The 72089-nt window shown below is 28.4% G+C and overlaps 6 protein-coding genes, 2 non-coding genes and 1 pseudogene across 8 annotated transcripts; 7 read left to right on the top strand and 2 right to left on the bottom strand.

Annotated features, from left to right (window-relative positions):
* The first annotated feature begins 14385 nt into the window (after positions 1-14385).
* Positions 14386-16364, top strand: LOC124918724. Its single transcript, XM_047458773.1, has 4 exons — positions 14386-14759; positions 14955-15399; positions 15480-15595; positions 15741-16364. Exons 1-4 carry the CDS (start codon positions 14420-14422, stop codon positions 16169-16171), a joined length of 1332 nt encoding a protein of 443 aa, XP_047314729.1. The 5' UTR covers positions 14386-14419; the 3' UTR covers positions 16172-16364.
* A 763-nt stretch (positions 16365-17127) lies between these two features.
* On the top strand, positions 17128-17209 carry TRNAS-CGA. Its single transcript has one exon. It is a non-coding gene; the product is annotated as a tRNA-Ser (tRNA).
* Positions 17210-20377: 3168 nt separating this feature from the next.
* Positions 20378-23265, top strand: LOC124920519 (protein NRT1/ PTR FAMILY 1.2-like). The gene is made up of 4 exons (XM_047461018.1): positions 20378-20607; positions 20692-20909; positions 21247-21803; positions 21884-23265. Exons 1-4 carry the CDS (start codon positions 20502-20504, stop codon positions 22872-22874), a joined length of 1872 nt encoding a protein of 623 aa, XP_047316974.1. The 5' UTR covers positions 20378-20501; the 3' UTR covers positions 22875-23265.
* Positions 23266-37604: 14339 nt separating this feature from the next.
* LOC124913909 (protein NRT1/ PTR FAMILY 1.2-like) lies at positions 37605-38088 on the top strand. The gene is made up of 3 exons (XM_047454347.1): positions 37605-37751; positions 37824-38041; positions 38080-38088. The coding sequence occupies exons 1-3, from the start codon at positions 37649-37651 to the stop codon at positions 38086-38088; spliced, it is 330 nt and encodes a 109-aa protein (XP_047310303.1). The 5' UTR covers positions 37605-37648.
* On the top strand, positions 38067-39619 carry LOC124918723 (protein NRT1/ PTR FAMILY 1.2-like). The gene has a single exon (XM_047458772.1). The coding sequence runs from the start codon at positions 38100-38102 to the stop codon at positions 39519-39521; it is 1422 nt and encodes a 473-aa protein (XP_047314728.1). The 5' UTR covers positions 38067-38099; the 3' UTR covers positions 39522-39619.
* A 9418-nt stretch (positions 39620-49037) lies between these two features.
* LOC124913899 lies at positions 49038-50656 on the top strand. Its single transcript, XM_047454335.1, has 3 exons — positions 49038-49163; positions 49627-50089; positions 50133-50656. Exons 1-3 carry the CDS (start codon positions 49038-49040, stop codon positions 50654-50656), a joined length of 1113 nt encoding a protein of 370 aa, XP_047310291.1.
* A 1875-nt stretch (positions 50657-52531) lies between these two features.
* Positions 52532-52634, bottom strand: LOC124923127. Its single transcript, XR_007098141.1, has one exon. It is a non-coding gene; the product is annotated as a small nucleolar RNA R64/Z200 family (small nucleolar RNA).
* A 259-nt stretch (positions 52635-52893) lies between these two features.
* LOC124923115 lies at positions 52894-52984 on the bottom strand (annotated as a pseudogene).
* Positions 52985-63121: 10137 nt separating this feature from the next.
* LOC124920518 (protein NRT1/ PTR FAMILY 1.2-like) lies at positions 63122-65059 on the top strand. Its single transcript, XM_047461017.1, has 3 exons — positions 63122-63258; positions 63331-63548; positions 63616-65059. Exons 1-3 carry the CDS (start codon positions 63156-63158, stop codon positions 65026-65028), a joined length of 1734 nt encoding a protein of 577 aa, XP_047316973.1. The 5' UTR covers positions 63122-63155; the 3' UTR covers positions 65029-65059.
* The last annotated feature ends 7030 nt before the right edge of the window (positions 65060-72089 follow it).

Here is a 72089-nt window from a genome sequence, read left to right as displayed (position 1 = left end):
CAAAATTCAGGTAATTTTTCTTTCCTTATTTATTTATCTTACTTATTTTCTTTCTCATAATATAAGATAATCTCCAACTCACCAGCAAACAACTCCATTATAAGTCACTCAATGCATTTTAAGTTTTCCTACAAAATCTTTCTCTTCCAAACCCAAATATGCAGGAACACTGTTCACATATTCAAAAGGTTTTCAAAAACTTTCATTTCAGTCATTTTAGTTTGTTTTTAATTAATTTATATAACTTATTTATATTTTAATTTGTTTACATATTTTATTTATTTATATTTTAATTTATTTATATAATTTATTTATATGTTTAATTATCTATATATATCTAATAACGCTTAATTTTGAAATGTAGGAGGTGTACATCACGCTCTTTCCAAAATGATTTACATCATAGATATTTTTGTGTTAGATATATATATTTCTCTCTCTTCATTTATCTTTATTAATTAATTTTTTTATTTTCTTTACCACATATATTTTCTCACTAATAATATAAAATATATATTTTTTCATCAATTCTATTAACTAAGTTTCATAATTATCTATGCCCGTTACTCTTATATATATATATATTAATATTTTTATTAATTAAATTTAGCATTAATATTAATTATAAAAAATTACAAAAATAATAAGAGTTTCACTTATTATATTATATTCATTATAAAATTATTTTATTTATATTAATTCAGTTTAACATTAAATATTAAATATAAAAATTTTCAGTTATTATATTATAATTAATGAATGAAAATATGTAAAAATAAAAAATTTCAGTTATCATATTATAATTATCTATTAATTGAATTTAGCAATAAATATTAATTATATCAACTAGCAATCATTTACAAGATTCAGGTAATTTTTCTTTCCTAATTTATTTATCTTACTTATTTTCTTTCTCATAATATAAGATAATCTCCAACTCACCAGCAAACAACTCCATTATAAGTCACTCAATGCATTTTAAGTTTTCCTACAAAATCTTTCTCTTCCAAACCCAAATATGCAGGGACACTGTTCACATATTCAAAAGGTTTTCAAAACTTTCATTTCAGTCATTTTAGTTTGTTTTTAATTAATTTATATAACTTATTTATATTTTAATTTGTTTACATATTTTATTTATTTATATTTTAATTTATTTATATAATTTATTTATATGTTTAATTCATGATAATTTTAATAAGGTTTGTTTTGATATATTTTTTTTTTTGTTTGTGAGAAGTAATTTGTGTTTATGTAATAATGTTTAATTTATTTTATGCAGTTTTATAAATAATTGAATGAGAATTTTAAAAGAATTAATAAGTTGTTGTAAAGTTATGGGTTCAATTTGTAATTTTAGATAAATATATAGATATTATTGAAAAAATTAAAATTTATTATAAAAATGAATATTCTGAGAATATTCTTTTGAGTTTGAGTTTTTGAGTCGGGATAAATTACTAAGATGTTTACTGCATTTTAAGTATGAGAATAAATATCTTTCATAATATATATATATATATATATATATATATATATATATATATTTCTTTCTTAATTTAATTATTAAGTATTTTTTTCTACTTACTATATAAATTTTTATATTTTTTCACACTAATAATATAAAATATTTTTTTATTAATATTTTTTACATAAAGATATATAATATTACATAACATATTTATTTATATATATATAATAACAATATATATAATAATGTTTAATAGATGAATATGAAGGTTTATACACAAATTATTTTTATCTCAATTCATAATTTCTCTCTCTTAATTAACTCTATAAATTATTCTACTTTTTAAATTAATTTTTTATATATATTTGACTATCTTTCTTAATCTAATTATTAAGTATTTTTTTTCTTTACTATATAGATATTTATATTTTTTCACACTAATAATATAAAATATATAATATTACATAACATATTTATTTATATATATATATAATAACAATATATTCATTATGATTTCTATCTTAATTCATTATTTTATATTCAAAATTATTTTCATTTCATAATTTATCTTTCTAATTAATTCATAATATTACTCTTTTTTTAATTAAATTTTATTTCACTTTTTACTTATCATAATATATAAAAATTTAAAATTATATATATATTAGGTAAGTTAAAACTATTTATTTTAAATAGGTGATTATATATAAATAAATATTTTAAATAACAATATTAAATATTTCTCTCAACAATTCTTTTACTAAATTTATTGAAACTCATTGCAAAAAATTGATGCAGTCAACCTTAAGAACTAAAAATAATTAATATACATATGATGGAAACATATTTTATATTATATAAACATATATCTTACTTTTAAGTTAATATTATTATTAGAATTAAGTTACTATTAGTAGTGATATATTTTTTATTGAACAAAAATATATTAATACTTACTTAATCTTTGATTATAAATATAGAATTTGTATCATTTGATTAATCTTCTTTTTTACAAGATACTATTTAAGAGAATTTTTTTGTATAATTTAGTGAAGGAGTTTTATTAATCTAAATTTTTCATGACCTACTTTTAAATTTTTTGGACTAGGTTAGGTCTTAGAAAAAAGAGATTTTTTGAAAATTAGTTATAAATACTTATTTAAATGCTGAACAATAATATCAAACTATATCAATGATAGGTAAAATGTGTTATATACTATTATATCATTCATCCCGTATGAGTTTATCCCCTCTTATCTTTGAGTAAATTACTTTGTTTTCTTTTGTGATGAAAAATTTTCTAACAAAAAATATTAACCTTCTATAAAAAAAGGATTCTAATTTTTTAACTACATTTAGAAATATATAAAAATAAAAAAAATATATTTAATAAAATAGTTTAAAAGTCTAATAATAATCCTATTTTTTCAAACATCATTCAAAAGATAAATTAAGTTTTAAGCTAATATAATTTATTTATATTTATTCATTTTTTAAGTTAAAATCAGATATTCACTGTTGAATTATTTTAGTTTTTTTTTATATAAAATGAATTCTAATTTCGTTTATTATGAATTTTGTAAAATGAAGAGTAATGTTATCTTCATTTGATTATGAATTTGTTTTTATTATTGTATAACAATAATTCATAAAATAAAATATTTTTTTAAAAAACAATCAACAAAATTATATAAAAATTCAAAGGATTCGCACAGCACTTTGACATAAGAAATTAAGACGAAAAAAAAGTAACTAAAAATTAGAGTCAATAATCTCATCTTTAAGAATTAAGAACCATCCAATAAATCTACAAATGTCTATAAATTAAATTAGAGTTGAGAGATTTAATTTAATATAAAAAAATAATAATATATACTTTATTTACCTACATAAAAAAAATATTAATTATTTTTTTAGAGTGAGATTTAATTTTTTATGTTTTTGTTAATAGTAAATTTTTATATGGGTATAATAGTTTTTATAATTAAAATTACAAATTTATAAAAAAAAAAATTTATTTAAAAATTTTATATAATATAAAAAAATTATATGAAATGATATAACCTTTATTGATATAATAATAATAATAATAATAATAATGTAATTTTAAATTTTATCTTTCTTCTTCAATCAAAATTTCTCAATTTTTATTTTAAGTTTAAATAACTTAAATAAAAATAAATTATTTTTAAAATTATAGTTATAAACTCATAATATTATTTATTTATTTAATTATATATATATATATATATATATATTAAATGTTATTATCTCATATAAAATAATATTTAATATAAAAAAATCAAAAAATTTATATGATTTAAAAAAAATGACATAAGATAATATAACTTTTATTTGATTATATCTAAATTAAGTTTAAATATTTTCAAACATTTATTATATAATAATAATAATAATAATGTAATTTTAAATTTGATGTACCAAATTTGTATTTTTTTATTTTTATCAAAAAATTTTAAATATTATTTTAAGTTTAATTTATTTTTTTATTCACTTTTTGTTTTCTATCTTATAATTTAATTATATTTTTTTGATTTTCTTTTATTATTTTTCTTGAATTTGGAATTGAATAATAAATAGGTAGATAATGAATCTAAAATAAATATCATATCATTAAAAGTTAATTAGAAAATTACATTAATTTTGAAATTTTTATAATTTTATTTTATTTTTCTAAAAATATTTAGATTAACCTTTTAAAAGAACTTATTTTTTTTCAAATAGTTTGATAATGTAGTTTGTATTTTGTAAGCAAAACTTATTAGTTAATTTTTATTGTTTTATTTTTTTATATAAAAAAGTGCCTAAAGATCATATTTTTTTTTTATAACTATGATATTTTTTATATTATAATCTTTGATTTAAGATATTTAAAAATAGATTTTTATTTTTTTTATAATAAAAATAATGTAAATATTTTCACATTTTATAGTTTGACAAATTATTCTAAGAATAAGAAGTAATTTTGAAGCTAAATTGTACCACCTAAAAGTTGAGTAATATAATATAATGGTGTTATTTAAATTTTATATTAATTTTTTTTATTAATTCTAAATTTTTTTTGATAAATATATTTATTTATTATAATATATCAAATTATAATATTTTTAGGTCAATAATAAAATTTTGGACTGATTAAATATAAAAAAACGGATAAGCAAGAGAGAAAAAGCCAGGATATATTCTTATGAATTACAATAGGAACGGTACAATCTATCTTGAAAGGCTCCTATGTCCCGTTAACCTTCTAAAATGTAAGATCATAAAAACAGCTCATAGATAGTAAAAATTGGGTCTCACATCACCGTAGCGACTCCATGTGCTCTCCTCTCCTTTAATTTTGTAATTGTTATTTGTTTATTTTATTTATAAGATTTTTTTTATTATATTGTTAAAATTTTTTGATTATTTATTAATGATTAATTTCAGTTAAATTTTTTGTTAAACATTTTTATATCTATAATTTATCATATTTAAAGGTATTATATGAGTCTTCTCTTAAAAGTTTAAAATAAGATCTATTTATCTTTTAAAGTACTTAATATTATAAAAATGAGAAGAAATATTTAAAATATAATTTATTAGTATAAAAGTATGTCATTTTTTTTAAACTCACTCAATTTTGTTAATAATATTCATGAATGAATTGTGGTGTGATTTATATAATATTACAATTTTAACGTTGTTAATAATATTCATGAATTGTGGTGTGATTTATATAATATTATAATTTTAACGTAATAATGTAATTAATTTACACTTATCTTTTATCTTATTCTAAATTGTAATCAACAATATTTATCTTTAAAAAATTATTTATCATGGGTAAAATGACCCTACAACGTAGGGAAATAACTCTAGTATATATTTATATATGAATCATGATTGATCAAGTTTGGATAAGGTAATAATAAAATATCATTAATCAGCAATTAGTTAGCTAGCTAGCTAATCACTATATTAAATAGTTAACTAGCTAGGGAATATGAGTTGTCACCAATTAATATTATATAATTAGTCCTAACTAATGTAGCTGATAGAGAGGAATCTTGGGTTACTTTGACATGTTTATTCGCCTAACCATTTATTATATAGCGTCAAAATAATAAATTGGGGCTCCTAGTTGCGAATTGAAATTTGGGACATTGTTTTCGAACTCTATAATTTGACGACACTTTGTTCTAGACTAATTACAAATTGGAACTTTTTTTTTAATCTCATCATTTATGGTTTATTATTATTATTATAAGTCTATTATAATTTGAAACCTCTTCTTTCGAACCTCAAATTTGAGCTCTACATTGTCAAGTTTGTACAAAATAAGTTTTCCCTAACGGACATGGACGTCTGTAAAAAAAAATGTATTACGTGACATTCTAAATCTCTAAGCCCTACTCAATTTTATTTTATCGCAAGTTGAAGAAGAGGGGAGTCACGACGTGATGGTAGTCGAGCGTCGCGAGATGAAGGGTAGAAGAGTCAAACTAAGGTGAAAGAGATGAAGTCGGAGATAAAGTTTAATTTGTTTTGGGATTAATGTATTTTTTTATTTTTTTGTTTATAATGAATTGATATTTATTAAAAAAAATATGTGGAATTTATAATCAAATGTCACCATTAATTTTTTAATTATAAAGGTCACGTAATATATTTTTTTTACGGACGTTCATGTTCGTTAAGACAAACTCGCATTTTTTACAAACTTAACAATACGGAACCCCAAAATTGTAAAGTTCAAAAAAAGAGATCTCAAATTACAATTGACTTCAATAAAGAGTCATAAATTGTGAAGTTCGAAAGAAAATGTCTAAAATTACCATTGACCTCGAATAAGTAGCCACAAACTGTAAAGTAAAAAAAATGTTTCAAATTGTAATTAACCCTTAATAAGAATATCGAATTATAAGATTAAAAAATGAGGTCCTAAATAAAATAATTTATCTTTCTCCTAAACTTTTTTTTTCACCCATTAAAAAAACATTGTCCATATTCTATACCCGTCATTCATATGGAGAAATGATATATATATATATATATATATATATATATATATATATATATATATATATATATATATATATATATATATATATATATATATATATATATATATATATATATATATATATATATATATAAATAGATAGATACACATGTTTAAGGATATGACCAGAAATAGATGTCAAATTCAAACATTTCATTTTGAAGATACAAAGACTAATTATATCTATTATTTGGACGGCTTCTAGATTTCTTTCTTTATTTATACTTTTTATAAAAAAAAATATTTTTATTAAATTCACACAAACAGTTACTTATCAAAAATTAATTAATAAATAATCTAATATAATATTTATATAACTAATAAAATAACAATGGATGATCTAGATATCAAATTGTATAAACAATTTACAAAAATAAAACTAAAAATAGAAAAGATTCGACGATCATGTAATTTGTTAAGAGTTCTCCAAAGAGGAATACGTTTGAGTTCGTGAACGATGAGTATTGAATTAAAACAAAACGAACGAACCAATTAAACAGTGTCGGATGAATCTCTACCAAATAATCTTAACGGTAGTTAAAATTATACTTAGTCGAGGGTTGGTAAGCAACGCCGAAAAAATCATATAAAATGAATAAAAAGCATCTACATATATGGCTAAAATAATAATAAATTTATACAAATCATGGAAGAATAATGTAATAGGTCACTGAAATGAAATTATCAAATTTAATAACTTTTTATTTACAAAATAAAAAATAATTTTAAATTCGATTATTTTATCTCATTTGTTGCTAGAAAGAGGACGAACGCAGACTTAAGAAATGATACCGATAGATGGTATGAGAAACAAACGATCCACCAACGATTATATTATTATTTGAACTATAAAATTTTGTGACAATTAAATCGATCATTTTAAACAGGATATTGGACCGAACAAAACGCAACATCAACTCAAATTTGAGTGATGGAGAGAAAAAACGAGGCACCTTCAAAGGGGCAAAAAATATTGATTTTTCAACTTTTTTAATGTTTATTTTTCTAGTGAAAAAATTAAAATAAATAATTATTGCGTTATATTCGAGCTTGTTAAAATCTCGAGTTGATTCTCAAATAGATAAATTTTTACGATTTTAAATTTACGATTTTACAAGTTTATAAATAATTTTAATTTTACGATTTTACATTAAAAAAGTAATTTATATTTATAAATTAAAAAAATTATTATTCGTTCAAATAAATAAATTTATATAATTAATTTTGTAAATATAACTTTTATATATTATTATTTAATTATAATTAATTTTATATTTAAATATATATTTTTTTTTAAAATTGATTAGATGTAAAATACTTAATTATATATATAAATAATAATAATAATATATAACTAATATTTTTTCAAATTAAACTCTTACGATTTTTCGTCTTTGAATTTAACTTTTAAATTTCAAGAAAACTTTAAATTTTACGAGTTTACAACTAATTAATTATGCTAAATAAATAATAACTTTATTGTTACATATTTCATTATTAAAAAACTTTTTTTTTTTTTGTTTTTATTGGTTTTGTTGTTGTAGTACCAGCTATCTTAATATTATTTTGTGAATAAAATCCTTGCATTGGGCTTGAGCCCAGATCGCTTGATCTCAGGATCAGGCAAGAATACAAATAATTAATATAGGACTCACAAGATGATGGGTTGTGCACGCAAGTAGATCCGATTCGATTAAGATATATAATAATCCGATTCGATTAATATATTTAAATATATAGTTTGTAATATTAATTAATTGGCATTTACCCTATACTACTAACAGTTATATTTCAATGTAAATAAAAAAGAATGGGGTCATTCATAGGACATGCTTGGATAATAAGAGAAAAAAATATTATAAGAGTGGCAGAATAATTGTTATTTCCCTTTTCTTATGTCAAATTGAGATAATCGATAAATTAAAATAAATAATAAACAATAAAATCAAGCACATATATACATATCAATTTTAACATGAAAAATTCAAATTTAATGAAAAAATAATACAGAACCATGTAAAAATAATTATTAAAGGTTTAATAAATTGTTAATTAGTCAGTAACTAAAACTACTCATTAGTTGAAATAATTTGTTAGTTAGTTTTATTAATTATAATTAGTATTGAAACTGAGTGTATGGTAATTATTTGAATAAAAATTTGAATAACATTGTATTTTTAATACATTTTTTTCCATCAAGATTTTAACATGGTACCAGATTTTCAAGTTTAATTATTCTCGGAGAGTTTTCCCTGCCTTTACCAGTGGCCGAAGCAGCCTGAGACCGAATGAGCAGCCTGATACTGATACCGAATGAGGATAATGTATTAGCTGCTTGTATAGGGCTTTATTCTATATTATATTATTATTACAAAGAAGATGAACAATGATGGTGATGCATGATGATGATCATCAAGATCTATTTCTTGATCAAAGAATATCGAAATGGTGAATAAACTTGGGCTAACTTTCTTAGGGCATAAAAAAAAGCAAACTGCCGTTCTTAGATAACATGATAGTTTTTTTATTATCAGAGTATATTCTTTTGCAGAATTCATGGAGCAATGTTTGGTGGGTGATTCATCTGGAGATTTTGTTAATGTACTTGTTAGAGAAGCTGATTTTGAAACAAATCCTGTAGAGGTGTAGAGGTGCTGAGGATCTTGAGAAGAGGGACTTATCTTCTTTCTTTTTTCTTTGTTGGGTTTATGTATCTTGACAGATGAGTGAAGCTAGGCATGTTTTTCCCATTCTTCTTTCTTTCCTAAATGAGAAATGGATGCTCCATCGAAGCCAAAGAGGATCTTGATAACATTCTCTTGGATCTTTACAAAAGACGTTGAAGGTTGGTAGGAAGAAAACAGTACCGACACTTTACAAGGGGAGATCGGTATATATGATGCCAATGGTACGATTCAAGATCCTAGTGACTAGTGAGATTGAAGAAAAGGAATCTAGAGATGATGATGATGATGTGGAGGAAGAGATGAAGAAAGCTTGGAATCAATTAATCTTCTTCTCCATAAGGTGTATGTCCAGCAAAAAGCAACCCGATTGTTGGGCCTATGATGATTGCCCTATGTTGTGGCTGTAAAACCGAAAATTATTTTGAAAAATATGCGAGGACGGTTGTTTCGGATCAAGATAGATTTTGATAGTTTTCAAGCCGTATAGTAAGATTCCCTTATAATTGCCGGAAAAAAAATGAGTTTTGTCGATACGATTTGTCAATACAAACAAAAATGTTAAATTACTTCTTTAAAAAGAAAAAAAGGTTAAAAGCTGGTATCTGAATAAAATGGACTGATTACGTTGGATAACTAAAAAATGGTGTTTGCTGAATTGAGTTTGCTCGGCTGTCTAAATTGTATAGCTAAAAAACTGAATCTTGTTGAATTGGTCTTGCTGAAGACAATGTTTACATAATCGTAGTAGTTTGATTGTTTCATGTTGTATGATCGTAGTTTGATGTTTTATCTACTTATTTTGTGAAAATCTTCTTCAAAATTTTAAGTAGATCTCTTAAAAACAAATTCATTATAAAAAAATTTATAACACTAAAAGTTTATTAATGTAAAATTTTCAAAAATAAAAAAAAAATAATAATAAACTGTTTAGAACCCACCTCTCTTGCCCCTTTCCATTCTAACTTTAACTGTTAAAATATTTAACCAAATAATTTTTTTTTTCATTTAAATATAAAACTATTATATATATATATATATATATATATATATATATATTTCTAATAAGAATAATTTATTTATTTTTGATTTGGGCCAAAACTTCGGGCTGGGCTTTGTGTTAATTCCACTACTCTCTCTTCTAAAGCCGCTCCCACTGGCCTTCTGTATTAGCAGCTCAATATTGCTCTCACAGCCATTTTTCCTTGAATTAAAAATATTCTAATATATACTTAATTTTGGGATCTAAAGCTTGTAGAGGAAATCAAATGTGATCAAGTCAAACATGGTGAATGACTAAAAATGTGTTAAGTATGTAAAAAAAATATTATTTAATCTGGTTTTAACAATAAGAACTGAAAACTCAAAATAAATTATAGTTTTTTTAAACAAATATTTACTTGAGAAGAGGTCAACAATAAGTATACAATAAGAAAATTAGAACCAAGGTAGATAAAAATAGAACCAATGTAGATAAAAATAGGGTTAAATATTTAGAATTTTGACAAGACAAGGGGTAGTTAACATTATCGATTATGGCTTGAATTATAGGCAGAGCCGACCCTGAGTTTTGGGCTGCCCTAGCCCCCGATAGAAATAAAAATTTATTATTTTTATTGTCCCAGGTCTAGTATTAAAATTTGATAAAAAAAAATTGTTTTTGGTGAGTTTTGCACTCATAACCAAATGAAAATTTTAAGTTTCAATGTTGAGCCACTAAGCTACAAGATTTTATGTTCAAATATTTATAAATTTATTTAAATATTTATATATTTTATTAAATGGGCTGCCTGGAGAGTGGGCTGCCCTAGCCCGAGGGCTTGCCGGGCTTACCCAGGGATTATAGGTGATGAATCATTGCGATATTCTCTATAATTAATATGATCAGGCTATATATTTGTTTTAACTTCTCTTAAATTTTCGTTTGAGTATTCCACATCGATGAGATCTGTTTTTGTTATTAACCAACATTAACCGTTTATATTAGTGAACATCTATAGTACTGGAGAAGATTTTGGTGTAATTTATTATAATATAGTGAATGAACTATTTAGAAACTTACGAGTCTCGTGGTTTATTCTTGTTAGATTTCACGCTAAAATTGTCTCTATATGTTTGATTTTATTTATTACTATTTGGTTTTATTAATTAACTCAGTGTGACGTATGAAAAGAGAAAAAAAACAAATTATTATGCAATTGTTATTAAGTGATTTTTCTCAACAAAAATATATTTACATGTTAAAAGTGTGTTTAATGAGATTAAATTGGTCAAATACTTATTAAACGGGATAAAAATATGTTAAACAAGTTAAAAATGTGTTGAACGGGACAAAACGAGTAAATACATGTTAAATAAGTTAAAACGTGCTATATTATTCAAAATTGTGTTAAATAAGTCAAAAACGTATTAAATTGGACAAACACGTATAAAATAAAGTATAACGAATCAAATATTTATAAATGAGTTAAAAACGTGTTAATCGATAAAAATGTGTTAAACAAGTTGAAAACGTGTTAAATTAATGTAATAAATGTTAAATAAGTAAAAAAAAATATTAATTTGGATTACACAATTTATACCCGACTCAACTTATATCTCACCCTTATTAAAGAATAATATGGATTAGGTAACGAGTTAAATTAATTTAATTTAGATTGTCTGTGGTTTGAATAATACATATTTTACTATTTGATGACCAGACCATCTCCAACCTAAATACCTATTCTTAAACCAAAATGTAATAAACATCTAATCAAACAATAATTAATCTCCAACTCAAAAACTCAAACTCACTCAAAAGAATATTCTCAGAATATTCCTTTTTATAATAAATTTTAATTTTTTCAATATTATATATATATTTATCTAAAATTACAAATTGAACCCATAACTTTACAACAACTTATTAATTATTTTTAAATTTTAATTATAAATCAATTATTTATACAACTGTATAAAACAAATTAAACATTATTAAATAAACACAAATTATATTTCACAAAAAAAATCTTATTAAAACATACTTTCCACGCATAAAATAGACGATTTATCAATTCTCGGAATGTCTTTTTAAATGTCTTTTTTAATTTTTTAGTTATGTAATCGGAATGTCTTTTTCAATTTCTTAGTTATGTAATGTATTATTGTATTTTTTTGGTTTTTCTACGTGTTTTATTTTATTAAAATTGTTTTTATTATTTATTATTCTTTTATCAATATTGTTTATTATTATAAATTTATAATACTTAAAAAATATAAAATATAAATATAAACAAATTTAAATATAAGTTAATATTAGCTCTCCACTGGGGATCATTAAGAATCCCATGACTCTGTTATGGAAGCTACCTCGAAGATTCATGCCCAACGAGTGGCAGGTTACATGACAGGATTACTCTTTATTTTGAAGAAGGCGAAGTTTGGAACCGGATGACCTCCGGACTTTGGTGAAAGAGGGTCATCGGGGAGTCATGCCCCTGGTGTGATTGAAGGGATGGGGCCCACATGACGAAGGAGGAAAGATCGACTTAGCGATGGAATGGACCAGGCCTCCGTGGGCTGCTACGTATCATATAAACAAATTAAAATTATCATGAATTAAACATATAAATAAAGTAAAATATAAATAAATTAAAATATAAATAAATTATATAAATAAATAAAAATATGTAAATAAATTAAAATATAAATAAGTTAGATAAATTAATTAAAAACAAACTAAAAGGACTGAAATGAAAATTTTAAAAATTTTTGAGGATGTGAATAGTGTTCCTGCAAATTTGGGTTTGAATGAGATAAAATTTAAAAAAAAAAAAAAAAAAAACTCAAAATACAGTTGAGTTTACAGGTGGGTTGAAATGTTAAAATCTATTATGAAAATGAGTTTGCAGGTGGATTGGATATGATTTAAGAATTTGATAAAATTGAGGAAGTAAGAAATTTTAATAAAATGACTTTACTATCTTAAAACTTTGATGTGACTCCTTTACTATCCCCAACTAGTAACTTGGCATTGTTACCTAGTTTATGATATGCATTTTATGAGATTTTACTTTGTTTTAAAATTTTATTTTGTGTCATGTATCGATATCATTTAATTAAAGTAGTGATGAAACTGTCCTATTTGTGACATGTATATGTATATTATATATATAAAAAATTAAACAAGTACACTAAAAAGGGAGGGATAGATTCAAGAGTTGGAGGAGAGTAATTATAAATTATAGGAGTTGATAAATGTAGGTTTTATTATATTTTCTATAAATTAAAGAAATAAATAGTCAATTAAATTGTAAAATAATGATCGAGTTAAAAAACACATTTTTTTTTGTTGTTGTTGAATATAATGAATTAAATATATATAATAATAATTTATTTTTTAAGTTTATAAATATATAAATAAATAAAATACTCTACCTAAAAAATAAGTATTAATAATTTTTGTAATTAATTTTAAAATTCTCTAGAATAAGTCTTCACTGACTTATGAACTTATTCAAATTAAAATATTAAATTCTAATCATTAAAATATTTTTAATTTATCTTTAATAAATTTAAATTTTAAATAAAAATAATAATAATTAAACTCCAACAATTTTTTTTTATACTAAATTCATTATAAAAAAAACTCTCAAATAACCAACTTAAAAAATCGTAGTGAATGACTTTAAAAAAAAATTACATAAACTAATTTTTAAATATAGTATATTATAGAGAAATGATTGGAGATAAAATTTGGAATTTAAATATAGTATATTATAGAGAAATGATTGGAGATAAAATTTGAAAGATTAAATTTAAAAGAGAATGATTTTGATTTGTTTAAAAAATAACAATTTTTTTCTTTTCTCACCAATTATTTTTCTCAAATTCTCTCCCTTAACCCTCTTTTATATTATAATACATTAAATAATTATATTATTATACATAAATAAACTTAAAACTCGGAAAAACCACCCAAAATTTCAAAATTCTATTGGGTTCTTTGAACTTGTCATCATTACTTACATTTAAGTAACGGATTTTGATACCGCATTAAAAGTGTTCGTTGGTTTCGGATACCCATTAAAAGATATAATTTCCGGGTGGGTTCGGGTATTATAACAATGTATTAAATTTAATTTCCAGTTATACCCTTGACCGAGTTTACGTCTTGAATCTGAATCACAAAGCTTTCTTCGAAAGAAAGTGTGAGCTATGAACACAAAGACGCTTGAAAGAGCGCTCTCTATTCGCCGGTCGCCGCAATCCACCGACGAAGGCGATGAATCTTCATCCTTCGTTACCGTCTCCGACGACGGCGGCGATCACTCCAAGACCAGAAAGAACATATCTCTCCTCACCAAAGCCACCAATTACATTACTCGAACAGGTTACATCTGGCATTGTCTCCTCATCATTCTCGTCCTTTTCATCCTCTTCTCTCTCCTTTCTCACTCTCGCAATCTTGTTTGCGTCTCCGATCCACTCTCTCGCGCCAATTTCTTGGGATTTGGTGAATCCGATTCCAATTTTGGATCCCTCGGTGTTCCCTGGTGTAAGCATTCTCTCTTACCCTTTTGTTTTTCTTATTTAGGGTTTCATTCAGATCTCATTTATTTTTCTGGGTTTGTTTTGTAATTCGAAATTCAAATGCTTTATTACTTAATCTTGATTGTTGCATTAAACTCATTATCTGGACCAAGTTAAGTTCTTACTTTTGTGTATATTTAATTTTTATCCTTGGCAAAAGGCAGATCGAAACATGGAAAGACTGTTGAATGGACAACTAAGGATTTGAAGAATGCCCTTCAAGAGTTTGTTACAATCTATGAAACACGACCTATAAAAAACAATTTATATGGAATGGGTTTTGATCATAGTTTTGGACTATGGTTTATTACTAGATGGTTGAAACCACTATTGATGATTGAGAGTGGGGCTTTTAAGGGTCATTCGACATGGGTATTGAGACAAGCAATGCCGGATACACCTATTATATCTCTTTCGCCTCGTCATCCCGGGAAGTATCTGAAAAAGGGTCCTGCTTATGTTGATGGCAACTGCACATACTATGTTGGAAAAGACTTTGTCGATTTTGGTAGCCTTGACTGGAATGTTGTGATGAAAACACACGGAATTACTGATTTAAGTAGGGTTCTTGTTTTCTTCGACGACCATCAGAATGAATTGAAAAGGTAAATGTGAAATCTCTATCCTCAGTGTATCCTGGAACTTCAAAACAATCTGAAATTGGACGCTTGTGTTTTGTTTGCAGGCTGAAACAGGCGCTCAAAGCTGGCTTTAGGCATCTTGTTTTTGAAGACAACTATGATACTGGAACTGGAGATCATTACTCTTTCAGACAAATGTGTGATCAATTTTATATTAAAGGTATCCTTATATGGAATTTGAACATTAATTTAGAGCTTGTTTGATGTAGGGAGTAGATGACTTGTGTTTATTTATTACTTAAAATCTTATAAAGAAATAAGGTTTCAAATGGTCAAATGTGGCCTAACATTTTGTTTGAATCCAGGAGGAGGGCACAGTTGTTTTGAAGACAGTGATGAAGCTAGAATTAGGTCAAGGAGGAAGAAGGCGTGGGAAAAGGCTGTAGACATAGGGGAACTATGTGGACCGGGCGAAGCATGGTGGGGAGTAAAGGGTGAAATGCGAGACGAATTCAACCACAGCAACAAAGTGATCACTCACGCACAACATTTCCAAAACAGCCGGTTTGTGGAGTCTGTGTTGGATACGTATTGGGAACTCCCACCCGTTGCTGGGCCTTCGCTCACCCACCAAAGGAGGTATGACCCTGCTCGTGTTTCCACTCCTATTGTTGAAGATGGAAGTTATCGCTTGTTCCAGAAACTCGGCTTGAGTAGACTCGAATCATCTGTCTTTAATGGGTATACACAAATGGTTTATCTTCAAGTATCTGAACCACCAAGGCCTTCAAAATGATGATTTTTATCAGGGGGGGGATGTAAGGTTAGACTTAGATGTAATTTGTTTTTTTCTTTTCATAACATGTAGAGGAGTGAGTATCTACCAATGAAACCATAAATTCAAATGATGATTATTTACTACGTTTGCATCTTAACAAGATGTTGGTGGTTTGCATAAAGTTAATTAACCTTGATCATCATCACCATCATGTCTAGCTGTGGATTTTGACTTTCTTAATTTCTTTTGTCTTCTTCTTCTTGTTCTTATGTAATAGCACATGCAATTTTGGTGATGTAACTGTTGCAAATTTAACTATGTCGAGAAGCACCCAGGTTGCTTGCTCTCAAATCCACTCTTTCTCCCCAAATGCAATTTTTTTTTCTTTTCTAAAATGACTGTTTTACCCCCCTTCCTTCCTTGAAGAGGGAAAAGGGGAGCTCATCATGCTGTGGTGATGTAAGAAGAATTGAAAACCTAGATTGTCTGCTCCTAAATATCCTCTGCTCTTTGGATTCCCTCTTATATGAAGGGGTAAAAGAGTAATTATAATAATTATTTTTTTATAAAAGGACTGTTTTGTCCCTCAACATGTGATAAGGACAGAGGAGCCCAAAACTAATTAAACTTGAATGAACAATGCATCAAATTGAAAGAGGGTTTGAGCATGCATATGCATGAATGAAATAATTGATAATCAATACTGTTAACATCACGAAATGAATAAGAATAGTTAATGAGAATCAATCAATACTATGAATATGAATAATTGTGGTGTGAGAAAGTCAACAGACAACTGACAAGTCTACTTTTTATCTTATTGAATATTTGTCTCTCACACCATTCCTACTCTCCATGGCAGTATCGATCCTTCCTCCAACAGCAATTATTATGAATCAAATCAAATATACAAAATAACAATCCTGAATTTAAAATCATAATTTTATTTCTTATAATTTGTAAAATAAACAAGAGTCGATATGTCCGAGTGGTTAAGGAGACAGACTCGAAATCTGTTGGGCTTTGCCTGCGCAGGTTCGAATCCTGCTGTCGACGGTTTTTATTTTTTTTTTAAGTGTGTTTTTCTTACTTCATTTCACACCAGACATATATTAAAAACTAGTGTTCTTCTTCTTCCTAAAGTTGTCTATTTTAGATTTCCACATCATATGAAAAAGCAATTAAATCCTTTCTACAAAGCAACTTCATGCTTTATGTAAATGCCTAATTTGTTAATTATTTGGTTCTTAGATTCATGTTGACCCATTTAAATTCAACCCAATTCCTAGAAAATAACACTTCATGAGAAGTTCAATTAAAAATGTTGGGTTGTAATATCATTTCTAATAGTTTTTAGAGGTGACAGAAATAATATAACAAGGATAATGTTGACAAAAATAATGAGTCATTTTTTTTTTGTATTGAAATGAAATTCTGAAAATGTATCACTTCTATTAGATTTTCAAGAAATGACACATCATTCTGTCAAATTTATTCTTAGCGTCCGTCTATATAAGTCTAGACACATTATTCCTGTCAATTTATTTTGTTATATTATTTATGTCCGTCAAATTTGTTGTCATATTATTTCAGTTCCCTATATTTCTCATTTTTTGAAATATACCATGTATCACTTATATTAGATTTTCAAGAAATGACGCATCATTCCGTCAAACTTTTTCTTGTTTTTTCTTGTTATTGCCGTCCCCGACCTATTTAAGTACAGAGTCTAGACGCATCATTCCTGTCAATTTATTTTGTTATATAATTTCTGTCAATTTTTTGTCATATTATTTTCCGTCCCCTGTATTTCTCCTTATTTTAAATCTACCACGGGCCTAAGAACAAGTTGTTGTCCTATTATTATTATTGATTGGAAACCCTAATTATTAATCAAACCATTCTTCTTCCTTTCAAAATTGAGAAGAAAGATATATATATGTATTTATGGATATGGGTGTTGGAAAGTCACATTCTCTAGAAATTCTTTACAAGGAAAAAGAGAAAAAAGGATATTAATCTAACTTTGACCTTTATGACAGAGAATAGAAGATGGGGACAAAGATGAGCTAGTATGCACTCACTCTCACTAATCAAACACAAAATAAAAAAATAAAAGAAGAAAAAGGTTAGGAGTTTCAGGACAACAGCACGAGCTAGATGGGTCATATCCTCGGATGGGCTTTCAGATCTGGGCCCAACTTTACTCATGTGGGTCAGAGTATATTTGTCGCCTTACTTATAGCAGAATATAATCATTCCAGGCCCAATCCAATAATGTTATGGATAGAGACGCCCCTCCGCCATATGGGGCCCAACATCAATTTGCCTACTTTCTTTTTTAGATGTTCTGTCACATTACATTTCCACTCTTTACATTTTATTTATTTTTCAATTATTACATATAATTCAAACAAACAAACAATCACATTTTCATGTTAGGTTATATTTTCAATCAAATCTTAATTCTTATTACGTGTCTAAGTAATTCTCTAATTTATATAACATTTATTTTTAAAAAATAAAATAAATTTATTAATTAAATAAAATTAAATTAACAACTCACTCATTCACTCATCCAATCCCATGCCTTTTCTTTTCAGTCCAAGTTCCAACTCACACCACAAAATGGACAACACACTTATGAGCACTTTAAACCTAAGCTTTTTGAAAAAGAAACCTTATTTTTATTTATTTATTTTATATAATTATTTTATCTACAATCAAATTCAATAGTAGTGTGTTCTTATGAGAATGCACGTGCTCTTGTCATCCCATGTTTGCCAATTTCTAATTATTAATTATCACAGAGACAACTAATCCATTTCCAAATTCAATTCCCCCTTTTGCTTTAATATATAACAATTTGTATTAAATTTATGATCAATGATGATTAACAGCAACAAATACCTTTTTTCTTTTCTTTTAATCCATGGCCAAAAGTTCTATCATTATTATCTTAGTGATCATATGAGAATTGGTCGGAATGTTGCACAATATACCAAGTGTAAATATGCCTTGGTAATGTCAAACAATCTAGCCTTTTCGTGGTGTCTATATCATTATCGGACAATTCTTGTTCATATTGGTGGTAGAAGATGGGTGAACATTTTGTTTCTTTAAGATGAGTTAAGGACGATGAATTTATGTGTTAATCTATGTCAATTATACTACAATAATATCCAATGATTATATTACATTTTTTTTATTGTCATGAGATATGTTATGCAATACTTTGAAGATGGTTGAGAAATACCTAATGCAATAAGGGGTTAGATTGAATATGCAAAGAGGTGTCCATAAAAAATAAGTTTATTCTCATCATAATTATCTTCTTGTCGAACATCTAGTCCATCTCAATTGTAAGATTTTTTCAGAACTCATCTTGCGTGACATATTTATTGATAAATTTTGCCCCTTTTTTAAAATAACCCAACATAAGATTATTGTACGAAAGATGGTTATTAGGTGTAAATAATAAAAATAATAATTCAAGATTTGCTAAAAAAAAAAAAAATCAAACAAGTATATATGTAATGTGAATAGTTGATTTAAGATACCCAACCTAAAGATTTATTCATAATTTTTAATCTTTCCAAAACATAATATTATTGTACAAAAGTTGATTATTATGTGTAAATGATATTTTAAGATTTATTACAAAACAAAAATCAAAATCAAACAAGTCTATGGATTGTTCATAATCTTATGTTATGTTATTTAATTTATCATTACCCAAAAACATTATATTATTCTTCACTCTTCTATCTTCACAGTAATAAGAGGTGAATATCTCCAACTCTTCTAGCCTAACAATAATAAAAGATGAATATCTCTAACTTTTTTAAGATGTCCTGCATTATAGCCCGTCAAATGACAAGTTATGCGTTTGATTAAATGATTAAGTGTGTTTGCGGGTTATGTGTGCTTAACCCCTGTGTTTACATTTTTTTTTATTCTACTCTCTTAGATCACATCACTCAATTCTTCACCCAAAATATTCAAATACCAATTATTTTAAATTATTTTTTATTTTATCATTATATATTAATACCTTTAAATATTTTTAAAAAAATTTATAATCTAAATATTTTTAAATAACTTGACTATTTGAGTAACCATGTCAGACCAAACCCATATGTGTATATGTAATGGGAATAGTTGATTTAAGATTACATAAAATGAGCATGAAAAAGTTGAATTGAGCAGATATAAATTAGGAAGCATAGTTGTCCTCTAAAACTCCCTTCCTTCCCCCCTCCTTCTTATATATTATCTCTCTCTCTTTCTTTCTTTTTTCTAAGCTCTCTGCAAAGAAGGCTGACAGTGAACAGAGATACCCATTTCGATGATAATGGAGAATCACCCTGATCCGTCCGTATCTGACCCTCATCAGGAACTGGTTTCCCAAACAACAAAAAAGGGTGGCCTTATAACAATGCCTTTCATTATAGGTATTATAACTTATAACCCATCTTCTTCTTCTTCTTTGTTTCTATTCCTTATTTATAATTCAATTCATTCTTGTCAATCATCAGCAAATGAAGCTCTGGAGAGAGTGGCTAGCTATGGATTGTTAGCCAATATGATTCTGTATTTGATAGGAAGCTTCTACCTCGGAGTAGCCAAATCCTCTAATATTGTCTTTCTATGGTCAGCTGCTACCAATTTCATGCCTTTGATTGGGGCTTTCATCTCCGATTCTTATCTGGGTCGTTTCCTTACTATTGGTCTTGGCTCCATTACCACTTTCTTGGTAATTTTCTAACTGGTTTCATTGATTGGTCATGTGGGTTTTTGGTAATTTTGAATGCTTAGATGTCAGTTCATTATTAATAATTTAATAGACCTGTTTCTGTTAGCACATGATAGTGAACTGGAAAGTAAGGATAAAGAAAAGTGAGCGGAGAATGTGCAGAATTTCAGCTTTTTAAGTGGGAACCCCTTGTTTTGTTTTTTTATGACTTAATCTTGTATAATGATCCAATTTTACAGCTAGCTTTTGCCCTTCAAATTCAAACATCATCATTACAAACTTTGTCTACTTTGTCTTCAACCAATAATTAACAAATGGGTGTTATGTCAATTGACAGGGAATTGTGTTGATTTGGTTAACGGCTATGATTCCTCAAACAAGGCCACCGCCCTGTAATCCCTTCACTGAGAAATGCAAACCGCCAACTTCATCTCAGTATGCTCTGTTGTTAGCCAGTATGACTTTGATGTCAATTGGAGCAGGTGGAGTTAGACCGTGTTCATTGGCTTTTGGTGCAGACCAATTAGACAAAAGAACAGGAAACAATTCAAACAATCAGACTGTTTTGGAAACATTCTTTAGTTGGTATTATGCCTCAGCCGCTTTTGCCACTCTAGTTGCTTTCACGGGTATTGCTTACATTCAAGAAAACGCAGGATGGAAAATTGGTTTTGGAGTTCCTGCCATTCTCATGTTTCTATCCGCCCTTTTGTTTTTCCTTGCTTCCCCATTTTACATTAAGCAAAAACCCAACAAGAGTTTGTTCACCGGTTTGGCTCAAGTGATTGTCGCTGCTTATAAGAACAGAAAACTCGCATTCCCACCAGAAGATTCAGAAGGATGGTATCATCATGGAAAGGGTGTCACCCCAATGAAGCTTACCAAGAAACTCCGGTATTAAACATATGTTAATTTCACATATTTGTTATCAAATAAACCCAAAGGTTGTATATATATATATGTATATGTTTCAGGTTCTTAAACAAAGCCTGCATAATAAGGAGGCCAGAGGAGATCAAACCAGACGGATCTTCTCTACATCCATGGAGACTTTGTACCGTAGAACAAACCGAAGAACTAAAAGCATTGGTTCGAATCATTCCTCTATGGTCATCCAGCATTGCCATGTCTATTAACGTCAGCCAAGGCACGTTTCAAGTCCTCCAAGCGAAATCAATGAACAGACATATAACTTCTGGTTTCGTATTCCCAGCAGCTTCATTCTTCATGTTCCTAATCGTGAGTATAGTGATTTGGCTCATTGTGTATGATCGCGTTATAATTCCATTAGGATCGAAATTACGAGGGAAACCATTTAAGATTGACCCGAGAGTTAGAATGGGTATGGGCCTTGTATGCTCTGCAGTAGCCATGGCAGTTGCAGCTATAGTGGAACACATGCGAAAGAGAAGGGCGATAAATGAAGGTTACATAAACAACCCTGAAGCGATTGTGAACATGACAGCAATGTGGTTAGTACCTCAAAATATCTTAAATGGTATAGCTGAAGCCTTAAACGCGGTTGCGCAGAATGAGTTCTTCTATTCTGAACTACCTAAGAGCATGTCGAGTATAGCAGCCTCAATGAGCGGTCTTGGGCTGGCAGTTGGGAGTTTGTTAGCGAGTTTAATACTTAATATCGTGAGTGATATTACACGAAAAAACGGGGAACAAGGATGGATCACGGATGATATCAATAAGGGCAGCTTCGATAATTATTATTGGCTTCTAACAGTATTGAGCTTCATTAACATGTTCTACTTTCTGTACTGTAATTGGGCTTACGGCCATAGTTCCTCTGATCAGTCTGAGACATCGGCTGGTGGTTACGAAATTCATGATGCAATGGCGGAAACGAAGAAGAAGAATGAAGATGAATTGTTGGTTTATACTAATAATAAGATTGAAAATGGTGCAGGGAAAGAAGAAGAAGAAGTGCTTAAAGGTGGATTGATTAATCTTTAAAGTGTTAGTTTTGCTGACATTAATTTTGTATCATCTGATAAACAAGTAAGTATTCGACATGTTCTAGCGATTTTAAAAGATTTCGTTAGATAAATGTCGAGGTTTTTAAACAAGCAATTGCTCAAGAAGATGAAGGAAGATGCTGCTGCTGCTGCTAAAAAGAGGTTGTTTGTGTTCTATATATATAGATATTATTATTATTATATAATACAAATAGAGATAAATTAAGAAAATAGAGTGTTTATGTTTGTATGTGTGGTGGGTGTGTGAAATTGTATTATTATTATTATATATATTTAGATTGGGTTGGTTTTTCTTTCTTAATTTGTAAATTTGCTGGTTGGCATGTTCTATGTTATGTTCCTAAGTTTAATGTATGTGGCTCTTATTATTAACATTTGTTTCTCTCTCAAGTGAAAAAAGAAAGGGAACACTGATCTATCTTATAAAATACATAAAATTACTTCAAACAATTTTATAAAAAAAATGGTTATATTTCATTTGCAAATAGTCAAATTAATGATCTTGGATAACACTTTAAGACATTCTTTACATATTTTAAATGAGAATATTTTTTGACCTAGTAGTAAGATATGCTTTGATTATCACTACTTCTAAGGATATTTGTTTGTTGTAATATATATTATTAATTCAAATAAAAAGTTACATAATTGTATTAATATGTAATTTTAAAATATAATAATATTATTTCAGTAAATTATTCTATAATTTATATTAATAATTTATTGAAATATTTATATAATATTTATTTTATTTTATAATTTAAAATTATTTATCTTATTAAAATAAATATTGAACCAAACCATATAATTTAAAGCAATATTTTGAGATAATAATTTTATTTTAAAATATTTTAATAAGATTAATAATTTTAATTTTTATATAAAATAAATGTATATTTTAAATTATGATTATATAAATATTTATTCTAAATTAAATATATTATAAAAAACTATATATAAATAAAAACTTTTTAAAATTTTAAAAATAAAACTTGTATTTAAAAATAATTATAAACAGATTATATATATTAGAATTATTAATCTTATTAGAAAATATTTAATTTTAATTATTTATTATTTTAAAATAAATTATTAAGTTTAAACAGTAAAAAAAAATTAAGTTTTACGTTCATGATAAAATTTTACAAATTAATAAATATATCTTACACCTTTTTTTTTCTTCATAAAATTAGTTTTTAAAATAGGTTAGGCCCACTATGGTATGGGAGAAGTGTCCTAAGGGCTAAGACCTAACTCTAGTTGAGTTATTTAAATAGTGAAAATCGCATCCATCAATTTATTGGGCTTTAAGGAGATTGATTAATTTCCCACTTATTTAAAATAATTGTAAGCTATAATATTCATTTTTTTTTTCAACTCAATGCAAGACAATAATTCTAATATATAAAAAGAAAAAACCGTAGATACAAGATTATGTATATATAAGGTGGATGTGTCTAAATAGAAATGGAACATCATCATTAGAGTTTGGAAAAGTTCGGACTGAACTCCAACCACTTTGGACAAGGAATCAATAATAATTCATTAGTATGATAAACGGGTTATACAAATCTCAATACTCTAAGAGGTTGTTCGGTTGTGACTAAGATAGAGAAAAATTAAACGATGAGTGATGATTTTGAAGAGATAATGATTATTTTGGTCAAAAGACTTAAAATGTATTGATATATATAAATAAAATAAAAAATATTAATTTAAAATATAGGGTATTTTAGTATTTTAGTTAATGATTTGAGTATTGTTATTGATAAAAGATGAGTGAAGTGCTATTTAATTTTGTATGAGTTTTTTTAAAAACCCATACCGAACAAGGCCTAAGGGTGTATTTGGTAACCTTGAAATTGATAATTGAAAAGTTTGGTAACCTTTTAAAATATAAATTTATAATTGAAAAAAAATAATATAAGGGCGTGTTTGGTAACCTTGAAATTGATAATTAAAATATTAAAATTAGAATTCTAATAAAATTCAATTTAGTGTAATTTTACCGTTATCAATTTCACTATTTTTAGTTTGGAATTATATATATATATATATATATTATATTTTTTCAAACAAAACAACTTATTATTTATCATTTAAAACAAGAATTGAGTAAAAAAATAATAATTAAATTTAAGATTTTAAAATATTAAATCGATAATTCTTTTATTTTTTAATTTAGTAAGTTAACATTGAACCTATATATATATTTTTTAATTTAAGAAGATAACATGTTAAATCGATATTTTGTTTTTTAATTAAAAAAATTAAAATGTCGAAATATTTTTTTTTTAAATCTATGAAGTTAACATGTTGAACCTAGGGACAGATCTATGTATGTGCTCGTGTGGGACGAAGTCCACCCCAAAAAAGGAAAAAAAAATACTATTCAAATTTTACAACACCCGCTAATTTCTTAAAAAAATAAATATAACTCACTGTGTGTTTATCTTAAAATTTTATCTACTCGTTTTATTCAGAATTTTCTCGTCTACCCCAAATTTTTTAAGCACTCACTAACCCTAAATCATGGGTCTATCTCTAGTTGAACCGATATTTTTTATAAAAAAAATCTAAACTTAATTTTTTTTAACCATCTAGATATCCTAATTGATTATGTCAAATCAATATTTTAATAAAATAGATAATATATATTAAAATTATTTTTATTATATTATTTTTTTAATTATAAATTTGAGATTGAATTATAAACATAGAAATTGAATAATAAGTGAATGACAATTCTGATAAAAATTGAAATTAGAATTCAATATCAATATAAATTCTACAAATATTCTTGTACAAAAACTATCACAAAAAGATCTCACTGTACGTGCAAAACTTATACACTCAAGCCATAAGCAAAACAACAATTAAAAAATTAAAAAATTAAAAAAATATATCATTGAAGGAATAGACTCATTTGAGATTTTTCTAAATCTACTTTAAGTCAATTATTACAAGTTTGGCCTACTTTTACACCTCTTTCAAATCAAGGGCTTCATTGATTTTAATTTCTTTTTATGGTCATTATTTTGATTAATGATTAAAATATATTTATGTTCAATATTTTAAAATAATAAATAATTTAAGAAAATACAATTTCATGTTATAGTTAATATTTTGATTTTTGTTTTATCCTAAAGATGGATTTTTATCATATAAACTGTATAAATTCATTATGCCAATAAGCTTTAACTACTAGAAATATACACAGTGAAGAGCTCTAAGATTTTGGGACCTATCTAAATTTAAATTTTGGGCCCTAAAATAGTAAAAAAATAAATTAATTTTAATTAATAAAATAAAATATAAATAATTAATATATTATAATACGAGACTAAAAAGGAGAATTTTTATAATATATATTTAATATTAAAAGAGAAAAAAGAAAAAAAAAATAATATTAATTATATAATATTATTAAATAAAAAAAAATATAACCCTATAAAAGTGGGACTCTATACAAGTGCGTTAGTTGTCTTGAATATATATTTAGTATGGTAGTTAATGATTGGTTCATTATCCTATCTTATTAGACTTTAAGACACTTCATCAATCATTTAACTATACAATTAATGAAAACTTGACTTATTTTGAACATAAAATCTGCCTTTCATTCCTTAATTATTATTGGTGAGGAAGTTGACTTACTCTATTTTATAAAATAATTTTATTTTCTCAATAACTTCATACATTACTTGTTTTCTTCTACTTTTTTTAAATGAATTTTAATTTTAAATAAATTTTATTCAATTCTCATCAACATTAATCATCACATGAATAAAAAAAATGAGATAACGGATTAAGTATGTAATCCGCAAATACACTTAACCAAACATAAAATTTGTCGTCTGACGGACTCGAACTCAGGAACTTAGGGTTAATATTCATCTTTTATTGCTGCTAGACTAGAAGAGAGAATAGGGTATATATATTACTTATTTAGCTTAGGAGATCGATATATATTTTTTAATTCGAAAGATCTAGCATGACACCTCAGTCCTCACCGTCACGGTCATTTGCTTTCACTCAAAACGTTTATAGTAGGAATCGAATAATCTGAACTCTTTTCTCATTTAAAGCTTTAGAGGTATTTTTAATTAACTATAATATAATATAATCACAAGAGGGTGAATATTTCTTAAAAAGAAGAAGAAAAACATCAAATTACATATTTATTTATTTATCTAGATAACAATAATCTAACAACAGAAAACAAAAACAAAACAAAAAGGAGATGACATGAAATGATAAAATTCTGATGACAAATAGATTAATTAATCAAATTTTGTAATACATTAATATTTATAAATAACTAGTAATAATGCTTGCATTTAAGGATCAATAAAGTGATCCTCATAATTTTAATGAATTATTTCGTAGAAAAAACAAATAAAAAATATTTCCATTTTCAAAGAAACTTGTGATTAAATGAGGAAGAGAAGTATAACTTTAAGACGTTCTCTTCTTTTTATGGGCAATAGCGAAATGGGACCCACAAGACGCCGAAAGCATCGCATTATGGAGTTTGGACTTGTGCCAATTATTGATCCTAGCTAAACCTTGTTTGGCTTACATGTTGTGTACATAAAAAATAAAATTTATTTATTAATGGGAAACTAAGATTAAATATAATAAATGTGTTTATATCATTAATAGCGACGGATTCAGAAATAAACGTAAGTTTGGTCAAATTTTCATTAATTAGATAAAAAAATAATTAATTAAATTGATATTTTTAAAAAAAATTATGGGTATTGTTATATTTAATTTAATTTTTTTTAGAATGAATTTCAGCCCATCCGAGTTCTAACATAGATCCGCTATAAATATATATTTTCTATATTTTGTATTTAAATATATAACTTTTTAAAATGATCCATGTAATGATATTATTATGAAATTGATAATCGTTTAAACACAATGACAAAATATTATATTTGTGGAAAAAATCGTACAAATAATACAAAATTAACGTGTACGAAGATTTTCCAAAAGGGCAATGAGCTCTCTGGATGAATTTGTCGGCTTCCACAACTAATCTCATATAATGTTAGATGATAGTATTGTAAAGAATCCACAACGGTCGTTTGAGCTTATTGAAAGTTTTACGTTTTCTCTCAAACCAATATCCACTAGAAAATAATAGGGATATAACTTCATTATTTCATGCTCATAAATCTAGTTGTCTTAATCCACGATTCCCAACACGCAACAATAGTTCCTAGTATAACTCAATAAATACTAGTAATATTTTAAAGAAGACTCTAAATAGTAGTGACAATCTTACAATGTAAAAGGAGATGAGAGGTCGTCTCCACATTAGGGCTGCAAACGAGTTAAACTGCTCGCGAGTCGCTCGGTCAAAACTCGACTTGTGTTTGACTTTAACCAAGTTCGAGTTGAGCTCGAGCCGACTAGGTTAATATTCAAGTCAAGCTCATATAATTTTTTATTTTTTTTAAACTGCTTAATGCCATTTCATTAAAGAAATCCCAAACTGGGAGATAATCCAAAATGAGTCATGATCAAAGTTAGACAAACCATAACTTTGATTAAACAAAATGAGTAAAAGACATAAAATATACCAAACATACAACATTAAAAGTCTTATTCAAATGAGAAATTTCATATTTCATTAAGCTCCATTGCCTTGAAACGTTGTTATTCATTTTCTTATTTGACTAAGCTCATATAATACTTGTTTGATAGCTTATCGCAATTTTCGAATTTGATAATAAATAATATTTTTTTTTATTTTAATATTAAAACTTATAATTTAAAATAAAAAATTTATTCACAAATATTTAAAAATTTAATTTTAGTTCAAGTTTTCGAGTCGAACCGAACTATTAGATAAATAGTCGAGTCGATCTCGAGCTCAAATTTATAAACTCATTTGAGTTCAAGTTCAAGTTGAACTAATAAATCGAGTCGATCTCGAACTGATTTGAGCTCTGATTGACTCATTTACAGCCATACTCCACATCTTTAATACATAAACGACATCGACTAAATAATATAAAACCATTATACATCTATCATCATTTAAAATATCACTTTTAGATCGTACTATACCTAAAAAAAAAAATATCTTAATGAGAATTCTAAACTCCCATAATTTCTTCTAACACAATACAGCTGAAACAACCCTATCTAATAGATAATAACAATGTTCCACTTCCACGTCAAACCTATATAAACCTATCAATCGCATTATAACCATTTATTGACCACTAATTATAATAATATGTAAGAATTTTTCTCAAACATTTAAATATTTATAACGTAAATAATGATAGCCTTTCAAATAAATAATAAAATATTAGATCTCCATAGACAAAATAATCCAAGTTTTTAATAATCGCGTGGAACTCGCGATCATGTGCCTCTGGCAGAACCATAGAAAATTGGATCCATTTTTGTGTTCATACTTTGCCGGTCTACTGTGGGTCCCCTTATATATTTTTAAAGTCGGTTTGGTATTCTTATTTATTTAATAGCCAAAACTATGTTAATTATTTCCCATATATTATGTATATATAAATAAGTAGCTTCTTATAATTATATTTATATGCTATTTTTATTCAGGCTGTACATTTTTTTATATTAAAATATTATAAGAATTGAAAAAAATAATGACACAAGTAAAAAAAAAAATTATTAATAAATATTATAATAATAAGATTATGAATTATAAAATAAAACAATTACAATCATTAAAAATTTAACAAAAACAAAATTTCCAACTAGATAATATCATCATAAAATAATATAGATGATTACTCAAATATGTAGTAGGTCATATCATAACATTTTTCTCTTATTATAATAATATAAATAAATTTTATTGCATTACTCTTTTTAAATAAGTTTAAACACGTTTCAAATACACTAATCATAGCAAAACAATTAGCTCATTAAAAAAACAAACGTGAATATTGATCACCTAATACACATCTAATAAGTTGAATCAATATATTTATTTATTTATTTATTTATTTATTTGTGAGCCTATTATTTATATTTTTGTATTTAACATATTTAACAATTTAAAATTGAATGAAATTAATGAAATTTGTTTTCTTACCGAAAATATTTCTTTAGTTTAAATATTTGTTTACCTTTTTTAGTGATATTTTCAAAAGAGGGACCCTTTTTTAATGATATTTTCAAAAGAGATCGAGGATGAATTACCTCCACTAACATTAGAATAGTTTGATTCATTCAATTTTATTTGTATTTAACTTTGATGCAATTGATTTTTTGTTGCATACAACTTATGTTCTAATTTTAATGTTCTTTGTATTTATATACTTAATGCTATTTATGAGTACAAAGTCATTTCGCTGAACCCGAGGAGATTAGTTTTTATATTATTTGTAGCCGACCTATAAATCAAAATTTGTTTGGTTTCCTAACATATTCTAACCAAAACCCAAAGTTATCATGATTTTATTTTCTATCATGTGTTGGAATTATTTCCAATATTTGGGTACATATATTATTTAATAATTGTATATTAGTTGTTATCATAATAAAGATTAAAGCCCAATTAAAGTGATCTATTAAAGTATAAAGATTATGGGGCTTATTTAGACATCTATAATAAATGTGGGGATATATTTGTGTAGAAGCAAAAATACCTTGATGGGCCGAATAATAAATGAGTATATTAGGGCTAGGTCCCCAACCCATATAAATAGCCTACCTATTTGTTTCTCTCATCGAACAATAAGGTTTACGTTCATCTCTCAAGAACACTAAAGAAGAAGGCTATCGATATAGGGTTGGAAGACTTAAACCCCACCCACATCAAACATTCCGATCCAGGTCCAGATCCAGAACGAGAAGATCCACATTCAGATTCAGGTCCAGATCCAAGAACAAGAAGAAGAGAATAACGAAGAACGGCTTAATGAACCGTTCTTCATTAAAGATCCAGGTACGTTTCCGCAATTACAGTTTATCTCGATTTATTGACATAGAGAATTAAGAATATAGATTTAAGGATTAAAGATCTAGACTAAAGATTCTAACATCATGCACATATCCTATTATATTATCATAACTATGGTGGATTAACATATATTTTTTCTTTCACTTGAAGTTTTTAAATGAGAATAGAATTCTTGAGTTTAATTTGTTATCTTATATTTTTAGACACCCACAATTACCAATTGAACTATTGTATGTTAACATACATATAATAATATCTCTAATAATAATTAAGAGAAATTAAACTCAATAAGAGATAATTCAAATAATAAAAATAGTTTTTAAGATAAAATGGAAATTATGTCTATGAGAGTCATGCCAACTTTTAATATTATAAAATAAAAGTATTTATTTTTATAATAATTCAAAGAAATTAAAATTAACCAGATATGAATACATCACTAGTAATATCCAAACAAATCCGGATCCATGATATGAAAGTATCTATATTATCATCTCGATCATCAATATCTTTTTAGGGGAAAAGTGATAGAAACCACAAAGTAAAGCTTAATTTTCTTTATACTTTTTGTCATAATCAATACATGCTTTATTTTTATTCTCATTATTATTATTATTATTATTATTATTTTATTTTTTTTTAAAGAACACTGAGTTCCGCTTGTCTTTCGGAGTGTGATTAATCAACGCGGGTTAAGCACATTATCCGCAAATCTATTAAATAGACGAGCGAAACTTGTCGTCTGACGGGCTCGAACCCAAAACCTCGAGAGGCTGAGGGCCTGGGTATCCACATTTTTTTGTCGCTAGACTAGAAAAGGGATCCCTCATCTTTATAATTATAAGATCTTAGAATTTGTGATTTTCTAGATGATCTTAGAATTTGTGATTTTCTAGATGTGGATCAGTGTTATTCTCTTATTAATTATTTTTTAGTTGACATAGATGTTGCACTGGTTAATTATTCAAATGATAGATTTAGATCATGTTCAAACGTTTCTTCCCATCATCATGATCCTATTATATATTAATGAACAAGTCTGTTTGCCCAACTTTGGATCTCTTATTGGTTTTTGGATATCTTCATTGTTCTTTTCAGTTTTTAGTGGATTCCTTTACCATAATTTTAATTTTTTCAACACTAAATTTCTATGAGGGTGTATTTGATAACCCTGAAATTGGCATTAGAATTGGAGTTGGAGGGTCCAATTCCAATTCTTATGTTTGTTACACTTTAATATTAAGAATTAGAATCGGAATTCGAATTCCAATAGAATTCAATATAGTGTAATTTGATAGTTCTCAATTCCAATCTTTTTAGGTCGGAATTGTAATTCCAAATTAACCCGTTTTTCACGTTTTTGACATGTTTAACACGTTTTTCACACATTAAACACGTTTAACACGTTTTTAACACGTTTAAAAAAATTATGTTTTTGGCACGTTTAACACGTTTTTGACACATTTAACACGTTTTTTACTTTTTTTAACACGATTTTCACGTTTTTAACACGTTTAACACGATTTGGAGAGATATAACTTCAGATGGAAATACACTCATTCAATCCTGTAGAGGAATCGAAAAGAATGAAGAGAATAGAAAACTCTACCAGATATGAGATATTTCGTTTGAGAAGGTCACAAGTAGAATAAAAGTAAAAACGATATAGGCTCTAATTGATTATTGTTATTGTCTGTAATTCAATTATTGTTTCATTGTCAAATCTAGAAATTGTCTAGATCTGATCTTAAACTTTTATATTTTTTTTCCCTCTTTCGAGTTTTTTTTAATGAAATGACACTAAACTGTTTAAAAAAAAAACAAAAAAAAACACGATTTTCACGTTTTTAACACGTTTTGACACATTTTTCACGTTTTTGACACGTTTAACACGTTTTTTCATGTTCTGACACGTTTAACACGATTTTCACGTTTTTAACACGTTTTGACACGTTTTTCACTTTTTGACACGTTTCTGACACGTTTAACACGATTTTCACGTTTTAACATGTTTAACACGTTTTCACGTTTTTGACACGTTCAACACAATTTTCATGTTTTTAACACGTTTTTGACAAGTTTTGACACGTTTAACACGATTTTCACATTTCTAACACGTTTTTGACACGTTTAACACGATTTTCACATTTTTAACACATTTTTTACTTGTTTAACACGTTTTGGACACACTTAACACGATTTTCACATTTCTTAACACGTTTTTGACACATTTAACACTTTTTTTACGTTTTTAACATGTTTTGACACATTTAACACATTTTTAACACTTTAAACATGTTTTTGACACGTTTAACACGTTTAACACGTTTAACACGTTTAACACGTTTAACATGTTTTCATGTTTTTGGCACGTTTAATACGTTTTTGGCACGTTTAACACGTTTTTGACACATTTAACACGTTTTTCACGTCCTTGACACATTTAACACGTTTTTTACTTTTTTTAACACGATTTTCACGTTTTTAACACGTTTAACACGATTTGGAGAGATATAACTTCAGATGGAAATACACTCATTCAATCCTGTAGAGGAATCGAAATGAATGAAGAGAATAGAAAACTCTGCCAGATATGAGATATTTCGTTCGAGAAGGTCACAAGTAGAATAAAAGTAAAAACGATATAGGCTCTAATTGATTATTGTTATTGTCTGTAATTCAATTATTGTTTCATTGTCAAATCTAGAAATTGTCTAGATCTGATCTTAAACTTTTATATATTTTTCCCTTTTTTGAGTTTTTTTTAATGAAATGGCACTAAACTGTTTAAAAAAAAAAACAAAAAAACACGATTTTTCACGTTTTTAACACGTTTTGACACATTTTTCACGTTTTTGACACGTTTAACATGTTTTTTCATGTTCTAACTCGTTTAACACGATTTTCACGTTTTTAACACGTTTTGACACGTTTTTCACGTTTTGACACGTTTCTGACACGTTTAACACGATTTTCACGTTTTAACACGTTTTCACGGTTTTGACACGTTTAACACGATTTTCATGTTTTTAACACGTTTTTGACAAGTTTTGACACGTTTAACACGATTTTCACATTCTTAACATGTTTTTGACACGTTTAACACGATTTTCACATTTTAACACATTTTTTACTTGTGTAACACGTTTTGGACACGCGTAACACGATTTTCACATTTCTTAACACGTTTTTGACACATTTAACACATTTTTACGTTTTTAACATGTTTTGACACATTTAACACATTTTTAACACTTTAAACATGTTTTTAACACGTTTTAAACACGTTTAACACGTTTTTAACACGCTTAACACGTTTAACACGTTTTTTACTTTTTTACACGATTTTCACGTTTTTAACACGTTTTTGACACGTTTAACACATTTTTGACACATTTAGCACAATTTTACATTTTTAACACGTTTTGTCACGTTTTTCATGTTTTAGACACGTTTAACACGATTTTCACGTCTTTAACACGTTTTTGACTTGTTTAACACATTTTGACACTCTTAACACGATTTTCACGTTTTTAACACGTTTTCGACACGTTTAACAGGTTTTCACGTTTTTAACATGTTTTTGACACATTTGACATATTTTTTAACACTTTTAACATGCTTTTGACACATTTAACACGTTTTTTACGTTATGACACATTTAACAAGTTTTTCACTTATTTGGCATGTTTAACACATTTTTGATACGTTTAACACGTTTTTACGTTTTTGACACGTTTAGCACATTTTTAATATGTTTAACACGTTTTTACATTGTTGACACGTTTAACATGTTTTTAACACATTAAACACGTTTATCATGTTTTTGGCACATTAAATATGTTTTTGACACGTTTAACATGTTTTGATATGTTTAACAAATTTTTGGCACGTTTAATATGTTTGATAAATTTTGGCACATTTACCACATTTTGACATGTTTAATACGTTTTGGTCCGTTTAACACACTTGTGACATGTTTAAAATGTGTTAAATATGCCAAAAATGTGTTAAACATGTGAAAAACGTGTAAAACGTGTTAAATATGCCAAAAATGTGTTAAACTTGTCAAAATGTGTTAAACATGTTAAAAACGTGTTAAATGTGCCAAAAATGTGTTAAACTTGTCAAAATGTGTTAAACATGTTAAAAACGTGTTAAATGTGCCAAAATGTGTAAAACGTGCCAAAAAAGTGTTAAACGTGTTAAACATGCCAAAAATGTGAAACGTGTGAAAAACATGTTAAATGTATTAAAAATGTCAAAAACGTGTTAAATGTGCCAAAAAATGTGAAAAACGTGTTTAACATGAAAAACGTGAAAAATGTGCCAGAATGTGAAAAACATGTCAAAAATGTGTTAAACATGCCCAAAACGTGTTTAACGTGCCAAAACGTGAAAAACATATTAAATGTGTGAAAAACGTGTTAAACGTATTAAAAATGTCATAAACATGTTAAATGTGCCAAAACGTGAAAACGTGCCAAAACGTGTTAAACGTGTCAAAAATATGTGAAAAATGTGTTAAACATGTCAAAAACGTGTTTAACGAGCCAAAACGTGAAAAACATATTAAACGTGTGAAAATGTGTTAAACATGTTAAACGTATTAAAAATGTCAAAAACGTGTTAAATGTGTCAAAAACGTGAAAAACGTTGTTAAATATGAAAAACGTGTTAAACGTGAAAAACGTGCCAAAATGTGAAAAACATGTTAAACGTGTCAAAAATGTGTAAAACATGTGAAAAACGTATTAAACAAACGTGCCAAAAACGTGAAAAATAGGTTAAACGTGTGAAAAACGTGTTAAACATGTTAAACATGCCAAAAACGTGAAAATCTGTTAAACTTGTCAAAACGTGTGAAAAACATGTTACACGTATTAAAAATGTCAAAAACGTGTTAAATATATCAAAAACGTGAAAAAACATGTTAAACGTGTGAAAATGTGTTTTAAGTGTGAAAACGTGTTAAACATGTTAAAAACGAGTTTAAACGTGCCAAAAACGTGTTAAACGTGTTACACGTGTTAAGCATGTCAAAACGTGTTAAACATGTTAAAAACATGTTAAAAAATCAAAAACGTGTTAAACGTGTCAAAAACGTGTTAAAAATGTCAAAAACGTGTTAAACGTGTCAAAAACGTGAAAACATATTTAAGAAATTAACAATTTTTAACCGATATTTTATTTTACAAACATAGGAATTGAAATTGAATTACAAATCTTTCATCCTACCAAATATAGGAATTGAATTACAATTCTATAATTTTTCCAAACATAGAAATTGAATTATAATTCAATGTCAACTCTCATAAAATTGGAATTAGAATTTCAATGCCAATTCTAATTCCCTCGTCAAACAAACCCTTCAAGATATTAAAAACTCTTATTAATAGTTGGGCATGCATATTATTCATATGACATCTGTCATTAAGTAATTTTATATTTGAACACATAAACAAATTCAGTTCGATTAGGCCAGCAAGTTGTGAATTGGGCCAATTGTACGTGTCGTTATCTTACCTTGATGATTTACTTTTGCTCACAATTTCATCTTTAATTTGAGTATTTTTCTGTTTGACCATTCAAACTCATAATAAGTTAAATACAAAAATTATATAAAAAAATCAAATTAAATAGGTATGGGCTTAAAAAATTAGCAAAAATGAAAGATAATTGACCAGTATTGTTTCGTAACAAAAAAACAAAATTCACATGTTCAATTTCCAAAACGTTAATCAAAAGTAGTTCATGACCTATTTTACAATTTTAAAGAGATAATATTACTTTATGAAATGTTATTTATTTATTTATTTTTAAAAAGAACGGTGAATTTGTTTTTTAATGTGAAAACATAAAAAGATTAATACCACTAATTTAATTATCGAATTTCAAGGAGTATAGAGTTTGACTATCGAATTTTAGAAAATCGATAATAAAACCTCATTTCATTTAAATTCGATAATTAAATTAATAACATTTTTCTATTAATTTATAAATGTCATCTAGATAATAAGTTAACATCTAGATAATAAGTTAACGACACTAAAAACCGATAAAACAATCTTATTTTTGTATAATTTTATCAATAAGGAACTCCAAATTGTGAGGTTTAAAAGAAAATGTCCGAAATCTCAATTGATCAAAGAGTACAATTTAACCATTATTAAGAAATTATTATGAAAGAAAAATATAATTTGAGTATTCCTGTTCTCATGCACATTTGAAAAAATATAATATTAATGAAGTTTTCATAATAAAACTCAAAATCAAACCAGTCATTATTATACTCTTGTCTAAATAGTAAATACAAGCAATAAGACAAAACTAAATTTCCAAACCGAACCCAAAAGCAAATTGTTTTCTAAACATTTTATTTCACAAGAATCTTATCTAATATGCTAGAATAAATAGAAAGATTAAATTAAATAGTTTATTTAGTTAACATTAATAATGTTTAATACATAAACATTAATCTTAATATAATAATGATATTACCATAATATTATTATAATATCTTTAATATATACACATTAATCTTACTATAATAATGATATTACCATAATATTATTATAATATCTTATCAATATCTTATAACATATTAAAAGATTTTCTTTTCTTTTCTTTCCTAAATGAGGCTGGACGGTGAGATTTTGATGTGCATTTAATATGATCTCTTATCTTTCCACATCATGTCCTCTCCAATCATCCATTATAAATTGGGTTCAATAAAATGATTATGAGATTTCAGTCATCCTCTTTCTTTTCCATTTAAGTTGAAAATGGAAAATAAAGAGTATGATGATACAACAACAATGGAGAATCAGCAACTCGACAGACCAAAAAACAAAGCTGGTGGTATCAAAACCATGCCATTCATCATAGGTAAATATTTTTAAGATATTGAATCTGAATGAATCGATCTCTCATCCATTTTATCTGTGTTTTGATGATCAGCAAATGAGGCATTATCTACTGTGGCAAGCATTGGGTTATTGCCAAACATGGTTTTATATTTGATCGGAAGTTACAATTTATCAACAGCTAAAGCAACAAATATACTCTTTTATCAGTCGGCAGCCAACAATTTCTTTCCTTTGATCGGTGCTTTTCTGTCGGATTCTTATTTAGGACGGTTTTTAAGTATTGGGTTTGGTTCCATCTTCACTTTCCTGGTAAGCAAAACATTTAATTATGACAAATCAAAAAACAGATTTACTAAAATATGTGTGAATGATGCAGGGCATGCTGTTGATTTGGTTAACTGCTATGATTCCACAAGCAAGACCTCCCCATTGCGAAAATAACTGCAAATCAGCTACACCTGCCCAATTGGGTCTTCTTTTTTCTGCCTTTGGAATCATGGCTATTGGTTTAGGCGGTATAAAGCCATGTTCTTTAGCATTTGGTGCCGACCAATTTGACAAACGAGGATCCGATGCTGATGATGATGATGATTCCCCCAGCAACAACAATCAGAGAGTTCTTGAAACATTCTTTACCTGGTATTATGCATCCACTGCTGTTTCTGTCATAATAGCTTTTACAGGTATAGTTTACATCCAAGATCATGCCGGATGGAAGATTGGTTTTGGAATTCCTGCCATATTCATGTTCTTTGCTTGTCTTTTCTTCTTCCTTGCCTCTTCCCTCTATTACAAGGAAAAACCCACAACCAGTATTTTCTCAAGCTTGGCTAGAGTTGTTGTCAAGTCTTATAAGAACAGGAATTTACAAATTTCTGATTACAATTTTGGAAAAGATAAGCCTACAAACAAGCTTAGGTGTTTGAACAAGGCTTGCATTAGTAAAGATGGGTGCACCGTAGAACAAGTGGAGAATCTGAAATCACTGATTCGAATAATGCCTATTTGGTCAGCAGGGATAATGGTATCCATAACTCTTTCACAAGGCTCATTTCAAGTTCTCCAAGCTAGATCAATGGACCGACATATAACCAAGAATTTCATATTCCCATCCGGTTCATTTGCCATGTTCACTATAGCAAGCGCCATATTATGGTTAGGGACTTACGACCGCATCATCATACCATTTGTATCCAAGATTAAAGGGAAACCATTCACACTTAATCCCAAAATCAGGATGGGTTTAGGATTACTCTTTTCTATCTTGGCCATGTGCAATTCTGCAATCGTCGAGCATTTTAGAAGGAGAAGAGCCATAGACCATGGCTACCTTAACAACCCACAAGCTATTGTTCCCATGTCTGCCATGTGGCTGGTTCCACAACATTGCCTTGTTGGAATATCAGAGGCCTTGTTTGCAGTGGCCTGCAATGAGTTCTTCTACACCGAGCTTCCCAAGACCATGTCCAGCATTGCTGGGGCGATCGGGGGGCTGGCCAGTGCCATCGGGGGACTTATGGCCAGCTCCATACTCAACACCATCACCACTGTCACCAAAAGGAATGGAAAAGTTGGTTGGATAGCTGATAATATAAATCAAGGACATTTTGAGAGCTATTATTGGCTTTTGGCCATGTTGAGCTGCTTTAACTTGTTGTATTTCATGATATGTAGTTGGTTTTATGGGCCGTGTTCAAGTGGAGGGATGTTTGGTACTACTAGTAGTAAAGGTCCTAAAGGAGATGAAAAGATTATAGCGGTAAATGAACAAGAGTTATTAGTGAAATAGAAGAGAGGATGATCAATGATGATGGATTAAAGGAGGATTGTTACAATATTTTCAAAAGGAAATCCGAATCTTTGGGTGTAAGCTACTTATTAGTGAAGCATTTTGGGTGTTAATTGGATTATGATGTATATTAACAAAGGATGTTGTTTTGGTGAGTAGCGATTCGAGTAAGGCTTAAGCGCAAAATTTGAATATTGGAATATATGTAAATTTCTTTTAATAATGATGTAATATTGTAATTTTCTAGGTTCTCCACATTGTGAGAGGATGAGAAATAACAAAAAGACGAAAATTAAGATTGAGAAATAACAAAAAGACGAAAATTAATTAACATAACGAGTAGCATATTTCAAACTTACTTGCATTCCAATATAATTTTTAATTTTCTAACAATCCTTTGTATAGAGTTGCATTGTGTGGTAAAGAGTTTACAAATTCATTTTCGAATCTAGGAGACAGCACCAATAAACTATAACAACTTCCTTCTAAAAAATGTATGAAATAAAGACTTCTGAAACAATGAAAGAATAATTGCAGCTTCGTATAAGTGATAAAAATGATCCAATTTAAAATAGCTAAACGTTATATATAATTTATATGTACAGTTTTTTTTCTTTCAAATTATATTTGATTTCTTCTTTAAAATAAGTCTAATATTGATATATTTTTGATAATAACTTCATTTTTTTTAATTTATTATTATAGTTTGATTGTCTTGATTTTTTTAAACGTGTTGATCTTCTTTTTTTTTAAAATTTTTTAGTTTCATAAAATTTAATATAATAAATCTGATTTTATTATTTCATTTATTAAGAATTATTTTTTTTAATAATTTTTTTTGCCTAATCTAGTTTGAATTGTATATCTACACAATTAATTTGTTTTGAGATAGAAAAGTAAAATTTTATGTTATGTTTATTGGTTAGTGAACATTTTTTGTTTATGTTTTTTTTTTAAGAAAATTATTTATGTATTCATTATTGTTTTCAAATGATTAATCACGTTGTGGTGACAAAGAAAAACTCGTATTTTATAGTATTTTGTTTAAACGACTATCATTTATATTATATTACATTAAACTTAAAAATAATAATAATAATAATTGTTACATGTCAATTTAGTGAATTTATATTTGTTTTTGTTTATTTTGATGTGTCTAATTCATTGATACATTCTATTAACCTCCATTTTATTTAATTTTATTTTATTTTTTTAATAAAATTTTACAAAAGAAGAATAAACTATTTTAAAAGAAGTCGTTCAAAAACAGAAAGGACGTTTTCCCTTCTTTTTGTCATTGGACAAATTAAATTCATCCTAACATTCGTAATGATAATACCCATTTGCGGAACGTCTGCGCATAGTCAAATTACCAGATCGATTCCTAAGATGTCTCACTCTAAAATAAAGTTATCGGTTAAAAAAGAATTCCGATAAAAAAAATTCATAATTTCGTTCGATTATTTATCTACTCCACGAGGGCGATCTAGCTGACATCAATGACATAGGTCGCATCTGAACAGCAATGAGCACAAGCAGATTCATCAGTAGAGTAGGGACACTGCTATTCTATTGAAGGTTTAACTTCTTTTCACAAGCTTTCAGAGAAGAAAATTGTTCAATCTCTTACCCGGGCCAAAAAAAACTACCTACCTATAATAGTTCGAACTTGCTCGGGGATTTTACATTATGGAATTACTTGTATCTTTTTTGAGAATTCGAAATGTCTAGGGCCAAAGTTTAAATTTAAAAAAATCTCTTTATTTTTCCAACAAAAGAAAAAAGAAAAAAAAAATAGAGTGAAATATGAAAACAAAATTGAAATTTCAAATAAGATTTTTTATAAAAAAAAATTGCATGAACTTAGCTCAATCAAAAAATTATATTTCTTTGAAATGCTTTAAATTTTTTTCTAGCGATAAGCCCAACAAACCTTAGGCAGCCCAATTTTAAATAAAAATAAATCTTTGTGAACAGTTAATGAATATTATTGGATTTGTTCAGATACCTTAGTTTGTCATTAATAAAATTATCAATTAAAATATATATTTTTTTAAATAATTCATAAATTTTTATCAAACAAAATTATTTAAATAACTAAATAAGTTATTGAAATAACTTGAATCCAAACAATTATTAATAATATATTAATATTATTTTATAAGTTAATAATTAATATACTTATATCAAATATTTATTTATAAAATAATTAAAATTACATTTTGTAAAAAATTACAAAATAAGAAGATAGGGAGAGCAAAGTTGGGTCAGCGACCCAATGACGCCCCAACTGACTATCAGCAACCCCAACGACGATATAGTGAAAAAAAAATATGGTGGATGGGTGAGAGATAAAATTAAAATTAATTAATAAAAAAAATAAAAGAACGCACTCTTTTCAGTTTGATCAAATCATAGCCTTCTTCTATTGAAAATAGCTCAAAAGTACGAGTTTTAGATTTCTCAATTAATGAACAACCCATTTCGAATGTCTTTTGGGCGGATGGAAGATGTAGGGCTGCATACGAGTACTTCTCGGATGTCATCACATTTGACACAACATATTTGACAAACCGCTATGATATGTCATTTGCTCCTTTTGTCGGTGTTAAACATCATGGAAAATCAATTTTGTTAGGATGTGGCTTACAATCTAGTGAGGATTCATAGTCATTTATCTCACTTTTTAAAGCATGGTTGACATGTATGAACGAACGTGCTCCAAAGGGATAATCATTGACCAATGTCGATCAATGTCCATTGCAATTGAAAATGTATTTCTGAACACCCATCATCGATTTTGTCTTTGGCATATAATGAAGAAACTCTCCACCAAATTGTATGCACATGCTCATTATAAAAGTATAAAAAAAGACATTCAAGAACATTGTCTACAACTCAATCACAATCCAACAGTGTGAAAGTAGTTGGCTGAAAATGATTGATGAGTTTCAGTTGTAAGACAATAATTGGTTGAACTCCTTTCACGTAGAATTTAAAAAATGGATTCATGTGTTTGTTAAATGCTATTTTTGGGCATGCATGTCAACATCTTAAAGAAGCGAATCTATGAATGTTTTTTTTTACTTTTATTTTGTTCATTCTAAAACATCCATAAAACAATTTGTAGAGCAATATGAAAAGGTCCTTAAGAAGAACATAGAGAATGAAAAAAAATTGGATTTTCATTATTATAATTTGACTATTCCAATTGTGAGTGGGTATTCATTGGAAAAACAATTTTATAGTGTATATACAAACGACATTTTTAAGTTGTTCCAGAATGAGGTGAAATTGTTGATGTTCTGCGACACTGCCATACTTGAAGACGATGGGACAACAACTAAATTTGGAGTGGTGGAGACCATACAAGGTCACGAGGGAGAAAATTGGAGAGATATTTTTGTAAAGGTAAACTTCACATAGACGGAGGGTTATGTAAATTATCAATGTAAGCTCTTTGAGTTTAGAGGACTCCTGTGTAGACATATTTTGGCGGTTTTGAGAAGAATAAAGGTGAATATGGTGCCGACTAATTATATTTAGAACCGCTGATGCAATGATTTGAAAAGAGGTTATCAAAGTATCAATAACATTTATGATTCTGATATGGGTGACATTGAAATAAATCGGTATAACTATCTTACTTCAATGATGCAAGAACTCCAACAGATTGCAGCTCAATCTGATCATAATACTTCTTTTTTGGCTGAAGTGGTGAAAGAAGTGAAGGAAAAGTTCATTGCATATTCGACAACATCCGCTTCTACACTAACAGTTTCTGTACCTACACCTTCTACACCAACTCAGATAAGTAGTCAATAAATGAAATTGTTCTAAAATATTGGAGAGGTTACTTACCAGCTCAACCTTCTTTAAGTCTTCAAATGATATATGAAATAATTCCATTTCAGTTGTAATCATACCAACAAAATTATTGAGACGAGACCACAATGATGTGTAAACTGCAAATGAATATCATATTAAAAATTAGGGAATAATTGTTAGGGAGTTTTCATATAAAAAATAACTTATAGATACATAATTAGAAAAGCAAATTTTTTGGTTTCTCTTTTGAGCGATGATTTGGCTCCACGCATCAATTATTCCAGATTCCAAATATACATTAATTTTTAATGTGAGCATGTGATATCTGGTCAGTGTGACTTGGTCACTCTCGAATAATACTTCACTGCAAAGACAAATAAAGAAAACACATCCTAATAAGAGTTAAGAAAACATTAAAATGACAATGAAGAGTTGTAAAGATGTTACCTTAAGTCGGATTCTGCAAAAATTATGTCGGCAACATTGCGATCTGTATGTGAAATTCTGGAATACTTGAAGACATGGGATAATGTAAACGTAGTAAATGCCATGTAAGGAGACCAAATAGCCAACCCATATTTTTTTATTCCTCTTCAATCTCTGTGGGAGTGGGACATCCTCATGAGCTTCCACTTTTACAACCACTAGTTCATCCAAATGAGGTTTTATTAACTTCCTACTCTTCCTCTTCAGGAGTGGTACCACTTTGGTTTGATTAACTTCCTCCTCTTCCTCTTTGAGAGAAGTTTGAACTGCAGCTTCTACAGGATCATCCACATCATGCTCTTCCACATGAGGTTTGCTACTAAATAACTTCATGTGCTTATACATGTTCTTCCTCTTCCTCTTCCTCTTCGGTTGATCTTTCTTTTCATGTGATACCTCTTCGGGTGATACCACTTTGGGTGATATCACTTCGAGTGCTACATGTTCAGGTGGTGTTTCAAATAAAAAATCTACGGTTTCATTATCTTGAGCAACATCAACAACTTCAACAAGGGGTGTTTCAACTCGATCCTCTAATGGTTGAGGTTCTTCTACAGGGGTGCCTTTTTGAAATAATTTTGAATGGAATACTTGAGAAATTTATGAACATCCACATGATCATGATCATGATCATCATCCACATTATTATGAACATCCACATGATCATGATCATTATCATCCACCTACTTTCACACCCTATCTCGCACCTCATCTGGAAGTGGAAGGCGTCCAACATCCCTTCCATATCCGAATTATGTTCGATTCATTTCCATCTTAATCCTACTATGCAAATTATTGTCATTTTAATATGACAACATCGGAGATTATCGTTCGTAAGACAGTTGCAGTTTAAGGCCCACAACCATATCCATGTAGAACAACTGAAAAATAAACAATATATTAGAACATTTAAATTAAGATTTGAATAAACCATTGACAAAAATTACTTACAATGAGAAATGTTTGCGATCCAATGAAATGACGTGTTTCATTCTTCGTCCACTGCTGACAACCTTCAACTAAGCCTTTCATTACGAATTCACACCAATTTAAGTGTTGGATATTATCGACATCAAATAATGATTTTAGGATTTTAAACCTGCATGATGGATTATGTGAGATCCATAGAAAGATGCTGCCAACATAGACTATAAAGTCTATCTTAAAATTATTGTCAACAACTTTATTGTTTAGAATCATCTGTGGCATTGCAGTTGTTCTTGGACCGGAACTATTTTGTTGTATTCCCCGTTGTCTCCTGCCTCAACAATTGAGGTATAAAAACAGAAAAAACTAATTTTATTTAGACTCAAGCTAGTTTAGATATACAACAAGAAATTGGAACCTGAAGGTAATAAATATAAGGAGATCTCTACTACCTCATTCTCTTCTTCTTCCTCTATTTCTTCTTCTCTGTTTTTTTTTCTTCTTAGCATAATGTTCTCTCTCTAGTTGTGATAGAATGAGCAGAATTCTTAGAGTTTTCTTGTTTAATTAAATGCCTGATTGGGCTCCCCCTCCAGCCCACGGAGAGATGCACAGTAATCTTCAAGTCATCACTTGGTATTCATGCCGACAAGCTAACAACATAGCTCGAGCTTGTCTTTTGGAACAATCTTCGTAAACATGTCTAACGGGTTCTTATCCGTCTGGATTTTCTTCAGCTTCATTTGTTGGTTTTCTATTACATCTCTTAACCAATGAAACCTCACACCAATATGCTTAGTTCTGGAATGATATATAGCATTCTTGCTCAAATCTATGGCACTCTGGCTATCACAAAAAACAATTGCATCTTCTTGTTTCATACCAAGCTCTAAGAGAAATCTAATCATCCACAATAACTCATTACCAACTTCAGTTGCTGCAATGTATTTTACTTCTGTTGTTGAAAAAGCCACACATTTCTGCAACTTGGATTGCCATGACACGGCTCCTCTGTAAAAGTAAACACATAACCCGAAGTGGATTTTCTATGAACAAGATCTCCAGCCATATCAGGATCTGTGTAACCTTCTAACACAATTTTACCATTTCCAAAACTCAAATACAAATTAGAAGTGCCTCTTAGATATCTAAGAATCCACTTCACTGCTTCACAATGTTGTTTTCCTAGATTAGAGAGGAATTTACTTACCACACCGAATGCATGCTATATCTGGCCTAGTGTAAACCATTGTATACATCAAACTCCCTACAATTGAGGAGTATGGAACACTTGACATTTCATCATTTTCTTTCTCTATTGATGGATACATATTCTCGCTCAATTTAAAATGGCTAGGAAGTGAACAACTTACTTCCTTTGTTCCTTGCATGTTGAATCCTTCAAAAACCCTTTCAATGTACTTCTCATGTGACAACCAAATTCTCTTAGTCTTTCTGTCACGAGTAATAGGCATTCCCAATATCTGACGTGTTTGGCCCATGTTCTTCATGTCAAATTTCTTGGACATCTCCTTCTTCAACATTGCTATTATCTGAGTATCATGTCCTACAATTAATATATCATCAACATATATCAAAGGATTAGAAACTTTCCATTAGAAAATCTTTTGAAGTAAACACACGGATCTACCTTGGTTCGCCGATACCCATGACTCATTATAAAAGAGTCAAATTTCTTGTACCACCATCTCGGAGCTTGTTTCAAACCGAATAGACTCATCTTCAATTTGCAAACCATGTTCTCATTTTCTTTCACTTCAAATTCCTCTTATTGCACCATGTAGATCTCTTCTTCCAAGTTACCATGAAGAAATGCAATTTTTACATCAAGTTGATCAAGCTCAAGGTCTAAGTTTGCTACTAGACCTAACACTATACGAATGGAAATCATCTTTACCACTTGTGAGAAAATCTCCTCAAAGTCGATGCCCTATTTCTGTCCAAAACCCTTTACAACAATTCAAGCTTTGTACTTCATAATTTCTCCATTTTCATCTCTCTTTAGCTTGAACACCCATTTTTTTCAATGTCTTTCGGCCCTTAGGAAGTTCCACCAGCTCATATGTGCCCATTTCTTGCAATGACCTCATCTCATCTTTCATTGCATTCTGCCACTTAACTTTATCTTTATGAACTTGTGCCTCCTGAAAACATTTTGGCTCTCCTTTTCTTGTCAATAGAATATACTCTAAAGAAGAGTACCTTTTAGAAGTTTGGTGCTCTCTTAATGGGGGCTCTTCTAACTCCTCTTGATGATATTGCCCCCCTGCTCAGGAACATCATAAACGGTCTCATCATCATTACTATTATTCATGTTAGAAGTTTCCTCAATGACTTCTTCATTATATTCATCTTCATCTGTTACTGTTGACTGTACATATGAAGGAATTGGTATGAGTTCTATGGACTCATCAACTCTCTCTAACTTCTCGTTGATTTCTAAATTTATCCATTCTGACCCTCAAAGAACACAACATCTTTGCATCTAACAATTTTTTTCTTTTCTGGGTCTCATAATTTGTACCCAAATTCCTCATTTCCATATCCAAGGAAAATACATGAAATTGTTTTATCATCCAACTTGGATCTTTGCTCCTTTGAAATATGCACATTTACTTTGCATCCAAACACCCTTAGATTCGAGTATGAAATATTCTTCTTAGACCATACTCTTTCTGGTATTTCAAACTTCAAAGGAATAGAGGGTGACCTATTTATGAGATAACAAACTATACGAATTGCTTCTGCCAAAAACTGTTTTGGCAACTTTGTCATCTTCAGCATGCATCTCACATTTTCTACAATGGTGCGATTCATTTTCTCATCCACACAATTGTGTCGTGGAGTTTCAGGCACTGTTTTCTCATGTCGAATTCCATATTTTACACAATAAGCTTTAAACTCTTTGAAGGTATACTCTCCCCCGTTATCAGAGCGAAGATATTTCAGCTTATTGTCTGTCACTCTTTCTACCATGACATGAAACTCTTAAAAGTAATTAAATACATGGTTTTTCGTTCTCATGAAATAAACTCACACCTTTCTAGATGAATTATCAATAAATGTTAGAAAGTATCAATTGTCACCCAATGACTCCTCCAAAGGACCACGCACATCATAATAAACTAAGTCCAACACATTATGTTTCCTTTCTGATGTTTGACTAAAAGAGACTTTGTGTTGCTTACCAAATGGGAAGTAATCGCATAGATCCAGAACCTCGTCTTTGGTTGAGGGAATGTGAAGATTGTTCACCAAAATTCGCAACCCTTTCTCATTCATGTGGCCGAAATATTGATGCCACAAATTTAGAGAGTTTTCAGTTTATACTGCATTCAACCCATTCTTGAGTATCTTCACATGGGTTCGGTATAAGGAGTGCCACGACTTCCCTTTTGCTACAATCATTGATTCCTTGTTAAACTTCCATTCTTCACTACCAAGGTAATGCTTGAATCATCTTTGTCCAATGCATCACCTAATATCAAGTTTAAACGCACTATTTCAAATTCATTATATATATATATTTAAATTATTATTTATATAATCTAAATTATTTATATTTTGATATATATTTTAAATTATTATTTTTATAAATTTGATTATTTATATTTTGATATATAATTTAAATTTGATTATTTATATTGAATGTGTTGTCTTTTATTAAAATAGTTTTGACAACTTTTCATTGTGATATAATTTCATAACAAAATTTTATCAATTTTTAATGTGTTGTCTTCCTAACTTAAGGGGTTGTAAGAAATTATGTCTTACGTTATTGAGCCATTAAATATGGTGCTTGGTTAGTAGGAAGTTTAGTAAACCATTAAATGTGGTGGTTGTGTGCTATGTAATTAATGTAGTGCAGTGGAAATACTAAACCCGTGACATAAGGATACTAACAAGAAAGCAAGCAAACAAACAAACAAAGAGGTTCTTCTCTATAACTTTTAGTTGTTTTGGTGTTTTTAAATTTATTTAATACTTATTACTAATAATGATTATTATTGTATTTTTGTAGATGGAAAATTCATACAAAGGAGGCAATTACTCTAATTATGGTGATTATAATCTTTTCCAAACACAATATATTGATGTTGGTTCTAGTCAAACTAATGAAACAAAATTGATTTCTCCTCAAGTTTTCATGAGTCACGAAAAATTCAGATGAAAAAAATTATTAATAATGGAGTGACAAGATCTAATGCACTTTACAGTTTAAGTGAAGCTAATAGATTTAATTCAAACCCGGAGATGGAAAGCGATGAAAGTGATAGTGATTACGATGTAGAGGACTCGGATTTAACAAATAATAGTGACGGTGAAGAAGATAATATTCAGACTAATAACCCAACAAATATGGATGGACATATTCCTAATGTACCATAGTTTATAAAAGAGGAGATCATCAAAAACGTTGCCATGAATAATTCAGGTCATTTTCCTAATTTTAATCCGCTTAACAATGATCTTTTTGAAGGTCAATGTTTTATAGATAAACAAACTACAATAGATGCAATAAAATCAAGCCACATAAGAGAATCAAGAAATTATCATGTTTTAAAGAGCACTACAGTGCTTTATGAGGCAAAATATACTATAGTTACATGTCTGTGGAAAATTCGAGCTATAAAAAGTAAGCGATCTAGATACTTTCAAATCATTAAACTTCCTGCTCAACATAACTGTCTTTTGAGAACAATCCAAAAAGACCACAAGAAACAGTTCAAACTTGATTGAAAGTGTTATAAAGCAACAAGTAAGAATATTTTTGGTATTTCATATTGTTGATCTTTTACATATTTCTGAGTTGTTATTTATTATTTTAAATTTACATATTTAGATAATGGAGGGTTCGTACTTGAAAGTGAATAACATAAGTAATCAAATATTGGCAATGTATAGATATCATGTTAGCTACAAGAAGGCTTGGTTGGCAAAACAAAAGACAATATCGGAGGTGTATGGCGATTGGACGACCTCTTATTCTAAACTTCCTAAATTTTTAAGTGCTTTGATGCATTTTAATCCAGGCACGAGTGTTTTGAGTGAAGTTGTGGTCGATGTTACAAAACTCCACACGTCGGTGTTTAAGCGTGTATGGTGGGTATTCAAACCGATAGTTAATGGGTGGAAACATGCTCGGCCAGTTATCAATATTGATGGTACATTCTTGAAAGGAAGGTATAACGGGAAATTATTAATTTCAATGGGATCTGATTACAATAACCATCAATATCCACTTGCTTATGCTATAGTCAATGAAGAAACAACTGCTAATTGGTCATGGTTTTTATGTCGCCTTTGTAAATTTATATGTCAGTAGAACGGGAGTGTGCATAATTTCAGACCGTCATGCTGGAATCATTGAAGCAATGAAGAAAGAACAAAATGGCTTCATTAAAGACATAAGTATACATCGTTTTTGTCTCTACCATGTCCGTAGTAATTTTAGTTCAGCTTATTTTGGATCACATTGGAAGATGTTATGCTGGGTGGCCAGAAATAATAGTCAATTGAGAAAATTCGAAGATGCGTTGAGACAAATCAAAGAGAGCTTAATCCCGATGCTGAAAAATTGGTTACGAGATATTCCATTAGAGATGTGGACTATGTCTCACGATGGAGGATATCGTTACGGTCAAGCAACAATAAATATGGTCAAAAGTTTCAATGATATCTTAAGGTCTGCTCGTTTTCTTCTGATCACGTCAATGGTTGAATATTTATATTATCGCTCTGTAAAACTTGTTGCAGAAAGGCGTACTCAAACTTTGAATTATCTTCAAAATGGACATACTTATTTCAATGTGTCAAGAAAAATATTTGAAAATATCGAAAGCAAGGCATCAGCACACAGTTATTCCATATAATGAGCAAAGTGGAATCTTTGCGGTGACTACTACACATTACAGACGAATAATAGTTTTTGGAAAGGTGGCAACAAACATATCGTTGACCTATGTAAAGGTTTTTGTTCTTGTGAAAAATGGTGCCGATATCACTCTCTATGTTCACATATAGTTGTTGGTTGTATAGTGTGCAATCTCGATTGGGTTAAATACATCGATATACATTATCTGAGATGTGGTAGTATGATTTTCACCCATACCTAATTAATCATATTGGACGTTTCCAATAGCAAATGATTGAGAAAAATATAATAATCTTATTCCCAATAAAAATTTGAGAAAGAAAAAAACCCAACGAGGTCAAAGCCAACGTATTTGAAACGAAATGGATAACCCACAAAGAACTATCATTTGTGGGAGTTGTGGCTAAGAAAATCATACGAGACGTAGCGTTGTACTGACCAAAATTGTCAATAATTTAGATAAATAATGAGTGTAATAGTTTTTAAGAATATTTAATTATATTATTATGGTTAAATTATTTAAAATTTATTAATATTTAACAATTATTTATTAAAATGCTAAAAGAAATATTTATTAAATTATATAAATAATAATTGAAATGTAAATATATATATATATTAAAATATAAATAATTAAATTTATAAAAAAATAATAATTTAAATTATATATCAAAATATAAATAATCAAATTTATAAAAATAATAATTTAAAATATATATCAAAATATAAATAATCATTTAAATATATATATATATATATATATATATATATATATATATATATATATATATATATATATATATATATATATATAAGGAATTTGAAATGTAAAAAATAAAAAAAATAAAAAAAAAATTGAATTTATGGAACATACTTTTCTCACCTCTATTCAACTCCAAAATTATTTATTTATCCATATCACTTTTATATATTTATCTTTTTTATTTTATTTATTTTACTTAATTTTTAATATATATATTTTTTACTTTATTTATTTAATTAAAAATACAAAATATTATTATTTTTATATTATAATTGTGTGTATTTTAATTAAATAAAATATAAATATTTAATATTTTATTATATTAATTATATATATATATATTTTAAAATATTTATAAAAATAATAATTGAATGATTCAATTTTTTTTTATAAATAAAATTATAAAATAAGATAAGTCTTTAATATATTATATATTAATAATTAGTCAAATTAAATATAATAAATCTTTAATATATTATATATTAATAATTAGTCAAATTAAATATAATATTTTACTTAATAATACATACAATAACATTAGGAAATATTATAACTAATTATTAATATATAATATTTTAAAGACAATTATAATATTTTATTTATAAAAAAAATTGAATCATTCAATTAATATTTTTTATAAATATTTTAATATATATATATAATTAATATAATAACATGGGGCCAAATAGGAATATTAGAAGAAGTGTAAACAACAATTTGCATAAACAATTTTCATTAATATATATATATATATAATTAAACAATTTTCATTAATATATATATATATATAATTAATATAATAACATGGAGCCAAATAGGAATATCAGAACAAGTGGAAAAAGCAATTTGCATAAACAACAATTTGAAAATCCCTTAGTTTTGGATATCTTGACTATATCGTTCGACTTTTGTAATTCAAAAGACTAATGTTTTTAAGATTTTTCTCCTTGCCTTTGCCTGCAGCTTGACAATCCTAGAAACTTCCACCAACTTCTTATAGGTTGGATTGGATCTTAAGTCATGGATTGGTTTCATTAACAGGTAACAGGTTGAGCCTTCCAATTTCAATAGTCATGATGAAACTGCTAAATGTTAATTAGATTGAGATCTCTTGTGCTCCGTAAACATGAATTTTCCTTCTCATAGATTTTGTTTTTAAAAAATCTCTGAAGTCTGACATGTGAATTTAATCCGTGATTCATCACAGCACAGCAGAAGAGTAATTAAAAAAGATTAGATCAAATCAAAACAATGAATGAGATCAGAAGATTGGTATTCAAATTGTCGGTCACGGTTAAATCAGAACCACAGCCAAAGAGAATACTCATCATATCTCAAAAAATAAATCAATTAGGGTTTGTGAAAATTGACATGAACAAAAATGAAAAGGATCAGAGTATGGTATAAAAATGTCGGTCACGGTTAATCAGAAACACGGACCAAAAGAATACTCATCATATCTTAATTAAACGAATCATCAGAGACTTAAATATATAAATAAAAGTGAATCATGGAAAATTTTCCATCATATTGTTGCAGTTTTGTTTCATCATCACCTGATTCGAATTCTACCATGTACAAAATACAAACACAAAAAGAAGAGAAACTAAAGTGATGAAAAGAACCTGACCAAATACGTTTGACTGCTTCATGTGCTTAAGAAATCAGAAATGAGGTTGTTTAAATACAACAACGTCAAACCCTAATTTTCCTTGGGCCTATGGGCTTTTTCTTTCTATGGACTCAAATGATCTTTCACCTAAATCCTAATCAATACTTTGTATTATAAATCCAATGTCTTTCATTTTTAATGTTTAACTTATGTCATCACTCCATTAAAAGCTCTCCTGAAGATTTACTCGTGACATTTCAATCATTTAATTTACTGTTTTTCTTAAATTGTATAAACAAATTTAAAATAATGTTTGATTCTTAAATTCTATAAACCGGTTTAAAATAATGTTTAAAAATTTAATTCTATGCACAAGCATACAATAGTTTTTGTAAAAATAAATTGTTTGCAAGCAACAAAAGCGCTCAATTCCTCACGGTAGATTTGACTCCCTTTCATTCTTTCCTTCAATTTTAATTTTTATATTCATCATAAAACAATAACATTTACGTGTATCTATCCAATTATAATTAGGGTTGTAATTACAATTTTTAAGTTGAGTAGGTAATTTAGAATTAATAATTTAAATTTTATTAGAATTTTTATCGAATTCAAACCAATTTAATTTTATAATTTTATTAGTGTATTGTGGTGAGTAGTGGTGGAGAAAATTACCAATATTAAAGGTATATCGAAAAAATCGACTTTTAAAGTATACCGAAAAAAATGTAATGTATAATACCGATACCGTAATTATTGGTACGGTAAAGGTATGTGATTTTTAAAATTTTGGTATATCGATATATACCAAAATAGTATTTATAAGTTAATATATATATATATATATATATATATATATATATATATATATAATATTTATAAGGAAATAATTAAATAGATTTGAAATTAATTTAATTATAGAAATATAATTTTTGAATAATATTAAAATATAATTATACTGAAATATTAATCCATATATGCAATCTCTACCTTAACGATGGGATTGATTTTTTTTAAAATTAATATATTTTTTAGGTATCAAATGTATAATACCGATATCGAACCGAAAATAAGGTATACCGAAATTAAGGTAAGGTAAATGTATGAATTTTTTGTATACCGAAATTAAGGTATATCAAAACAAGGTAAACCGAAATCAAGATAAGGTAAAGGTATGCATTTTTTGCATACCGAAATTTTAGGTAAGGTATAATGTATGGATAAAATATTAATGTATACCATACCGACCCACCCCTAGTGGTGAGTCGTTGTAAAATGTGTCATAAATAGGCGGAGTCAACGTATCACTTGCTCTTACACTATGATGGAGTTGTTTAGATTTGGAGTTTATTATGGAACATGACTGATATTTAGTGAGTTATATTAGAATCAATCGTTAGTTGTTGGGAAGTGTAGATAGAGACAGTGAGCTCGGTTGGTCTGAGTCGTTGGGCCCCTATCCTACATATTTTATGGGTCACTTGAAAGGAACCGTAAGATGTTTAATGATCGTTGTCGACCGATGTGTTTAATAAATAATTATATTATTATGATAATCAATAATTTTTCATTAGGTAAACCGGATGAGGTGGATGGGGAAGTCATTGATCTTCTCGAGGACCTTTGTGCTCGTTACATTTGTTCTTTTTATTATTTCTTCTTTGACCATTGGTGAAAGTTTTTTTGTGTGTGATTTTATAAAATGTTTTTCTTCATTTTTTTAATGTTTTTTCGTCGAGTTTAAATGATTCTCGTTTATATCATTTTGTCTGGATCATTGAAAAAACATATGTTCTGAATTTTAACAATCAAAACGAGAGTCTGTGTGAGTAATATGTGGTGATTTTAATATCTCAAACATGCGGAAAACTCTTTTTTTCTCATTTTTAAGTAGCATTGGTATATCTCACATAATCGTTACATTTGCATTCTTATCTTTGGGAAATAAAGACAAGAGTTTAGATGAACACATAATGGTGATTTAAATGTCTAAAACTTGATGACTACTTTGATTAATTTATTTTTTCTCAAGCCTCAAGTTTTGAGTCATCTCCCATTCTTTTGAAAGATTTCCCTTTTTCTTTTAGGAAGTAACACAATGTTCTTTATTCACATGGTTTGAGCTTAGTCTTTGATTTTTTCCACGAACTTCCTTTTTCTATTCTTCTTTATTTTAGAATTAGTCACGAGTACATGATATGTTGCAATCGAATATCCTTTGTTCGAACTGTCAATGAAATTATCGAGTTCCTTTTGAAATGATCGTTGAATGAACACTCTCATCTTGACTCGCCTCGTTTACTAATATATTGTTTTTTCTTGTCTTTCTTTTTTACAGATGTATCTTAGTTACTTTTACTCATATTTTTTTTTGAAAAATGCATGGTTATAATCGGATCTCGATACAAGACTGTCTACGTATCCTCCTAAAGAGGAATAGGTTGAAATATAGTTTAACGTGTAATAGCGTCAATTTTATTTTAGAAATGCTGCCCTTAGTGTGAACTAGGGTTTTATTATGCTTTTTTTTCTTCTTCTTATTTTTCATTTTTGGAATGCCCCTTATGTAAACTTGTTTATTTTATTTTATTTGATTGGTTTAGAATTTGTTCTTTGCGGTAAACGACTTATGCTTCATGACCATTAATTTTTTTTAAATGTCTTAAAACGCGTTATCTAGAATATACGTCTTATATTGCATTTTAAAAAAAAAATTGGATGACTTAGAATGCGTTATTGGTGATATCCTCTTACATCGCATTTCTTTTTTTAGATGACTTAGAATGGGCTATCGGGGATAAACGTCTTACATCGCATCGTTTTATTTTTAATTATTTTTTATTTGTAAGGGTTATAAATTTTTTTTGTGTTTTCTAAAGAATGCTCCTAGTTTGAAATAAGGTCTTTGATTTGATATTTCTAAATCAATAATATCATCTTTTTTATTTCTTTTACAAAAGAGAAATGACGATTATGACCTGGCCTAGTAAATATGTTGTCTACGTATTTTTTTACAAAAGATTAGGACATTGACGTACTTCATGGTTATTAATTTACTTTTTATTTGTGTTTTAATTTTTTTCATTTGTTTTTATTTTTAAGATGTCAAAGTGTATGAACTAAGATTGCATTTTATTATAATATCACTTAAAATGATAACTAGAGTTACATCCTTTTTTTGTTGTTTTTGTTTTTTCATTTATTTTATATTTATGTCATATAGTGTAAAAAACTATGATTTTATTTGTGTTGATATTGTTATCACTTGCTCGAGCCGGTATGAGATGTCGTACGAATAACTTGTTAGGACCACGTCAAGACTATTATAGACCTCTCATTTATGGAGTTCATCATCTATCGGTTTTTTATATTGAGTTAGCATTTCTCATATTCTTGTTTATCCAAAATGCATTGCTCCATTACATGGTTGGATGTTCTAACTACCCTTTTGTTTGAATATAATAATTTTTTTCAAAAGGATATAACGAGGTCGTTTCAAGATTGTTGAACGTACCAAATGTATAAGACATTTAAGGAGTGTTGTTCATTCTTGTCCTTGTATAGTAGAAACTCGATAAATTAATACTCGATTATTTAATAAACTCTCTAAGATAATATTTTTGGTCGGTCCCGACTCGGGGATAGGGTGCTAAATTAATAATTCGCTAAAATTATAAGATAATACATTTTTGATAATTTTTTAGACCCCATATAAAATATAAATTAATAATTTCTTATATATAGCATATTACCTGAATGATTTATGAAGGTTTCTTGAAAAATGACTCAATTGACTTTTGTTTTTTGTTGAAATCAATTTCTCCTTGAATGTTGTCTCTAATTTTCCTTAGCATGGTAAGAACTTCTGGTATTATTTTCTCATAACTCAACAAAAAAATATTCAATGTGATTGCCGCTTTAATAGCTTCGTTTCGCGAAGGGGGCTCCATTGTAGAACTTTCATCATCTTCTTCATCGATATCATCTTTATTAATTCCAATAACGCTTTCAATCATTTCTTCTTCAGTCAACAACTGTGCAACTACATTTTGTTATGGGTAAGTCAGAACATCTTCGACATCCATTGCATTGCGATAACCCAACTCTTTGATCAAATTCTGGAGTTCTTGAGTGCTTTCACCACCTTCATCTGAGTTCTTAAAAGTCACGTTATCTGTTGATCGAAATTTACAATGACGAAAGAAGTTCGCAATTGTATGATTTGTTTGTGTTAACCTACAATATTTTGATCTTGTTTATATAGAAAATATTTTTAATGTCCATAAGTGATATATTGAACACAAGAAGCATAATAAAGTGGGAGATTGAATATTTTTTCAAATTGGGCCATTCATTTGATATACAGTACATGCATTGTATACAATAATTAAGTGGAAGCTTAAAGGTATTTGTAAACGAAGTATTTTACAATAAATTAATAAAATATTAATTAATATATAAATTAATAATTATTAATTTATCGATTGATTAATAACTCTTTTAATTAATAAAATTTGGTCGTCCCAAGTGTATTATTTTATAGAGTTTCTACTGTATTTGATATTCAATTGAGTTTAAAGATCTAAAGTCGTGGGTTATGATCAAGAGATCTTGTTATGAATTGAAGGTTGATGAATAGTCACGAAATCTTAAATCACGTATTTGTCCTTAAACTACACATTCTTCGCTTCGGTTATCACTAGTATAACATGGAACAAGAATGTGTAATTTATGTTAAGAATGTCACCAATGTCAAGTTTATGAAAACTTGAAGCACACTTCAACATCTTTGTTATACAATATGACGTTGCCATAGCCATATTCAACATGGGGGATATATATCATCGGGAAGATCTATCATCACGCTTCCAATGGACATAGGTTTATCCTTATAGTTATCGACTATTTCACAAAGTGAGCCGAAACTCGATTTTACAAGGTCCTGAAGTCATCACTCGTTTCTAAGTTCATACGTAACAACATCATCGCACGTTATGCAATTCCTCAAGCTTTGATCTAAAACAATAGTGGACACTTCCGGGGAGAAGTACTCAAAGTACTAGATGAATACCATATTGAAGATCACAAGTCATTTCCATATCGCCCTCAAACAAATAGTGCAATGAAGTCATCAAACAAGAATGTAGTCACAATCATCAAGAAGATGACACAAACATACAAAGTCTAACACTATTCAATTTTATGTTAAGTATTTTGCTAAATTGAGAAACGATACTTAAATTGATTAGTTCGCTAAACAAATGAGTGATATTAAATTCATATCAATTATTTTGTTAAATTAAGAAACAATATTCGAATCGAACATTCCACTAAATAGATGAGTGATGTTCCCCCAAATCTTTACTAAGTATTGTTAAACTAAAGAATGATACTCAAGTGAGTTAATTATCTTCATTATATTATTTTATTTCATTTTTTTATTTAATTTTTAAAGTTTAGGTTAAGAATTTAGAAGAAAAAAAAATAGAGATGTGAAGATGAGTCAAAATCCATCCAGAACAAGTTAAAGTTCATTAAGATTTTCCAAAAATGAAAGATCCATACAAAAAAAAAATAAGACAACTTATGCATGGCATAAAGCCCACATTTATAGGATCTTAATTTTTCATTATTATTAATTATATATTATATTATTAATCTTTTTTTCTCTTTAAATATTAGATATAGATATAAATATAAATATAAATATAAATATAAATATAAATATAAATATAAATATAAATATAAATATAAATATAAATATAAATATAAATATAAATATAAATATAAATATAAATATAAATATAAATATAAATATAAATATAAATATAAATATAAATATAAATATAAATATAAATATAAATATAAATATAAATATAAATATAAATATAAATATAAATATAAATATAAATATAAATATAAATATAAATATAAATATAAATATAAATATAAATATAAATATAAATATAAATATAAATATAAATATAAATATAATTTTTTTTATCACTTTTCCATATTATAATATATTACTCATTTTACGACACAATCGGCATGGTAGGCACATACGACATGATCGTAATAGGTGATACGATATTGTCTTCAGTCGGAAGTCATTAAATCGGCACCAAAATCATCATTTATCAAAGAAAGTGCGATTGGCACGGGCGACATGATTGACACAGGCGGCACAGCCCGATCTACACGGACGACACGATGTTGTTTTGCGTCATAAGTTTCCTACAATTACTCTATTTTTTTTCTCTGTTTCTGCCATTATGGGGAAGAGAAAGAACAAAAGTAATAAATTTAAAAAAATTAGGGATTTTGTGCTGGAAGAAATCAAGGAAGCAACCGTCATAAAATTGAAAGAATTGTTGAAAAAGTTATCAAAAAACAGCAGGATACTAACACTAGTAATCAATCTGCTCCAACTACTGGGAAAATTACTATTGAAAATGATACAGGAAAATAGGGGATAATAAAAAAGCTTGGAAGATACGCTATAATGAAAGAGATAATTTGTTTGGCTAAAGAATCAGATTACAAAGTTCTTTATGCATGCCAAAAGGGAGAATTTGTCATTAATAAGGAGAAAGCACAGTAGATTACAATTCAACTCAACATCCACTATCTTCAAGACTGGAATTTGCTGAAAAAAATAAGAATATCAAGAAATTGTTCAATGGTCAGTTACTACAATGAAGGAGCTGATGAAGACTACCAAAATTAAGTCATACTATCAGGAGCAACTCGACATGAAAAACTAATGAAGTCTGGAAGACAATAATGCAAAAAAGTCATAAATCATGTCTATAAAGGAAAAATCTACTTGGACAATACACAAACAAAAATGGACTTATTGATTTTCAATTTGAATTTAAATTGTCTACTGAAGTAGAGGAAAACTGTATAAAGGAATGGAAAAACGTATTTGTGAGAAACTACATAGAAAAAAACATAGTATTCTTCCTAATTACTAAAAATGCATTGTTGAAACAATGCGAAGGAAAAGGGCTGGGCTGGAGAAGATTTCAGCAAATCTCCATTATTTATATTTCTTTAAATTCAAGAAGGGATCTAATCTGGAGGAAATTCTAGAAAACGGGCATACATATATAGGATCCAACTGTATAAAATTAGAAAAATAGTCTGAAGACTTGAACATATTGAGTAAGCCAAAAAAAACGCACAGATATGGTTCAAACTCTGGAATATACATGTACATATGTACAATTTTGAAGCACTTAGTAATTTTGCAGGTTTATTGGGTAGACTATTATACATGGATCCAATTACTGAAGTAGGAGAGCACCTATCATTTGTTAGAATTAATATTAGAGTGCATCCTAGAAAGTAGACAGAAAAGTAAATCTACTGTAATGAAAATCACTTATGAGTGAAGACTAGACATATATTCTTTCTACAATATCATCCAACATGAAAGCCCAAAATCTAATTTGGCTAAGAAAGATGATGAGAAAATTCATAAAGGCCAGAAAATAAATATACAGATAAATGAAACAGAGATGCCTATTTTCAAAAACTAAATGTGGTTAAAGAACAGATATAGAAGATAAAGAAAATTTTGTAGAAAATATAATTTTAATGATCTTTGTATGTATATACTTAATGCTATTTATGAGTACAAAGTCATTTCGCTGAACCCGAGGAAATTAAATTTTATATTATTTGTAGCCGACCTATAAATCAAAATTTGTTTGGTTTTCTAACGTATTCTAACCTAAACCCAAAGTTATCAATCATGCACATATCCTATTTTGAATATATAACTAAGATCTAAAACCATAGTGGTCAAGTTTATTTTCCTCACCAACTATTACTGATTGAACTATGGTGGATTAACATATACTTTTCCTTTTCACTTAAAGTTTTTAAATGAGAATAAAATCCCTGAATTTTGTTATCTTAGATTTTTAGACACCGATAATTACCAATTGAACTATTGTAGGTTAGCATACATATAATAATATTGCTAATAATAATTCGCAGAAATTAAACCCACTAAGAAATAGTTCACATGATAAAAATAGTTTTTAAGGTAAAATGAAGATTATGTCGGCCAACTTCTAATATTATAAAACAAAAAATATTTATTTTCATAATAATTCAAAGAATTTAAAACTAACCAGATATGAATACATCACCAGTAATCCAAACAAATCCGGATCCATGATATGAAAGTATCTAATTATCATCTTCATCGTCAATATGTTTTAGGGGAAAAGTGATAGAAACTACAAAGTAAAGCTTAATTTTCTTTATACTTTTTGTCATGATCAATACCTACTTTATTTATTTTTGATTTTTTATTATTATTATTATTAGTTTTTTTTTAAGAACGCTGAGTTTCGTTTTTTTTTCGGAGGAGTGTGATTAATCAACGTGTGTTAAGCACATGATCCGCAAATCTACTCAATAGACGAGCGGAACTTGTCGTCTGACGGGCTCAAACCCAAAACCTTCAGAGAGGCTGAGGGCCTGGGGTATCCACATTCTTTTGTCATAGATTAGAAGAGGGATCCTTATCTTTATAATTATAAGATCTTAGAATTTGTGATTTTCTAGATGTGGATCAGTGTTATTCTCTTATTAATTAATTTTTAGTTGACACATATGTTGCACTGATTAATTATTCAAATGATAGATTTAGATCATGTTCAAACGTTTCTTCCCATCATCATGATCCTATTATATATTAATGAACAAGTGTGTTTGCCCAACTTTGGATCTCTTATTAGTTTTGGATATCTTCATGGTTCTTTTCAGTTTTTAGTGGATTCCTTTACCATAATTTTAATTTTTTCAAGACAAAATTTCTATTTAAAATATTAAAAAACTGTTATTAATAGTTGGGCATGCATATTATTCATATGACATCTGTCATTAAGTAATTTTATATTTGAACACATAAACAAATTCAGTTCGATTAGGCCAGCAAGTTGTGAATTGGCCCAATTGTACGTGTCGTTATCTTACCTTGATGATTTACTTAATTTGATCACAATTTCATGTTTAATTTGAGTATTGTTTCTGTTTGACCATTCAAACTCATAATAAGTTAAATACAAGAATTATATAAAAAAAATCAAATTAAATAGGTATGGGCTTAAAAAAATAGCAAAAATGAAAGATAATTGACCAAATTGTTCGTAACAAAAAAACAAAATTCACATGTTCAATTTCCAAAATTCACTTGTTCATGACTTATTTTACAATTTGAAAGGGATAATATTACTTTATGAAATGTTAATTTTTTTTAAACAGAATGGTCAAATTTGAGTTTTTTTAGGTCGAAACATAAAAAGATTAATGCTATTAATTTAATTATCGAACTTCAACGAGTTTAGAGTTTTGACTACCGAATTTTAAAAAATCGGTAATAAAACCTTATTTCACTTAAATTCGATAGTTAAATTAGTAACATTTTTCTTTTATTAATTTATAAATATCATCTAGATAATAAGTTAACGACACTGAAAACCGATAAAACAATACCTCAATTTTGTATAATTTTATCCATAAAGAGTTCCAAATTGTGAGGTTTAAAAGAAAATGTCTGAAATCTCAGTTGATCAAAGATTATAATTTAACTATTATTAAAAAATTATTATTAAAGAAAAATATAATTTGAGTATTTCTGTTTTCATGATCATTAAAAAAATATTAACGAAGTTTTCATAATAAAACTCAAAATCAAACAAGTCTTATTATACTGTTGACTAAATAGTAAATACAAGCAATAAGACAAATCTAAATTTACAAACCGAACCCAAAAGCAAATTGTTTTCTAAACATTTTATTTCAAAAGAATCTTATCTAATATGCTAGAATAAATAGAAAGATTAAATTAAATAGTTTATTTAGTTAACATTAATAATGTTTAATACATAGACATTAATCTTAATATAATAATAATATCACCATAATATTATTATAATATCTTATATTTAATATAAAATGAAATTGAAATTTACTTTATTTCTTTTCTTTCCTAAATGAGGCTGGGCGGTGAGTTTTTGATGTGCATTTAATATGATCTCTTATAAATTGGGTTCAATAAAAGATTTCAGTCATCCTCTTTCTTTTCCATTTAAGTTGAAAATGGAAAATAAAGAGTATGATGATACAACAACAATGGAGAATCAGCAACTCAACAGACCAAAAAACAAAGCTGGTGGTATCAAAACCATGCCATTCATCATAGGTAAATATTTTTAAGATATTGAATCTGAATGAATCGATCTCTCATCCATTTTATCTGTGTTTTGATGATCAGCAAATGAGGCATTATCTACTGTGGCAAGCATTGGGTTGATGCCAAACATGGTTTTATATTTGATCGGAAGTTACAATTTATCAACAGCTAAAGCTACAAATATACTCTTTTATCAGTCGGCAGCCAACAATTTCTTTCCTTTGATCGGTGCTTTTCTGTCGGATTCTTATTTAGGACGGTTTTTAAGTATTGGGTTCGGTTCCATCTTCACTTTCCTGGTAAGCAAAACATTTAATTATGACAAATCAAAAAACAGATTTACTAAAATATGTGTGAATGATGCAGGGCATGCTGTTGATTTGGTTAACTGCTATGATTCCACAAGCAAGACCTCCCCATTGCGAAAATAACTGCAAATCAGCTACACCTGCCCAATTGGGTCTTCTTTTTTCTGCATTTGGAATCATGGCTATTGGATTAGGCGGTATAAAACCATGTTCTTTAGCATTTGGTGCCGACCAATTTGACAAACGAGGATCCGATGCTGATGATGATGATGATTCCCCCAGCAACAACAATCAGAGAGTTCTTGAAACATTCTTTACCTGGTATTATGCATCCACTGCTGTTTCTGTCATAATAGCTTTTACAGGTATAGTTTACATCCAAGATCATGCCGGATGGAAGATTGGTTTTGGAATTCCTGCCATATTCATGTTCTTTGCTTGTCTTTTCTTCTTCCTTGCCTCTTCCCTCTATTACAAGGAAAAACCCACAACCAGTATTTTCTCAAGCTTGGCTAGAGTTGTTGTCAAGTCTTATAAGAACAGGAATTTACAAATTTCTGATTACAATTTTGGAAAAGATAAGCCTACAAACAAGCTTAGGTGTTTGAACAAGGCTTGCATTAGTAAAGATGGGTGCACCGTAGAACAAGTGGAGAATCTGAAATCACTGATTCGAATAATGCCTATTTGGTCAGCAGGGATAATGGTATCCATAACTCTTTCACAAGGCTCGTTTCAAGTTCTCCAAGCTAGATCAATGGACCGACATATAACCAAGAGTTTCATATTCCCATCCGGTTCATTCGCCATGTTCACAATAGCCAGCGCCATATTATGGTTAGGGACTTACGACCGCATCATTATACCATTTGTATCCAAGATTAAAGGGAAACCATTCACACTTAATCCCAAAATCAGGATGGGTTTAGGATTATTCTTTTCTATCTTGGCCATGTGCAATTCTGCAATCGTCGAGCATTTTAGGAGGAGAAGAGCCATAGACCATGGCTACCTTAACAACCCACAAGCCATTGTTCCCATGTCTGCCATGTGGCTGGTTCCACAACATTGCCTTGTTGGAATCTCAGAGGCCTTGTTTGCAGTGGCCTGCAATGAGTTCTTCTACACCGAGCTTCCCAAGACCATGTCCAGCATTGCTGGGGCGATCGGGGGGCTGGCCAGTGCCATCGGGGGACTTATGGCCAGCTCCATACTCAACACCGTCACCACTGTCACCAAAAGAAATGGAAAAGTTGGTTGGATAGCGGATAATATAAATCAAGGACATTTTGAGAGCTATTATTGGCTTTTGGCCATGTTGAGCTGCTTTAACTTGTTGTATTTCATGATATGTAGTTGGTTTTATGGGCCGTGTTCAAGTGGAGGGATGTTTGGTACTACTAGTAGTAAAGGTCCTAAAGGAGATGAAAAGATTATAGCGGTAAATGAACAAGAGTTATTAGTGAAATAGAAGAGAGGATGATCAATGATGATGGATTAAAGGAGGATTAATGTTACAATATTTTCAAAAGGAAATCCGAATCTTTGGGTGTAAGCTACTTATTAGTGAAGCATTTTGTGTGTTAATTGGATTATGATGTATATTAACAAAGGATGTTGTTTTGGTGAGCAGCGGTTCGAGTAAGGCTTAAGCGCAAAATTTGAATATTGGAATATATGTAAATTTCTTTTAATAATGATGTAATATTGTAATTTTCTAGGTTATCCGCATTGTGAGAGGACGAGAAATAACAAAAAGACGAAAATTAAGATTGAAAAATAACAAAAAAGACGAAAATTAATTAACATAACGAGTAGCATATTTCAAACTTACTTGCATTCCAATATAATTTTTAATTTTCTAACAATCCTTTGTATAGAGTTGCATTGTGTGGTAAAGAGTACAAATTCATTTATGAAATAAAGACTTCAACAATGAAAGAATAATTGCAGCTTCGTATAAGTGATAAAAAATATGTTATTCTTAGAGAAAAATGAGAAAATAAAATAATGACCCAATTTAAAATAGCTAAACGATATATATAATTTATATGTACAGTTTTTTTTCTTTCAAATTATATTTTCTTTCTTCTTTAAAATAAGTCTAATATTGATATATTTTTGATAATAACTTCATTTTTTTTTAATTTATTATTATAGTTTGATTGTCTTGATTTTTTTTAACGTGTTGATCTTCTTTTTTTTTTTTTAAATTTTTTAGTTTCATAAAATTTAATATAATAAATCTGATTTTTTTATTGCATTTATTAAGAATTATTTTTTTTATAATTTTTTTTTTGTCTAATCTAGTTTGAATTGTATATCTACACAATGAATTTGTTTTGAGATGGAAAAGTAAAATTTTATGTTATGTTTATTGGTTAGTGAACATTTTTTGTTTATGTTTTTTTTTTTTAGAAAATTATTTATGTATTCATTATTGTTTTCAAATGATTAATCACGTTGTGGTGACAAAGAAAAACTCGTATTTTATAGTATTTTGTTTAAACGACTATCATTTATATTATATTGTATTAAACTTAAAAATAATAATAATAATAATTGTTACATTTCAATTTTAGTGAATTTATATTTGTTTTTGTTTATTTTGATGTGTCTAATTCATTGATACATTCTATTAACCTCCATTTTATTTAATTTTTTTAATAAAATTTTACAAAAGAAGAATAAACTATTTTAAAAGAAATCATCCAAAAACAGAAAGGACGTTTTCCCTTCTTTTTGTCATTGGACTTCCCAAATTAAATTCATCCTAACATTCGTAATGATAATACCCATTTGCAGAACGTCTGCGCATAGTCAGATTACCAGATCGATTCCTAGGATGTCTCACTCTAAAATAAGGTTATCGGTTAAAAAAGAATTCCGATAAAAAAAATTCATAATTTCGTTCGATTATTTATCTACTCCACGAGGACGATCTAGCTGACATCAATGAGATAGGTCGCATCTGGACAGCAATGAGCACAAGCAGATTCATCAATAGAGTAGGGACACTGCTATTCTATTGAAGGTTTAATTTCTTTTCACAAGCTTTCAGAGAAGAAAATTGTTTAATCTCTTACCCGGGCCAAAATAAACTACCTACCTATAATAGTTCGAACTTGCCCGGGGATTTTACATTATGGAATTACTTGTATCTTTTTTGAGAATTCGAAATGTCTAGGGCCAAAGTTTAAATTTAAAAAAATCTCTTTATTTTTCCAACAAAAGAAAAAAGAAAAAAAAAATAGAGTGAAATATGAAAACAAAATTGAAATTTCAAATAAGTTTTTTTATAAAAAAAAATTGCATGAACTTAGCTCAATCAAAAAATTATATTTCTTTGAAATGCTTTAAATTTTTTTTCTAACGATAAGCCCAACAAACCTTAGGCAGCCCAATTTTAAATAAAAATAAATCTTTGTGAACAGTTAATGAATATTATTGGATTTGTTCAGACACCTTAGTTTGTCATTAATAAAATTATCAATTAAAATATTATTTTTTTTAAATAATTCATAAATTTTTATCAAACAAAATTATTTAAATAACTAAATAAGTTATTGAAATAACTTGAATCCAAACAATTATTAATATTATATTAATATTATTTTATAAGTTAATAATTAATATACTTATATCAAATATTTATTTATAAAATAATTAAAATTACATTTTGTAAAAAATTACAAAATAAAACAAGAAGATAGGGAGAGCAAAGTTGGGTCAGCCACCCTAATGACGCCACAACTGACTATCAGCGACCCAATGACGATATAGTGGAAAAAAAACATGGTGGATGGGTGAGAGATAAAATTAAAATTAATTAATAAAAAAAATAAAAGAACGCACTCTTTTCAGTTTGATCAAATCATAGCCTTCTTCTATTGAAAATAGCTCAAAAGTACGAGTTTTGGATTTCTCAATTAATGAGCAACCCATTTCGAATGTCTTTTGGACGGATGGAAGATGCAGGGCTGCATACGAGTACTTCTCGGATGTCATCACATTTGACACAACATATTTGACAAACCGCTATGATATGTCATTTGCTCCTTTTGTCGGTGTTAAACATCATGGACAATCAATTTTGTTAGGATGTGGCTTACAATCTAGTGAGGATTCATAGTCATTTATTTCACTTTTTAAAGCATGGTTGACATTTATGAACGAACGTGCTCCAAAGGGATAATCACTGACCAATGTCGATCAATGTCCATTGCAATTGAAAATGTATTTCTGAACACCCATCATTGATTTTGTCTTTGGCATATAATGAAGAAACTCTCCACCAAATTGTATGCACATGCTCATTATAAAAGTATAAAAAAAAACATTCAAGAACATTGTCTACAACTCAATCACAATCCAACAGTGTGAAAGTAGTTGGCTGAAAATGATTGATGAGTTTCAGTTGCAAGACAATAATTGGTTGAACTCCTTTCACGTAGAATTTAGAAAATGGATTCCTGTGTTTGTTAAATGCTATTTTTGGGCATGCATGTCAACATCTTAAAGAAGTGAATCTATGAATGTTTTTTTTTTAATTTTTATTTTGTTCATTCTAAAACATCCATAAAACAATTTGTAGAGCAATATGAAAAGGTCCTTAAGAAGAACATAGAGAATGAAAAAAAATTGGATTTTCATTATTATAATTTGACTATTCCAATTGTGAGTGGGTATTCATTGGAAAAGCAATTTTATAGTGTATATACAAACGACATTTTTAAGTTGTTCCAGAATGAGGTGAAATTGTTGATGTTCTGCGACACTGCCATACTTGAAGACGATGGGACAACAACTAAATTTGGAGTGGTGGAGACCATACAAGGTCATGAGGGAGAAAATTGGAGAAATATTTTTGTAAAGGTAAACTTCACATAGACGGAGGGTTATGTAAATTATCAATGTAAGCTCTTTGAGTTTAGAGGACTCCTGTGTAGACATATTTTGGCGGTTTTGAGAAGAATAAAGGTGAATATGGTGCCGACTAATTATATTTAGAACCGCTGACGCAATGATTTGAAAAGAGGTTATCAAAGTATCAATAACATTTATGATTCTGATATGGGTGACATTGAAAGAAATCGGTATAACTATCTTACTTCAATGATGCAAGAACTCCAACAGATTGCAGCTCAATCTGATCATAATACTTCTTTTTTGGCTGAAGTGGTGAAAGAAGTGAAGGAAAAGTTCATTGCATATTCGACAACATCCGCTTCTACACTAACAGTTTCTGTACATACACCTTCTACACCAACTCAGCCTTCTTTAAGTCTTCAAATGATATATGAAATAATTCCATTTCAGTTGTAATCATACCAAAAAATTATCGAGACGAGACCACAATGATGTGTAAACTGCAAATGAATATCATATTAAAAATTAGGGAATAATTGTTAGGGAGTTTTCATATAAAAAATAACTTACAGATACATAATTAAAGAAGCAAATTTTTCGGTTTCTCTTTTGAGCGATGATTTGGCTCCACGCATCAACTATTCCAGATTCCAAATATACATTAATTTTTAATGTGAGCATGTAATATCTAGTCAGTGTGACTTGGTCACTCTCGAATAATACTTCACTGCAAAGACAAATAAAGAAAACACATCCTAATAAGAGTTAAGAAAACATTAAAATGACTATGAAGAGTTGTAAAGATGTTACCTTAAGTCGGATTCTGCAAAAATTATGTTGGCAACATTGCGATATGTATGTGAAATTCTGGAATACTTGAAGACATGGGATAATGTAAACGTAGTAAATGCCATGTAAGGAGACCAAATAGCCAACCCAGATTTTTTTATTCCTCTTCAATCTCTGTGGGAGTGGGACATCCTCATGAGCTTCCACTTTTACAACCGCTGGCTCATCCAAATGAGGTTTTATTAACTTCCTACTCTTCCTCTTCGGGAGTGGTACCACTTCGGTTTGATTAACTTCCTCCTCTTCCTCTTTGAGAGAAGTTTGAACTGCAGCTTCTACAGGATCATCCACATCATGCTCTTCCACATGAGGTTTGCTACTAAATAACTTCATGTGCTTATACATGTTCTTCCTCTTCCTCTTCCTCTTCCTCTTCCTCTTCCTCTTCCTCTTCCTCTTCCTCTTCCTCTTCCTCTTCCTCTTCCTCTTCCTCTTCCTCTTCCTCTTCCTCTTCCTCTTCGGTTGATCTTTCTTTTCATGTGATACCTCTTTGGGTGATACCACTTTGGGTGATATCACTTCGAGTGCTACATGTTCAGGTGGTGTTTCAAATAAAAAATCTACGGTTTCATTATCTTGAGCAACATCAACAACTTCAACAAGGGGTGTTTCAACTCGATCCTCTAATGGTTGAGGTTCTTCTACAATGGTGCCTTTTTGAAATAATTTTGAATGGAATACTTGAGAAATTTATGAACATCCACATGATCATGATCATGATCATCATCCACATTATTATGAACATACACATGATCATGATCATTATCATCCACCTACTTTCACACCCTATCTCGCACCTCATCTGGAAGTGGAAGGCGTCCAACATCCCTTCCATATCCGAATTATGTTCGATTCATTTCCATCTTAATCCTACTATGCAAATTATTGTCATTTTAATATGACAACATCAGAGATTATCGTTCGTAAGACAGTTGCAGTTTAAGGCCCACAACCATATCCATGTAGAACAACTGAAAAATAAACAATATATTAGAACATTTAAATTAAGATTTGAATAAACCACTGACAAAAATTACTTACAATGAGAAATGTTTGCGATCCAATGAAATGACGTGTTTCATTCTTCGTCCACTACTGACAACCTTCAACTAAGCCTTTCATTACGAATTCGCACCAATTTAAGTGTTGGATATTATCGACATCAAATAATGATTTTAGGATTTTAAACCTGCATTATGGATTATGTGAGATCCATAGAAAGATGCTGACAACATAGACTATAAAGTCTATCTTAAAATTATTGTCAACAACTTTATTGTTTAGAATCATCTGTGGCATTGCAGTTGTTCTTGGACCGGAACTATTTTGTTGTATTCCCCGTTGTCTCCTGCCTCAACAATTGAGGTATAAAAACAGAAAAAACTAATTTCATTTAGACTCAATCTAGTTTAGATATACAACAAGAAATTGGAACCTGGAGGTGATAAATATAAGGAGATCTCTATTACCTCATTCTCTTCTTCTTCCTCTATTTCTTCTTCTCTGTTTTTTTTCTTCTTAGCATAATGTTCTCTCTCTAGTTGTGATAGAATGAACAGAATTCTTAGAGTTTTCTTGTTTAATTAAATGCCTGATTGGGCTCCCCCTCCAGTCCACGGAGAGAGGCACACTAATCTTCAAGTCATCACTTGGTATTCATGCCGACAAGCTAACAACATAGCTCGAACTTGTCTTTTGGAACAATCTTCGTAAACATGTCTAACGGGTTCTTATCCATCTGGATTTTCTTCAGCTTCATTTGTTGGTTTTCTATTACATCTCTTAACCATTGAAACATCACATCAATATGCTTAGTTCTGGAATGATATATAGCATTCTTGCTCAAATCTATGGCACTCTGGCTATCACAAAAAACAATTGCATCTTCTTGTTGCATACCAAGCTCTAAGAGAAATCTAATCATCCACAATAACTCATTACCAACTTCAGTTGCTGCAATGTATTCTATTTCTGTTGTTGAAAAAGCCACACATTTCTGCAACTTGGATTGCCATGACACGACTCCCCTGTAAAAGTAAACACATAACCCGAAGTGGATTTTCTATGAACAAGATCTCCAGCCATATCAGGATCTGTGTAACCTTCTAACACAATTTTACCATTTCCAAAACTCAAATACAAATTAGAAGTGCCTCTTAGATATCTAAGAATCCACTTCACTGCTTCGCAATGTTGTTTTCCTAGATTAGAGAGGAATTTACTTACCACACTGAATGCATGCTATATCTGGCCTAGTGTAAACCATTATATACATCAAACTCCCTACAATTGAGGAGTATGGAACACTTGACATTTCATAATTTTCTTTCTCTATTGATGGATACATATTCTTGCTCAATTTAAAATGTCTAGGAAGTGAACAACTTACTTCCTTTGTTCCTTGCATGTTGAATCCTTCAAAAACCCTTTCAATGTACTTCTCATGTGACAACCAAATTCTCTTAGTCTTTCTGTCACGAGTAATAGGCATTCCCAATATCTGACGTGTTTCGGCCCTTAGGAAGTTCCACCAGCTCATATGTGCCCATTTCTTGCAATGACTTCATCTCATCTTTCATTGCATTCTGCCACTTAACTTTATCTTTATGAACTTGTGCCTCCTGAAAACATTTTGGCTCTCCTTCTCTTATCAATAGAATATACTCTAAAGAAGAGTACCTTTTAGAAGTTTGGTGCTCTCTTAATGGGGGCTCTTCTAACTCCTCTTGATGATATTGCCCCCTGCTTAGGAACATCATAAACGGTTTCATCATCATTACTACTATTCATGTTAGAAGTTTCCTCAATGACTTC

The sequence above is a fragment of the Impatiens glandulifera genome, chromosome 1, assembly GCF_907164915.1.
Source record: "Impatiens glandulifera chromosome 1, dImpGla2.1, whole genome shotgun sequence".
In the NCBI taxonomy this organism is placed as follows: Eukaryota; Viridiplantae; Streptophyta; class Magnoliopsida; order Ericales; family Balsaminaceae; genus Impatiens; species Impatiens glandulifera.
The sequence above is the reverse complement of the archived record's forward strand: the minus strand, read 5'-3'. Positions and strand labels throughout refer to the sequence as shown.

Excerpts from the sequence above, each read along its gene's own strand:
- LOC124920519 (XM_047461018.1), top strand. The coding sequence starts at position 20,502 with ATGATAATGGAGAATCACCCTGATCCGTCCGTATCTGACCCTCATCAG. Across the intron at positions 20,910-21,246 it reads GCTCCATTACCACTTTCTTG|GGAATTGTGTTGATTTGGTT; the intron begins GTAATTTTCTAA and ends GTCAATTGACAG. Across the intron at positions 21,804-21,883 it reads AAGCTTACCAAGAAACTCCG|GTTCTTAAACAAAGCCTGCA; the intron begins GTATTAAACATA and ends TATATGTTTCAG.
- LOC124913899 (XM_047454335.1), top strand. The coding sequence starts at position 49,038 with ATGGAAAGCGATGAAAGTGATAGTGATTACGATGTAGAGGACTCGGAT. Across the intron at positions 49,164-49,626 it reads TGGATGGACATATTCCTAAT|ATAATGGAGGGTTCGTACTT; the intron begins GTACCATAGTTT and ends TTACATATTTAG. Across the intron at positions 50,090-50,132 it reads ATGGTTTTTATGTCGCCTTT|ACCGTCATGCTGGAATCATT; the intron begins GTAAATTTATAT and ends GCATAATTTCAG.
- LOC124913909 (XM_047454347.1), top strand. The coding sequence starts at position 37,649 with ATGGAAAATAAAGAGTATGATGATACAACAACAATGGAGAATCAGCAA. Across the intron at positions 37,752-37,823 it reads AACCATGCCATTCATCATAG|CAAATGAGGCATTATCTACT; the intron begins GTAAATATTTTT and ends TTTGATGATCAG.
- LOC124920518 (XM_047461017.1), top strand. The coding sequence starts at position 63,156 with ATGGAAAATAAAGAGTATGATGATACAACAACAATGGAGAATCAGCAA. Across the intron at positions 63,259-63,330 it reads AACCATGCCATTCATCATAG|CAAATGAGGCATTATCTACT; the intron begins GTAAATATTTTT and ends TTTGATGATCAG. Across the intron at positions 63,549-63,615 it reads GTTCCATCTTCACTTTCCTG|GGCATGCTGTTGATTTGGTT; the intron begins GTAAGCAAAACA and ends TGAATGATGCAG.
- LOC124918723 (XM_047458772.1), top strand. The coding sequence starts at position 38,100 with ATGATGCAGGGCATGCTGTTGATTTGGTTAACTGCTATGATTCCACAA.
- LOC124918724 (XM_047458773.1), top strand. The coding sequence starts at position 14,420 with ATGAACACAAAGACGCTTGAAAGAGCGCTCTCTATTCGCCGGTCGCCG. Across the intron at positions 14,760-14,954 it reads ATCCCTCGGTGTTCCCTGGT|GCAGATCGAAACATGGAAAG; the intron begins GTAAGCATTCTC and ends CCTTGGCAAAAG. Across the intron at positions 15,400-15,479 it reads CATCAGAATGAATTGAAAAG|GCTGAAACAGGCGCTCAAAG; the intron begins GTAAATGTGAAA and ends TTTTGTTTGCAG.